The sequence below is a fragment of the Oncorhynchus masou genome, chromosome 12 (genome assembly GCF_036934945.1).
Source record: "Oncorhynchus masou masou isolate Uvic2021 chromosome 12, UVic_Omas_1.1, whole genome shotgun sequence".
NCBI classification, from domain to species: Eukaryota; Metazoa; Chordata; class Actinopteri; order Salmoniformes; family Salmonidae; genus Oncorhynchus; species Oncorhynchus masou.
This window is the reverse complement of record NC_088223.1, coordinates 44,534,046-44,606,134: the sequence shown is the minus strand read 5'-3', so window position 1 is coordinate 44,606,134 and position 72,089 is coordinate 44,534,046. Positions and strand designations below refer to the sequence as shown.

At 42.2% G+C, this 72,089-nt stretch overlaps 1 protein-coding gene and 1 long non-coding RNA gene across 4 annotated transcripts; both read right to left on the bottom strand.

The window, feature by feature from the left end:
* Window positions 1-38,254: 38,254 nt before the first annotated feature.
* On the bottom strand, window positions 38,255-41,110 carry LOC135549113 (uncharacterized). The gene is made up of 3 exons (XR_010456942.1): window positions 40,761-41,110; window positions 40,132-40,177; window positions 38,255-39,761 (listed from the first exon to the last, which is right to left on the bottom strand). It is a non-coding gene; the product is annotated as an uncharacterized LOC135549113 (long non-coding RNA).
* A 17,688-nt stretch (window positions 41,111-58,798) lies between these two features.
* LOC135550163 (cyclin-dependent kinases regulatory subunit 1) lies at window positions 58,799-71,555 on the bottom strand. Of its 3 annotated transcripts, none has more exons than XM_064980712.1 (4): window positions 71,369-71,555; window positions 68,924-69,001; window positions 68,639-68,766; window positions 58,799-59,584 (listed from the first exon to the last, which is right to left on the bottom strand). In XM_064980712.1, exons 2-4 carry the CDS (start codon window positions 68,980-68,982, stop codon window positions 59,541-59,543), a joined length of 231 nt encoding a protein of 76 aa, XP_064836784.1. In that variant the 5' UTR covers window positions 68,983-69,001; window positions 71,369-71,555; the 3' UTR covers window positions 58,799-59,540. The 3 variants fall into 3 exon arrangements, with proteins under 3 accessions (XP_064836784.1, XP_064836785.1, XP_064836783.1); XM_064980713.1 differs by having other exon boundaries at window positions 68,924-68,991; XM_064980711.1 differs by lacking the exon at window positions 71,369-71,555 and adding an exon at window positions 70,664-71,359.
* Between the last annotated feature and the right edge of the window lie 534 nt (window positions 71,556-72,089).

Below are 72,089 nucleotides of genomic sequence, written 5' to 3'. Positions count from 1 at the left end.
ATAGGACAACAATCAGTCGTATATTGCACAAATCTGGCCTTTATGGAAGAGTGGCAAGAAGAAAGCCATTTCTTAAAGATATCCATAAAAAGTGTTGTTTAAAGTTTGCCACAAGCCACCTGGGAGACACACCAAACATGTGGAAGAAGGTGCTCTGGTCAGATGAAACCAAAATTGAACTTTTTGGCAACAATGCAAAACGTTATGTTTGGCGTAAAAGCAACACAGCCCATAACCCTGAACACACCATCCCCACTGTCAAACATGGTGGTGGCAGCATCATGGTTTGGGCCTGCTTTTCTTCAGCAGGGACAGGGAAGATGGTTAAAACTGATGGGAAGATGGATGGAGCCAAATACAGGACCATTCTGGAAGAAAACCTGATGGAGTCTGCAAAAGACCTGAGACTGGGATGGAGATTTGTCTTCCAACAAGACAATGATCCAAAACATAAAGCAAAATCTGCAATTGAATGGTTCAAAAATAAACATATCCAGGTGTTAGAATGGCCAATTTTTCAGTTTTTGATTTGTTAAAAAAGTTTGAAATATCCAATAAATGTCGTTCCACTTCATGATTGTGTCCCACTTGTTGTTGATTCTTCACAAAAAAATACAGTTTTATATCTTTATGTTTGAAGCCTGAAATGTGGCAAAAGGTCGCAAAGTTCAAGGGGGCCGAATACTTTCGCAAGGCACTGTATATGCATATGATTAGTATGTGTGCATAGAAAACACTCTGATGTTTCTAAAACTGGTTAAATGATGTCTGTGACTATAACAGAACATGTTTCGTGGTCAAAATCGCAAGGAAACCTGATCACAAAATCGACGAAGAAAAAATCAATCCGCCAGTCTCTGTATTGTCTATTGCAAGGTATAATAGATAACAATGGGCTTACAGTTCCTACAGCTTCCACACGATGTCGCCAGTGTTGTGAATTCTTTGCAGCTAAATCCTTGGTCAAATGAGTAATAGGCACAGCCTTTCGTCGGGTACACAGCAGGAAGAAATGGAAGGGGGAAAGTGGACTACGTTTTCCAAACTTGTTGCTATTGAATACAGATCGCTCCGTGATCAATTTGATAATTTATTAACGTTTACTAATACCTAAAGTTGGATTACAGAAGTAGTTTGAAGTGTTTTGTCAAAGTTTATAGGCAACTTTTTTAATTTAAAAAAATAACGTTGCGTTTATAAACAGTGTTTTTCCTGGATCACACAGTCTTCATAAATGGACATTTTGGGTATACAAGGACCGATTTAATCGAAAAAAAAAGACCCAATTGTGATGTTTATGGGACATATAGGAGTGCCAACAAAGAAGCTTGTCAAAGGTAATGAATGTTTTATATTTTATTTCTGCGTTTTGTGTCGCGCCGGCTACGCAAATTATTTTGTTTACGTCTCCTTCAGGTATTTCGGGGTGTTGCATGCTATCAGATAATAGCTTCTCATGCTTTCGCGGAAAAGCATTTAAAAAATCTGACTTGTTGGCTAGATTCACAACGAGTGTAGCTTGAATTGAGTACCCTGCATGTGTGTTTTAATGAACGTTTGAGTTTTAACGAGTGCTATTAGCATTTGGCGTAGCGCATTTGCATTTATTGTTGGCAAGGTGGGACGCTAGCACGTCGGGTTGCCCAGAGAGGTTAACTAGGTCTTTCATTGCAGCATTGGACCACACGACTGGACAATAATCAAAATGAGACAAAACTAGAGCCTGCAGAACGTGCTTTTTGGAGTGTGATGTCAAAAAAGAAGAGTATCTCTTCATTATGGCTAGACCTCTCCCCATCCTTGCAACCATTGAATCTATATGTTTTGACCATGACAGTTTACGATCTAAGGTAATGCCAAGTAATTTAATCTCCACAACTCCTCAGCCACACCCACACCATTCATTACCAGATTCAGCTACGGTCTACCACTTAAGCACTGATTTGTACCAAATACAACGCTCTTAGTTTTAGAGATGTTCATGACCAGTTTATTACTGGCCACCCATTCCAAAACAGACCGCAACTCTTTGTTAAGGGTTTCAGTGACTTCTTTAGCTGTGGTTGCTGATGTGTATATGGTTGAATGATCAGCATACATGGACACACATGCTTTGTTCAATGCCAGTGGCAGGTCAGTGGTAAAAATAGAAAAGAAGAGAGGGCCTGGAGAGCTGCCCTGCGGTACACCACACTTACATGTTTGACGTTAGAGATGCTTCCATTATTGAAAACCCATTGAGTTCTATTAGATAGATTGCCATATCTCCTGACCCCTCCTGTCTCAGCCTCCAGTATTTATGCTGCAGTAGTTTATGTGTCGTGGGGCTAGGGTCAGTCTGTTATATCTGGAGTACTTATCATGTCTTCTCTGGTGCCCTGTGTGAATTTAAGTATTCTCTCTCTAATTATTTCTTTCTCTCTTTCTTTCTCTCTCTCGGAGGACCTGAACCCTAGGACCATGCCTCAGGCTTACCTGGCATGATGACTCCTTGCTGTCCCCAGTCCACCTGGCCGTGCTGCTGCTCCAGTTTCGACTGTTCTGCCTGCGGCTATGGAATCCTGACCTGTTCACCGGACGTGCTACCTGTCCCAGACCTGCTGTTTTCTACTCTCTAGAGACAGCAGGAGTGGTAGAGATACTCTTAATGATCGGCTATGAAAAGCCAACTGACATTTACTCCTAAGGTGCTGACTTGCTGCACCCTTTACAACTTCTGTGATTATTATTATTTGACCATGCAGGTCATTTATGAACATTTGAACATCTTGGCCATGTTCTGTTATAATCTCCACCCGGCACAGCCAGAAGAGGACTGGCCACCCCACATAGCCTGGTTCCTCTCTAGGTTTCTTCCTAGGGTTTGGCCTTTCTAGGGAGTTTTTCCTAGCCACCGCGCTTCTACACCTGCATTGCTTGCTGTTTGGGGTTTTAGGCTGGGTTTCTGTACAGCACTTTGAAATATCAGCTGATGTACGAAGGGCTATATAAATAAATTTGATTTGATTTTGATTTGATTTGAATACGCAGATTTAAAGAGTCCGTAATTTGCTTTCTAATAATCGTGATCTTTTCCTCAAAGAAGTTCATGAATTTATTACTGCTGAAGTGAAAGCCATCCTCACTTGGGGAATGTTGCTTTTTAGTTAACTTTGCGACAGTATCAAAAATAAATTTGGGATTGTTCTTATTTTCCTCAATTAAGTTGGAAAAATAGGATGATCAAGCAGCACTTATGGCTCTTCAATACTGCGCGGAACTGTCTTTCCAAGCTAGTCGGAAGACTTCCAGTTTGGTGTGGCGCCATTTCCGTTCCAATTTTCTGGAAGCTTGCTTCAGAGCTCGGGTAATTTCTGTATACCAGGGAGCTAGTTTCTTATGATAAATGTTTTTAGTTTTTAGGGGTGCAACTGCATCTAGGGTATTGCGCAAGGTTAAATTGAGTTCCTCAGTTAGGTGGTTAACTGATTTTTGTCCTCTGACGTCCTTGGGTAGACATAGGGAGTCTGGAAGGGCATCAAGGAATCTTTGTGTTGTCTGTGAATTTATAGCACAACTTTTGATGCTCCTTGATTGGCGTCTGAGCAGATTATTTGTTGGAATTGCAAACATAATAAAATGGTGGTCCGATAGTCCAGGATTATGAGGAAAAACATTAAGATCCACAACATTTATTCCATGCGACAAAACTAGGTCCAGAGTATGACTGTGACAGCGAGTAGGTCCAGAGACATGATGGACAAAACCCACTGAGTCGATGATGGCTCCGAAAGCCTTTTGGAGCAGGTCTGTGGACTTTTCCATGTGACTATTAAAGTTACCAAAAATTAGAATATTATCTATTATGACTGCAAGGTCCGATAGGAATTCAGGGAACTCAATGAGGAACGCTGTATACGGCCCAGGAGGCCTGTAAAACAGTAGCTATAAACATTTACATTTACATTTAAGTCATTTAGCAGACGCTCTTATCCAGAGCGACTTACAAATTGGTGAATTCACCTTCTGACATCCAGTGGAACAGCCACTTTACAATAGTGCATCTAAATCAATAAGGGGGGTGGTGAGAAGGATTACTTATCCTATCCTAGGTATTCCTTGAAGAGGTGGGGTTTCAGGTGTCTCCGGAAGGTGGTGATTGACTCCGCTGTCCTGGCGTCGTGAGGGAGTTTGTTCCACCATTGGGGGGCCAGAGCAGCGAACAGTTTTGACTGGGCTGAGCGGGAACTGTACTTCCTCAATGGTAGGGAGGCGAGCAGGCCAGAGGTGGATGAACGCAGTGCCCTTGCTTGGGTGTAGGGCCTGATCAGAGCCTGGAGGTACTGCGGTGCCGTTCCCCTCACAGCTCCGTAGGCAAGCACCATGGTCTTGTAGCGGATGCGAGCTTCAACTGGAAGCCAGTGGAGAGAGCGGAGGAGCGGGGTGACGTGAGAGAACTTGGGAAGGTTGAACACCAGACGGGCTGCGGCGTTCTGGATGAGTTGTAGGGGTTTAATGGCACAGGCAGGGAGCCCAGCCAACAGCGAGTTGCAGTAATCCAGACGGGAGATGACAAGTGCCTGGATTAGGACCTGCGCCGCTTCCTGTGTGAGGCAGGGTCGTACTCTGCGGATGTTGTAGAGCATGAACCTACAGGAACGGGCCACCGCCATGATGTTGGTTGAGAACGACAGGGTGTTGTCCAGGATCACGCCAAGGTTCTTAGCGCTCTGGGAGGAGGACACAATGGAGTTGTCAACCGTGATGGCGAGATCATGGAACGGGCAGTCCTTCCCCGGGAGGAAGAGCAGCTCCGTCTTGCCGAGGTTCAGCTTGAGGTGGTGATCCGTCATCCACACTGATATGTCTGCCAGACATGCAGAGATGCGATTCGCCACCTGGTCATCAGAAGGGGGAAAGGAGAAGATTAATTGTGTGTCGTCTGCATAGCAATGATAGGAGAGACCATGTGAGGTTATGACAGAGCCAAGTGACTTGGTGTATAGCGAGAATAGGAGAGGGCCTAGAACAGAGCCCTGGGGGACACCAGTGGTGAGAGCGCGTGGCGAGGAGACAGATTCTCGCCACGCCACCTGGTAGGAGCGACCTGTCAGGTAGGACGCAATCCAAGCGTGGGCCGCGCCGGAGATGCCCAACTCGGAGAGGGTGGAGAGGAGGATCTGATGGTTCACAGTATCGAAGGCAGCCGATAGGTCTAGAAGGATGAGAGCAGAGGAGAGAGAGTTAGCTTTAGCAGTGCGGAGCGCCTCCGTGATGCAGAGAAGAGCAGTCTCAGTTGAATGACTAGTCTTGAAACCTGACTGATTTGGATCAAGAAGGTCATTCTGAGAGAGATAGCGGGAGAGCTGGCCAAGGACGGCACGTTCAAGAGTTTTGGAGAGAAAAGAAAGAAGGGATACTGGTCTGTAGTTGTTGACATCGGAGGGATCGAGTGTAGGTTTTTTCAGAAGGGGTGCAACTCTCGCTCTCTTGAAGACGGAAGGGACGTAGCCAGCGGTCAGGGATGAGTTGATGAGCGAGGTGAGGTAAGGGAGAAGGTCCCCGGAAATGGTCTGGAGAAGAGAGGAGGGGATAGGGTCGAGCGGGCAGGTTGTTGGGCGGCCGGCCGTCACAAGAAGCGAGATTTCATCTGGAGAGAGAGGGGAGAAAGAGGTCAGAGCACAGGGTAGGGCAGTGTGAGCAGAACCAGCGGTGTCGTTTGACTTAGCAAACGAGGATCGGATGTCGTCGACCTTCTTTCCAAAATGGTTGACGAAGTCATCTGCAGAGAGGGAGGAGGGGGGGAGGGGGAGGAGGATTCAGGAGGGAGGAGAAGGTGGCAAAGAGCTTCCTAGGGTTAGAGGCAGATGCTTGGAATTTAGAGTGGTAGAAAGTGGCTTTAGCAGCAGAGACAGAGGAGGAAAATGTAGAGAGGAGGGAGTGAAAGGATGCCAGGTCCGCAGGGAGGCGAGTTTTCCTCCATTTCCGCTCGGCTGCCCGGAGCTCTGTTCTGTGAGCTCGCAATGAGTCATCGAGCCACGGAGCGGGAGGGGAGGACCGAGCCGGCCTGGAGGATAGGGGACATAGAGAGTCAAAGGATGCAGAAAGGGAAGAGAGGAGGGTTGAGGAGGCAGAATCAGGAGAAAGGTTGGAGAAGGTATGAGCAGAGGGAAGAGATGATAGGATGGAAGAGGAAAGAGTAGCGGGGGAGAGAGAGCGAAGGTTGGGACGGCGCGATACCATCCGAGTAGGGGCAGTGTGGGAAGTGTTGGATGAGAGCGAGAGGGAAAAGGATACAAGGTAGTGGTCGGAGACTTGGAGGGGAGTTGCAGTGAGGTTAGTGGAAGAACAGCATCTAGTAAAGATGAGGTCGAGCGTATTGCCTGCCTTGTGAGTAGGGGGGAAGGTGAGAGGGTGAGGTCAAAAGAGGAGAGGAGTGGAAAGAAGGAGGCAGAGAGGAATGAGTCAAAGGTAGACGTGGGGAGGTTAAAGTCGCCCAGGACTGTGAGAGGTGAGCCGTCCTCAGGAAAGGAGCTTATCAAGGCATCAAGCTCATTGATGAACTCTCCGAGGGAACCTGGAGGGCGATAAATGATAAGGATGTTAAGCTTGAAAGGGCTGGTAACTGTGACAGCATGGAATTCAAAGGAGGCGATAGATAGATGGGTAAGGGGAGAGAGAGAGAATGACCACTTGGGAGAGATGAGGATCCCGGTGCCACCACCCCGCTGACCAGAAGCTCTCGGGGTGTGCGAGAACACGTGGGCGGACGAAGAGAGAGCAGTAGGAGTAGCAGTGTTATCTGTGGTGATCCATGTTTCCGTCAGTGCCAGGAAGTCGAGGGACTGGAGGGAGGCATAGGCTGAGATGAACTCTGCCTTGTTGGCCGCAGATCGGCAGTTCCAGAGGCTACCGGAGACCAGGAACTCCACGTGGGTCGTGCGCGCTGGGACCACCAGATTAGGGTGGCCGCGGCCACGCGGTGTGGAGCGTTTGTATGGTCTGTGCAGAGAGGAGAGAACAGGGATAGATAGACACATAGTTAACAGGGTACAGAAGAGGCTATGCTAATGCAAAGGAGATTGGAATGACAAGTGGACTACACGTCTCGAATGTTCAGAAAGTTAAGCTTACGTAGCAAGAATCTTATTGACTGAAATGATTGAAATGATACAGTACTGCTGGAGTAGGCTAGCTGGTAGTGGCTGCGATGTTGACACTACACTAATCAAGTCGTTCCGTCGAGTGTAATAGTTTCTACAGTGCTGCTATTCGGGGGCTAGCTGGCTAGCTAGCAGGTTGATTGCGTTACGTTACTTTAAAAGAACGACAATAGCTGGCTAGCTAACCTAGAAAATCGCTCTAGGCTACACAATTGTCTTAGATACAAAGACGGCTATGTAGCTAGCTAGCTACGATCAACAAAACAAACCGTTGTACTGTAATAGTTACTACAGTGCTGCTATTCGGGGGCTAGCTGGCTAGCTACGTTAAAAGAACGACAATAGCTGGCCAGCTAACCTAGAAAATCGCTCTAGGCTACACAATTGTCTTAGATACAAAGACGGCTATGTAGCTAGCTAGCTACGATCAAACAAAACAAACCGTTGTACTGTAATAGTTACTACAGTGCTGCTATTCGGGGGCTAGCTGGCTAGCTACGTTAGAAGAACGACAATAGCTGGCCAGCTAACCTAGAAAATCGCTCTAGACTACACAATTGTCTTAGATACAAAGACGGCTATGTAAAAAGTGATTGAGTAGGCTGCATAGATTTCATGACTAGAAGCTTAAAAGACGAAAACATCATTTTTTTTGTGTAAATTGAAATTTGCTATTGTAAATGTTAGCAACACCTCCGCCTTTGCAGGATGCACGGGGGATATGGTCACCAGTGTAACCAGGAGGTGAGGCCTCATTTAACACAGTAAATTCATCAGGCTTAAGTCATGTTTCAGTCAGGCTAATCACATCAAGATTATGATCAGTGATTAGTTAATTGACTATAACTGCCTTTGAAGTAAGGGATCTAACATTAAGTAGCCCTATTTTGAGATGTGAGGTATCACAATCTCTTTCAATAATGGCAGGAATGGAGGAGGTCTTTATTCTAGTGAGATTGCTAAGGCGAACACCGTCATGTTTAGTTTTGCCCAACCTAGGTCGAGGCACAGACACGGTCTCAATGGGGATAGCTGAGCTGACTACACTGACTGTGCTAGTGGCAGACTCTACTAAGCTGGCAGGCTGGCTAACAGCCTGCTGCCTGGCCTGCACCCTATTTCATTGTGGAGCTGGAGGAGTTAGAGCCCTGTCTATGTTGGTAGATAAGATGAGAGCACCCCTCCAGCTAGGATGGAGTCCATCACTCCTCAGCAGGCCAGGCTTGGTCCTGTTTGTGGGTGAGTCCCAGAAAGAGGGCCAATTATCTACAAATTCTATCTTTTGGGAGGGGCAGAAAACAGTTTTCAACCAGCGATTGAGTTGTGCGACTCTGCTGTAGAGCTCATCACTCCCCCTAACTGGGAGGGGGCCAGAGACAATTACTCGATGCCGACACATCTTTCCAGCTGATTTACATGCTGAAGTTATATTGCGCTTGGTGACCTCTGACTGTTTCATCCTAACATCGTTGGTGCCGACGTGGATAACAATATCTCTATACTCTCTACACTCGCCAGTTTTAGCTTTAGCCAGCACCATCTTCAGATTAGCCTTAACGTCAATAGCCCTGCCCCCTGGTAAACAGTGTATGATCGCTGTATGATTCATTTTAAGTCTAATACTGCGGGTAATGGCTTCATTTTACAGTTTCTTCTTCTTTTTGTTGATTTTAGTCACATAATTTCTTAATTTGCAGTAAGTAAGCCAGTCAGATGTGCAGCCAGATTTATTAGCCACTCCTCTTGCCCCATCTCTTTCAACCATACGGTTTTTCAATTCCTCATCAATCCATGGAGCCTTAACAGTTCTAACAGTCAGTTTCTTAACAGGTGCATGTTTATCAATAATTGGAAGAAGCAATTTCATAAATTCATCAAGTGCAGCTTCTGGATGCTCCTCATTAATAATCATTAATAATCACATCAGACCAACAAATTTTTATCCTCCACATAAGAGTCACAGCAAAATCTTTTGCATGATCTCTTATACATTATTTTAGGCCCAGCTGTTGGAACTTTGACTTTCCTGGATATAGCCACTGTATTGTGATCACTGCATCCAATGGGTACAGATATAGCTTTAGAACAAAGTTCTACAGCATTAGTAAAAATGTGATCGATACATGAGGATGATCTTGTTCCTGTAGTGTTTGTAAACACCCTGGTAGGTTGATTAATAATCTGAACCAGATGAACTACCTAGCTAATAATTTGGCTAACCTCATCTAATGAACTGTCACGTCCTGACCTTAGTTCCTTTTTTATGTCTCTATTTTGGTTTGGTCAGGGCGTGAGTTGGGGTGGGCATTCTATGTTTTTCATTCTTTGTTTTGTTCTGTGTGTTGTATTTCTATGTGTTTGGCATGGTATGGTTCCCAATCAGAGGCAGCGGTCAATCGTTGTCTCTGATTGAGAACCATACTTAGGTAGCCTGTTCCCACCTGTGTTTGTGGGTAGTTGTTTTCTGTTTTTGTATTCTGTACCAGACAGAACTGTTTCGGTTTTGTTCATTCTCTTTTGTTGTTTTTTCATTCAGTGTTCAATTCATAAATAAAGATGAACATGTACCACGCTGCACCTTGGTCCTCACCATCTTCAACCCATGACAGCTGTTACATGAACAGATTTCCAGTCCCAAAGAGAGAACTATGACAACACAAAAACTAAATTACAACAAAATATCAAATGTTATATCACTTGAGAATAATGAAGCAAGTCCTAGTCAGTCCTATGCTTCTAATCTTAGATACAGAGACCTGTGAAAGCCGCTAAACCCTGTCTGTGGAAGAAGATCCCAAAGAAATATCGCTAATGGGTATATCGCTAATGGGTTATACAATTTATTCGGGAAGTATTCAGACCCCTTGATTTTTCCACATTTTGTTACGTTACAGCCTTATTCTAAAATTGATTGATTGATTTATGTTCCTCATCAGTCTACACACAATACCCCACAATGGCAAAGCCAAACCAGGTTTCTAGATTTTTTTTACAAAATGTATAAAATAAAAAAACTGAAATGTCATTTATATAACTATTCAGACCCTTTACTCAGTACTTTGTTGAAACACTATTGGCAGCAATTACAGGCTTTAGTCTTCTTAGGTATGACGCTACAAGCTTGGCACCACTGTATTTGGGGAGTTTCTCCCATTCTTCTCTGCAGATCCTCTGAAGCTCTGTCAGGTTGGCTGAGAGTGTCGCCGCACAGCAGCGAATGCATTTATGTTTTTTTATTTGTAATAAATTAGCAAAAATCTTTTTAAAAACAGTTTTTCCTTTCTTATTATGGGGTATTGTGTGTAGATTGATGACACTTTTTTTCATGTAATCCTTTTTAGAATAAGGGTGTAACATAACAAAATGTGGAAAAGGTCAAGGGGTCTGAATACTTTACAAATGCACTGTATATGCTACTGCTTTGCTGTTAAAATTGGTTGTAGGACTACAAAAATAATGTTAAAAGTAACAATGCATAGACCTAGAACATGCACAACAAACCTTGCTCATAGAGATCTAGCTAATGGGTGTGCAGGTTTTTGTTCCAGCTCTGACATTCGGCTTATTATTTGAATTAGACGCTATACATTTAACTATTCAATCATTCCATTTTTTGGAGTAAGGTTGAATGTCTAAACCCACTAACCATTTACATAGGCATTCTTTGTATTATATTAAATAAAGTCTTGAGTATGGTATTCTTGTATTTTTTAGTCATTGAACATTCCCTCTTTGTCTGTTTTATTTGTTTGTCACTCACTCTCATTTTGTCTAATGATATTGCACAGTTTTTAAGCTGCAGTTGATCATTGGTGTTGGTGTAACAATCCATGTATGGCTGACCTAGGATGCAACCCCTGGCACAACAACACTTCATACCACAAAGAAGCATGCATTATCATTCCAAAACCATGATCTTGGTTGAGCTAGGTACTTTAAGTCGCAGGGCGGGTGACATCACCACACGATGGCTACAAGGGCTTTTTCACTTTGTCTTTCCTTGATTATCTCCTCACCTGTATTGTATTGCAACTGTATTGTAGGAGAAGGTACAAGGTCCTTCCCCTCTGACCTTTTCCAATGGGTTTTTAGAAGGAGACGAGGAGAGTAATAGGGAAAGGATGAATTGAGAAAGAGATAAGCACTCACCTGTCAACTAGCTCACACACCCCTGACCTTCTCATTAACCTCAGCACACTCACCTCTCTGCTACACTCACTGACCTCCTCCACATTGACCTCAACACACTCACCCCTCTGCTACACTCACTGACCTCCTCCACATTAACCTCAACACACTCACCCCTCTGTTACACTCACTGACCATCTTCCTTCTCCTCATCAGTCTCAGCAGCCAGCAGATCAGACTTTGTGGACTGAGTCAATCTAGCAACCACATAATTCATTTTGTGGTTATTTAATTCTGCTACATTGACTCAGATCATAGTCGATGGCTGAGTTATACTGTCAGTGGCATAGGAGGAGGTGAAAGGGGTGTGACTGTAGCAGAGGTGAGCTGCAGATGAGTTCTAGTAGCCACTGTGATGTGATGTCTTCCCCCCCCCTGAGACTTAAAGTGGTGTCTCCTCCTGTCTATTATGAATGTATCTATATTGTAATACTGTAAGCATCTTGGCTGCTGGAGGAGATCCTGCAATTTTGCACATTTTGCTTCATTTTGCTACACTCACTGTCCTCCTTCTCCAGTGGTGGTATACTAGCTACAAGTTTAATTTGATTAGGGTTTGCGTCCTGGCCCAGCCAGCCATACAGGTATGGAACTCATTGCTACTTTGCAGCCCAGGGTATTTTTCTCTTGCCTCCACCATCCGTGCTCTACCCTTTTGGTTACTGTGGATGTGAGATTATTTATGGCAGCCATGCCCATTGCAGACATGATGGGATTAGTATTGGCCTCGTGGTTATGTCCAATACACTTGTACATGTGGCTTGTCATTTCTGTGCTGAAACAGGATTTGCAAATCCTCACACATTGTTTACATTTTGCTGAGATGTTTTCTCCATTTGAAATGATACTATTAGAAACAGGAAAAACACTCAGACATCTGAGAACTTGTGTGTGTTAATCATTTGCTAATAACTTAAGATCTTAAGAAAACGCTGGTTTGAAACGGGCAAGATCAGTGTGTTGGTTTTTCATTTGACAATTAATGAGGCTAACCATGTTGAAGGATACAAGATTTGACTTCTACAGCTACTGGACATGCCATCATGAAATAGATTAGTGCAAGGCCTACCCTTGTAATGAAGGTAGGCCTTAAGGATGACATGCTCAGGAGAGAGACATCAGCAAATATCACTATCAAGAGGGTGTGCAGAAAGGAATATTTTAAAGTCAATTTGTTTTCATTTTAAAATACATATGTTTGCCTCGTGTAATGTCTCATCCCAATGTAATTAATATGCAGTTCAACATTATCACCACAAGGTGTCAGCGCTAGCATTTGTTTTACTACATGTAAACAAACCACGAGCTTGGTCTCGTAACGTGAGGTCAATAATACATGCCTTGCACAAGGTAGCAATTCATTAAAACAACACTATGTTTCTTCATTGAAAGTAAGTGGGCAAAAAATCTGGATAAAATATAGTTGCATTTTGGAGGAAGCAGACGAAGAGTTAGCAGAGACAGATCAGCAAGGGGGGAGAGAGAGGTTGATAGTAGGGTAACTACTGCTGCTAGCTAACTTTGATGTTTTTTTTGTTTTTATTTTTAACTAGGCAAGTCAGTTAAGAACAAATTCTTATTTTCAATGACGGCCTAGGAACAGTGGGTTAAATGCCTGTTCAGGGGCAGAATAACAGATTTGTACATTGTCAGCTCGGGGATTTGAACTTGCCGCCCCGGCAAACATTGGACTCGTATGCTAGCTACATTTAGTTTAGTTATATTGTTGGCTGTCGTAAGAGAAAGTAATCTAGCTGGCTAACAAGGTAAGTTGATCTTTCTCCACCTTCACATTACACTAGCCCAGATGTTTTGAGCTCCACTTGTTTAGCAAAAAAAAATAACATGCCTGATTTGCATGCTATTTTGGCATCAATACGTGTCACATATCAGTTTGCAAACAATGTAAAAAAAAAAAAAAGATAAAAATCATTGAATTGATAAAGCCACATATTGCTTTCTTGAGTAAGGCAGCTCCAAAATGCAGGTGTTTCAGCCTAGCTCAGTGCTTTCTATGGAGGTGGGACAGCCAGTGGAAAAAACGGAGCTTAGAGGTTGGTAATGTTCTCTAGTTGCGCCTTGATATGCTCAGTGTTCTGTCACTCATGGGCACACTACGTTAACGCAAAATCAACGGGGAGAGCTCCATTAGAAGTGCCCATCCAAGAAGGCTCAAGGTCATTGGCAACAGATACAATTATGTCAAATCACATTATATGTACTGTAGCTTAGATTGGACTGATCATGTCAATATCATACTTTCAAAATCTTAGCTAGCAAGCTAGCAGTCATCATCATAAATCAAGTCGACAATCTACTGGCGAATCCGTTTCAAACCTTGTCATATGAAGAGAAATTATAGATAAAACATATCGGTGCTCATTGGAAATTGTACATAAGCATTACACAACAAGTTGGAAATCGCAAATTCAACAATGAGTGGTTTAGAAGGAATCAGTGGCTAACTACAAGCATTGCAAAGAAATCAAAGTAAATCACATTTAACTTGTCACATGCGCAGAAAAAAGCAGGATATTCAGCCTCATTTGATATTTGGTGCTGACCTCGACTCAGGTAGGCCGGTAGGTGGGGTTACAAATGGCCATACTCAATTATTGGTTTTACGCAACGATGTCATATCAACATCCATAGAAGGCCAATGTTTGACATCAGCCGGAGTATCCGACTTTAAATTATACAAGCAAATATACTTTCAGAGGACATTCCTGAACCTATGGACTCGGAAGTAGTTGCATGCTCAAATAGTGAGACCACATCCTCAGAGCCCTGCACCACCAGACATCCAGGGTCCATCGACACAATCAATGCACCTGCAAACCCTGAGCCCTGAACCCCCAAGCGCCAAGGGTCCAGTCTCAGTTGGTAAACAGGTCAATGTCAATTGATTGTCATGTTCACTTGTTTAGCCCTAACTTTAAAATGTAGCTGTCTTCATCAGGGGCGGGCAATCTCATCCACAGAGGGCTTTTGTCAAGGCAGGGCTATGTTCCTAAACATTATTCAAGGAGACAATGTGGATCTAGGAATTTAGATATAAACCTGTCACACTGATTCAATTAATCATATTCTGACCCAAGACCCTCATTATTTGCATCATTGGTGTATCTGGTTGGTAGATCTGGTTGGTCCCACACTCGCTGTTGCTAGATAATATTTAATACATTTAATGAGACAATACATTGTTGGAGAACAAAACTGCAGTCACATCGGCTGCCCTCAGGTTTGCTTTGGGTTCTGTACCTTATCATTCCTGAAATGTACATGTCATTACTTCTGCCTAAATATTTTCCCAGGGAAAAGAAAACATACTGCAAACACAACCAGCGAATACATTAATTTCACAAGAGAGACTGAGGCCTCATACCTGGAGACATTTGAGGCCCAGCGTCAGCAGTTGGATCAGCACTTCAATGAGCTGCGTCAAGATGAGGCAGTAGCCAGTGCACCAGACAGGACCGCTGACATGGCCTAGACCGTCTCGTTTAACAACTGCTTGATAGCTGTATTTGGATAGTTTGTCCAAACCATAAAAGGACGTCAGACCAACAGACATACATCAAATTGAATTTTATTTGTCACATGCTCCGAATACAACAGGTGTCACCTTAATAACAACAACGAGGCTATATACAGGGGGTAGACTTGGCGCTCCGATACCGCTTGCTGGGCGGTAGCAGAGAGAACAGTCTATGACTTTATGGTGGGAGTCTGACAATTTTTTGGGCCTTCCTCTGACACAACCTTGTAAATTGGTCCTGGATGGCAGGAAGCTTGGCCCCAGTGATGTACTGGGCCGTACGCACTTCCCTCTGTAGCGGCTTATGTTCGGATGCCGAGCAGTTACCATACTGATGATGATGATGCAACCGGTCAGGATGCTCTCGATGAGGATCTGGGGACACAGGCCAAATCTTTTCAACCTCCTGAGGGGGAAAAGGTGTTGTCGTGCCCTCTTCACAACTGTCTTGGTGTGTTCGGGTACTCCTTTTCCTGTAGTCCACAATCAGCTCCTTTGTCTTGCTCACATTGAGGGAGAAGTTGTTGTCCTGGCACCACACTGCCAGGTGTCTGACGACCTCCCTATAGGCTGTCTCATCGTTGTCGGTGATCAGGCATACCACTGTTGTGTCGTCAGCAAACGTATTGTTGGTGTTGGAGTCGTGCTTGGCCACGCAATCGTGGGTGAACAGGGAGTACAGGAGGGGACTAAGCACGCACAACTGAGGGGCCCCAGTGTTTAGGATCAGCATGGCAGATCTGTTGTTGCCTGCACTTACCACCTGGGGGTGGCCCACCAAGAAGTCCAGGATCCAGTTGCAGAGGGAGGTGTCAAGTCCTTAGCTTAGCGATTAACTTTTTGGGCACTAGGGGGTTGAACGCTGAGCTGTAGTCAATGAACAGCCTTCTCACATAGATGTTCCTTTTGTCTAGGTGGGAAAGTGCAGTGTGAAGTGCAAATGAGATGGCATCATCTGTGGATCTGTTGGGGCAGGATGTGAATTTGAGTGGGTCTAGGGTTTCCGGGATGATGGTGTTGATGTGAATCATGATCAGCCTTTCAAAGCACTTCACGGCTAACCTCATTTAGGCAGATAAGTTCACTTTCTTGGGCACAGGGACTATGGTGGTCTGCTTGAAATAAATATGTAGGTATTAAAGACTCAGTCAGGGAGAGGTTGAACATGTCAGTGAAGACACTTGCCAGTTGGTCCACGCAATGCTCTGAGTACACGTCCTGGTAATCCATCTGGCCCCGCAGCCTTGTGAATGTTGACCTGTTTAAAGGTCTTGCTCACATCGGCTACGGAAAGCGTGATCACACAGTCGTCTGGAACAGCTGGTGTTCTCATGCATGCTTCAGTGTTGCTTGCCTCGAAGCAAGCATAAAAGGCATTTCACTTGTCTGGTGAGCTCTTGTCACTGGGAAGCTCGCGGCTGGGCTTCCCTTTGTAGTCCGTAATAGTTTGCAAACTCTGCCACATCTGACGAGCATCAGAGCCGGTGTAGTAGGATTCAATCTTAGTCTTGTATTAATGCTTTACTGTTTGATGGTTCATCTGAGGGCATAGCGGGATTTCTTATAAGCTCCCGGATTAGTGTCCCGCTTCTTGAAAGCGACAGCTCTAGCCGTTAGCTTGGTGCGGATGTTGTCTCTATTCCATGGCTTTTGGTTGGGATATGTACACACGGTCACTGTTGAACTGACGTCTTCGATGCACTTGTGACTGAAGTGGTATACTCATCAATGCCAATGGATGAATCCAGGAACATATTACAGTCTATGCTAGCAGACTGTACCGTAGCATCGCTGTCATCTGACCACTTCTGTGTTGAGCAAGTCACTGGTACCTCCTACTTAAGGTTTTGCTTGTAAAGCAAGAATCTGGAGGATAGAATTATGGTCAGATTTGCTAAATGGAGGACAGGGGAGAGCTTTATATGCATCTCTGTGTGTGGAGTAAAGGTGGTCTAGAGTTTTTTCCCTCTGGTTGCACATGTAACATGCTGGTAGAAAAGAGGTAAAAACGGATTTAAGTTTACTACTAGGAGCGCCGCTTTTGGATGAGCATTTGTTGTTTGCTTATACAGCTTTATGTAGGCCTTAACAGTTTGTGGGCACCGTTTGTCACCATTATAGTGCAATTCAGTTATTGTTTAGTGTTTGGGAGTTTTGCCCCACCAACATTTAAATGTTGTCTAATGATTTTGTTTAGTGGATCTGGTAGCAACAAGTCAGTGTGTGTGTATATAACTAGTTTATATTTTTTTTGTGTTTGCTCAATAAATACCTAGCTTTATGTGCTAACTAGCCAACCAACTAGCTAATTAACAATTATGGAGCGCTGTAGCACCGAATGTTTACTGGGGAACCTCTTGGTTGCGGGTGCATAATCAAAAGTGTTATTGTCTTGACAGTTGAAACAGTTGAAAGGCCCACTGCACTGCTATGTGAAGATTTATATATATAATTTTAAACACTTTTCTTCAGGGGGTTCTGCAGTACCCCTACTTCCCATGGCTATGCCCTTTGACTAGCTTTCTCCAAATCCACTGATATCTTAAAATGATTAAACTAAATACTTCAGACTACCTGTAGTCACATAAACCATGTAGGCTTTTCCCTCATACCTCACCTGATACGAAATATCAAAAGTTTTTGTTGGTGAGTCTAAAACATAAAAACCTGCCTTAGCATTCTTCTCGCCAATGTCCAGTCTCTTGACAACAAGGTTGATGAAATCCGAGCAAGGGTAGCATTCCAGAGGGACATCAGAGACTGTAACGTTCTTTGCTTCACGGAAACATGGCTCACTGGAGAGACGCTATCGGAGTCGGTGCAGCCAGCGGGTTTCTCCACGCATCGCGCCGACAGAAACAAACATCTTTCTGGTAAGAAGAGGGGCGGGGGCGTATGCCTTATGGCTAACGAGACGTGGTGTGATCACAGAAACATACAGGAACTCAAATCCTTCTGTTCACCTGATTTAGAATTCCTCACAATCAAATGTCGACCGCATTATCTACCAAGAGAATTCTCTTCAATTATAATCACAGCCATCCGTATATATTCCCCCCCAAGCAGACACATCGATGGCTCTGAACGAACTTTATTTGACTCTTTGCAAACTGGAATCCATACATCCTGAGGCTGCATTCATTGTAGCTGGGGATTTTAACAAGGCTAATCTGAAAACAAGACTCCCTAAATTGTATCAGCATATCGATTGCGCAACCAGGGCTGGCAAAACCTTGGATCATTGTTATTCTAACTTCCGCGACGCATATAAGGCCCTGCCCCGCCCTCCTTTCGGAAAAGCTGACCACGACTCCATTTTGCTGATCCCTGCCTACAGACAGAAACTAAAACAAGAAGCTCCCACACTGAGGTCTGTCCAACGCTGGTCCGACCAAGCTGATTCCACACTCCAAAACTGCTTCCATCACGTGGACTGGGATATGTTTCGTATTGCGTCAGACAACAACATTGACGAATACGCTGATTCGGTGTGCGAGTTCATTAGAACGTGCGTTGAAGATGTCGTTCCCATAGCAACGATTAAAACATTCCCAAACCAGAAACCGTGGATTGATGGCAGCATTCGCGTGAAACTGAAAGCGCGATCCACTGCTTTTAATCAGGGCAAGGTGACTGGTAACATGACCGAATACAAACAGTGCAGCTATTCCCTCCGCAAGGCTATCAAACAAGCTAAGCGTCAGTATAGAGACAAAGTAGAATCTCAATTCAACGGCTCAGACACAAGAGGTATGTGGCAGGGTCTACAGTCAATCACGGACTACAAAAAGAAAACCAGCCCAGTCACGGACCAGGATGTCTTGCTCCCAGGCAGACTAAATAACTTTTTTGCCCGCTTTGAGGACAATACAGTGCCACTGACACGGCCGCAACGAAAACATGCGGACTCTCCTTCACTGCAGCCGAGGTGAGTAAAACATTTAAACGTGTTAACCCTCACAAACCTTTTGAACATCTTGGCCATGTTCTGTTATAATCTCTACCCGGCACAGCCAGAAGAGGACTGGCCACCCCACATAGCCTGGTTCCTCTCTAGGTTTCTTCCTAGGTTTTGGCCTTTCTAGGGAGTTTTTCCTAACCACCGTGCTTCTACACCTGCATTGCTTGCTGTTTGGGATTTTAGGCTGGGTTTCTGTACAGCACTTTGAGATATCAGCTGATGTACGAAGGGCTATATAAATACATTTGATTTGATTTGAAGGCTGCAGGCCCAGACGGCATCCCCAGCCGCGCCCTCAGAGCATGCACAGACCAGCTGGCTGGTGTGTTTACGGACATATTCAATCAATCCCTATACCAGTCTGCTGTTCCCACATGCTTCAAGAGGGCCACCATTGTTCCTGTTCCCAAGAAAGCTAAGGTAACTGAGCTAAACGACTACCGCCCGTAGCACTCACTTCCGTCATCATGAAGTGCCACCCTAGACCCACTCCAATTTGCTTACCGCCCAAATAGGTCCACAGACGATGCAATCTCAACCACACTGCACACTGCCCTAACCCATCTGGACAAGCGGAATACCTATGTGAGAATGCTGCTCATCGACTACAGCTCGGCATTTAACACCATAGTACCCTCCAAGCTCGTCATCAAGCTCGAGACCCTGGGTCTCGACCCCGCCCTGTGCAACTGGGTACTGGACTTCCTGACGGGCCGCCCCCAGGTGGTGAGGGTAGGCAACAACATCTCCACCCCGCTGATCCTCAACACTGGGGCCCCACAAGGGTGCGTTCTGAGACCTCTCCTGTACTCCCTGTTCACCCACGACTGTGTGGCCACGCACGCCTCCAACTCAATCATCAAGTTTGCGGACAACACAACAGTGGTAGGCTTGATTACCAACAACGACGAGACGGCCTACAGGGAGGAGGTGAGGGCCCTCGGAGTGTGGTGTCAGGAAAATAACCTCACACTCAACGTCAACAAAACTAAGGAGATGATTGTGGACTTCAGGAAACAGCAGAGGGAACACCCCCCTATCCACATCAATGGAACAGTAGTGGAGAGGGTAGTAAGTTTTAAGTTCCTCGGCATACACATCACAGACAAACTGAATTGGTCCACTCACACAGACAGCATCGTGAAGAAGGTGCAGCAGCGCCTCTTCAACCTCAGGAGGCTGAAGAAATTCGGCTTGTCACCAAAAGCACTCACAAACTTCTACAGATGCACAATCGAGAGCATCCTGGCGGGCTGTATCACCGCCTGGTACGGCAACTGCTCCGCCCACAACCGTAAGGCTCTCCAGAGGGTAGTGAGGTCTGCACAACGCATCACTGGGGGCAAACTACCTGCCCTCCAGGACACCTACACCACCCGATGTTACAGGAAGGCCATAAAGATCATCAAGGACAACAACCACCCGAGCTACTGCCTGTTCACCCCGCAATCATCCAGAAGGTGATGTCAGTACAGGTGCATCAAAGCTGGGACCGAGAGACTGAAAAACAGCTTCTATCTCAAGGCCATCAGACTGTTCAACAGCCACCAATAACATTGAGTGGCTGCTGCCAACACACTGACTCAACTCCAGCCACTTTAATAATGGGAATTGATGGGAAATGATGTAAAATATATCACTAGCCACTTTAAACAATGCTACCTAATATAATGTTTACATACCCTACATTATTCATCTCATAATTATACATATATACTGTACTCTATATCATCTACCGCATCCTTATGTAATACATGTATCACTAGCCACTTTAACTATGCCACTTTGTTTACATACTCATCTCCTATATATATACTGTACTTGATACCATCTACTGTATCTTGCCTATGCTGCTCTGTACCATCCCTCATTCATATATCTTTATGTACATATTCTTTATCCCCATACACTTGTGTATAAGACAGTAGTTTTGGAATTGTTAGTTAGATTACTTGTTGGTTATTACTGCATTGTCGGAACTAGAAGTACAAGCATTTCGCTACACTCGCATTAACATCTGCTAACCATGTGTATGTGACAAATAAAATTTAATTTGATTTGATTTTGTTTCTGGTCGTCATCAGGATTGATCGGAGAGAACAAAGGCGTAATCTGCTAGAATACATAATTTAGAGTTACACCTGTCTCAAGGCGCTCCTCTTTCCCGAAAACACTACCACTGCTTTAATCATTTGCGAAGCCGTTAAATATTTGGCAAACCTGTTCTCCCACAGCAAGGAGAACATCCTCCACTGTCAGCAGAGAGATAGGGATGGCTGGAGAAAAAAATTTGAAATAAGCAGAGAGAGAGAGAGAGAGAGCGAGAGAGCCCTGGCTGTCAGCTCTTCCTTTTCAGCACCAGTGTGGTTGTGGATATCTGTAGTAGCTACATAATTACAGCCTTATCTGAGCCTTTCTCAGGCCCTCAGCCACTATGAAAAGGCAACAATTAAGCAATTATCTTTTAAGATAGGAGCCTAATTCAGTCATTTGAGCTCGAAGAAAACCAAGGGGACTTCACCCGCCACCGTACCTGACAGCTAATTAAGAGAGGGCTAAGGCAAGGGATAAAGCAGAAGAAGGGTTGTAGTCATGTAATGGAAAAGGCTTCTAGTTTTAAAATCTTACTTCAATATTACACTTTCGACAGCGAAGATTGCACTTGACAGCATTCCTACACTCGTGTACCTACGCTTACTTGCATTTATGCATGTAAACACTAAAATCATTCACCTTTCTTACATTTAGCAGTCATCTTTGTTACATCTGCACCATGCTCTCTACTGCTCATTCTGTGTCTCCCTAACCTGCCGCCACTCTCCCAGTGCTCTCTCCCTCTTTGTGTGTGTGTGTGTGTGTGTGTGTGTGTGTGTGTGTGTGTGTGTGTGTGTGTGTGTGTGTGTGTGCGTGTGCGTGTGTGTGCGTGTGCGTGTGCGTGTGCGTGTGTGTGTGTGTGTGTGTGTGTGTGTGTGTGTGTGATTGTGTGGGCGGAGACAGGTGTGCTGGAGGCAGAGTAGAACGCCACCAGCTGCAATCTGTTCCATAATCAATAGCTCTACAAATACTCAGCCCTGCCACTTCCACGCTGCCAGATCGTAACCTCTGCTCAGCGATTTTAGCCTTTTGTTCCTGCAGAAATCTTGGTTTCGTGTTGTGTCTGTCTTCCCTTTACTGATGCTGTTTTCCTCTACGCTACAGTTCTGTCCGCTCTGACTCTGGTCCCTGCCTCCAGTCCCACATCTCATCAGTCCTGCTACCCTGTCCTTGACCCCCCACTCTACCCGACCTGCTTGCCCAGCCCATACTCCCCTCGCCTCAGCATATGGCTCCCTGCAACCTGCCCGAACTTTCCCTGGCCTGCACCCCATCTTCCCCCTGTTTTTCAATAAATACCTTGGTTACCTTATACCAGTCTCCTCGTCTGAGTCTGCTCTTAAGTTCACCTGCTCCGCATAACAATCTTATCCAGAGCGACTTCTTGCTCCTTCCCTGTTTTTCCTAGTTCTTGTTTCTTTCACAAACCACTGGTTATTAGTCTTTTTTGCCTAATGTTTTAACCCGTAGCCCCTCGCTTCTCTTCACATTTCGCTCTCCAACAGAAGCTTGGCGGGAAGCCATTCTCTCTCCCTCTCTTTCACTCTCCCTTGCTGCGAGAAGCCATTATGGACATTTTGACTCTCTAATTGATCCTCCCTCCCCCCTCTCCCCACCTGCTGTGAATTCACTGTAATGGACTCTCCACACCTTCATGTGCTTTGTGGTTTTATATGATGGAAAATATATATTTATCAATGTATCCACCTTTTATACCCCCCCCCCCCCATCCGAAATACCACAACCCCTTTCCTGTTTCACTCATTTGTCGCAGAAACTGCGATGGTTTGTTTATTTTTTTAAGACAATCTTTCATCTTTGGCTCTCTTTCTTACGTGTCCCTTTGTGAACTCCCTTTAAAATACATGAGACAAGACCAGTTCTCTCTATGGTGCAGTCCATTTTGTTATCCAGGTCGATTATATGGTTGTCTGTAAGTCCGTTGGAACCTGTAAGTGAAGTATATGGCTCAGTCAGGGGTATTGCAAGAGCACGCATGTTGAAACAATTGCTCTGCTCTTAGGTTATGTGAATTAGACAGCGTTTTAGTAGGCCTATTCACTGTTTTAGCATTGTACAAATATTTTTCTATTCTCCCCATCAAGTGCTGAGATGCTGTCAATACATGAATAAAGACTATGACAGCAAGACACATTACTCATGTTGTTGTAACTGTTGTAACTGTTTGTTTTCTTTTGTTTGATTGTCCAACACCATTTGATTCACTACGCTGTGATAACAATAAGTTAATTGAATTTTTTCCCCAATTTTTTTATTTCACCTTTATTTATCCAGGTAGGCCAGTTGAGAACCATTTCTAATTTACATTTATTAGTATTTAAGAGCAGTTGGAGGCCACGGAAGGAGAGTTATATGGCGCTGAAGCTCGTTTGGAGGTTTGTTAACACAGTGTCACAGTGTCCAAAGAAGGGCCAGATGTTTACAGAATGGTGTCATCTGCGTAGAGGTGGATCAGAGAATCACCAGCAGCAAGATCGACATCATTGATATATACTGAGAAAAGAGTCGGCCCGAGAATTAAACCCTGTGGCAGTCCCATAGACTGCCAGATGTCCGGACAACAGGCTCTCTGATTTGACACACTGAACTCTATTTGAGAAGTAGTTAGTGAACCAGGCGAGGCACTCATTAGAGAAACTAAGGCTGCCGATAAGAATACGGTGAATGACAAAGTCGAAAGCCTTGGCCAGGTCGATGAAGACAGCTGCACAGTATTGTCTTTTATCGATGGTGGTTATGATATCGTTTAGGACCTTAAGCATGGCTGAGGTACACCCCTGACCAGCTCGTAAACCAGATTGCATAGCGGAGAAGGCAGGATTCAAAGTGGTCGGTGATCTGTTTGTTTACTTCGCTTTCAAAGACTTTAGAAAGGCAGGGCAGTATGGATATAGGTCTGTAACAGTTTGGGGCTAGAGTGTCTCCCCCTTCGAAGAGGGGGATGACCGCGGCCGCTTTCAATCTTTAGGAATCTCAGACGATATGAAAGAGAGGTTGAACAGACTAGTAATAGGGGTTGCAACAATGGCGGTGGTTAATTTCAGGAAGAGAGGGTCCAGATTGTCTAGCCCAGCTGATTTGTCGGGATCCAGATTTTGCAGCACTTTCAGAACATCAGCTGTCTGGATTTGGGTGAAGGGGAATCGAGGGTGGGGGGGCTTGGGTCAGTTGCTGCGGGGGGTGCAGAGCTGTTGGCCGGGGTTGGGGTAGCCAGGTGAAAGCATGCCCAGCCGTAGAGAAATTATTTTTGAAATTCGATATTTGTGGATTCATCAGTGTCCTACTCTCAGTGCAGTGGGCAGCTGGGAAGAGGTACTCTTATTCTCCATGGACTTTACAGTGTCCCAACACTTTTTGGAATTATTGCTGCAGGATGCAAATTTCTGTTTGAAAAAGCTAGCCTGAAAAGTTGCATATTCCCTGAAAAGTTGCATATCGTCGAGACTATTCGATGCTAGTGCAGAACGCCAACAGGGTGTGTTTGTGCTGGTCAAGGGAAGTCTAGTCTGGAGTGAACCAAGGTCTATATCTGTTCTTAGTTCTACATTTTTTGAAAGGGGCATGCTTATGGTGAGGAAAGCACTTTTAAAGAATAACCAGGCATCCTCTAATGACGGAATGAGGTCAATATCCTTCCAGGATACTCGGGCCAGGTTGATTAGAAAGGCCTGCTTGCAGAAGTGTTTTAGGGAGAGTTTGACAGTGATGAGGGGTGGTTGTTTGACCGTGGACCCATAACGGACGCAGGCAATGAGGCAGTGATCGCTGAGATCCTGGTTGAAAACAGCAGAGGTGTATTTAGAGGGCAAGTTGGTTAGGATAATATCTATGAGAGTGCCCATGTTTACGGATTTGGGGTTGTACCTGGTAGGTTCCTTGATAATTTGTGTGAGATTGAGGGCATCTAGTTTACATTGTAGGTCGGCCTGGGTGTTAAGCATATCCCAATTTAGGTAACCTAGCAGTATAAACTTTGACTATAGATGGGGGGCAATCAATTCACATAAGGTGTCCAGGTCACAGCTGGCAGCTGAGGAGGGTCTATAACAAGCAGCAACAATGAAGGACTTATTTCTGGAGAGATGGATATTTAAAAGTAAAAGCTCAAACTGCTTGGGCATAGACCTGGATAGTATGACAAAACTCTGCATGCTATCTCTACAGTAGATTGCAATTCCGCCCTCTTTAGCACTTCTGTCTTGACGGAAAATGTTGTAATTGGGGATGGAAATGTCCGAATTTTTGTGGCCTTCCGAAGGCAGGATTCTGACATGGCTAGGACATCAGGGTTGGCGGAGTGTGCTAAAGCAGTGAATAAAGCAAACTTAGGGAGAAGACTTCTGATGTTAACATGCATGAACCCAAGGCTTTTACGGTTGCAGAAGTCAACAAATGAGAGGGCCTGGGGACACAGGGCCTGGGTTAACCTCTACATCACCAGAGGAACAGAGGAGGAGTAGGATAAGTGTACGGCAAAAGGATATAAGAACTGGTCATCTAGTGCTTTGGGAACAGAGAATAAAAAGAGCAGATTTCTGGGCGTGGTAGGATAGATTCAGGGCATAGTTTACAGACAAGGGTATGGTAGGGTGCGAGTACTGTGGGGGTAAACCTAGACGATGAGAGAGGTTGCATCTCTGGAGGTGCCAGTTAAGCTAGGTGCGGTCTCCGCATGTCTGGGGTGTGAGATAAGGGGGCTTTCTGAGGCATGTTGAGTAGGACTAGGGGCTCCGTAGTAAAATAAAACAACGAGAGCTGCCCTAAACAACCGTATACAAGGCATATTGACATTAGAGAGAGGTATAAAGCAATCACAGGTGTTGATTGTGAGAGCTAAGACAACAACGGGTGAGACAACAATGGGTAAACAGCTAAGACAACAACAAAGGGTAAATGGCGATGAATGGGCAGAGAGGGTCAGTTAGCTACACACAGGGCCTGAGTTCAAGGCTGGGGCCGACAGATAAAGAAAATTAAGTACCGTGTTAATGAACAGTCCTACAGGCATCAGCTGTGTAGCCGAGTGATCAAAGGGTCCAATGAGCAGCAATAGATGAGACAGGGAGCCGTTCGGTAGTCGATTACTGCGCTAGGCGAGCGGGAGACACGGCGTTCAGGAAGCTAGCGGGCCGGGGTTAGCAGATGGGTAATCACCAACATCCACGACGCAGAGGCCGGTTGAAAGCACATTGGACGAATTACGTTAGCAGACCAGCAGACCAGTAGTGATGGATCGGCTGGGCTCCGTGTCAATTAAGGGTCCATGCCAATTGGCAAGAGAGGAATAAGATTACATGAACAGGCTTTCTGTACTGTGCAATGAAGATGGTATGTACTGTACAGCAAAGTTGAAGATTTAAACCACAGGTTTATATTCTGGATGTACATTATGGGTAGAGCTAAATTCACACAGCTGGCCTAACGACATGATTTGCCAGTCGAAAACAGCCCGAAACTGGGTCATCACTAGTTAACACAGCCATAAATCATAAACCCCGCCCATTTCTACAATTTATCTTCTTAAAATCTTATTTGAAACCTAACCATAGCCTTAACCCTTAACCACACTGCTAAATTTATGCCTGAACCTAACCTTAAAATGTTATGTTTTCATTATATTTTAAGACTTTGTGGCTATGTTATCAGACGAGCTCTAACACTGTTGAGGAAAAAATGTCAGCCCAGCTTACTATTAGCATGAATTTTGTATGGTACGTAAACATACCAACAATTTTTTTTAAAGTATTGGTTAGCTAGCTACATCATACCATGTATTTAACATATTATTTACCTGAGGTTTACCTGAGGACAAACAGTAGTGCTGGCTAGCTAGATAGTTAGCTAGCTAGCCTGCTTAGCTAGCTACCACACACATATTGTAGCTAGCTAAGCTAACTTTACCCCTTTGCTACAGTGTACCTCATAAATGTGACGCTTGCCTCTACAAAACACCAACCTTGAGCACATACAAAATAAAATGGCCGTCCACAACTTGTCGATAAGGTAGAGAGGAACACAAAGCAGCATTTAAGAAGATAAATCCATGGTAATTCATATAATTTTAGTTATTTAGGTCAATTAACCATTCCCATTGATTAGCCTACTGTCATTTTGTAAGTGTTGCTGTCAAGAAGAATCAATCAAGAGGATACTTAAGAAGGCTGGGGTTGTGCACCCTATTCCTTATGTAGTGCACTACTTTTGACCAGGGCACAAAGTAGTGCACTATGTAGGGATTAGGGTGCCATTTGAGCCTGGACCTGGTTGATCAATAGAACAGTCTCCAGGTCCAGTTTGGGCTCAAACCAAGGCCATGGAAATCAAGGCCTTTTGAGTTCCTCCCTGACTGGATTGATACTAAGTCCACAGACTCCATTCACACACCTTTCATCAACAAGTGCTGTTTTAATATGCTCATTTATAAACTCGGATTGAGTTGGTCCCAGAAGAGCCTTTGTTCAACATAAAGCACCGTCAAAAACTTTGACTAAAGCCATAAAATATCAAGTTTAAAGTAGACAAGTGCCCGGTTGATCCTAAAATTAGATTTATCTTGCCCAACCCGTACAGAGCTGGTTTGAAATGGATAAATCCTAGCTAGCAGCGTAGTTTAAGATGATTTAATTTCTTAAAGTTTCCAATAAACTGGGACATCATACAAAATGTGGTGGGTGATTCTGTCTGACTTAGCTAACTCACGAGAATGATTGGAAAAGTCCAGAGAACCTGTATTTTATTACTGTGTATTTAGAGACAGGAAGTTTGCTCTTACATATTGACAGAAAATACAGAATGCAATTGTGTCTCTCTATCAATCCAAATAGGCCAACTGACAAGATATTTCTCACACCACCAGCACTAAGGCCTGAATTCAGTAAACAGACTACACTGAAATCAATACAGCTAACCTGTAGGTCTCCTGGACTAGACTGGTCTCAAATCAATGTCACTGGAGGTCTCTAATGGCACTTTTCCACTGCAGGGCCGTGTCGTGCCAGGAAACAGCAGAGGGAACACCCCCTATCCACATCGTTGGGACAGTAGTGGAGAGGGTAGTAAGTTTTAAGTTCCTCGGCGTACGCATCACAGACAAACTGAATTGGTCCACCCACACAGACAGCATCGTGAAGAAGGCGCAGCAGCGCCTCTTCAACCTCAGGAGGCTGAAGAAATTCGGCTTGTCACCAAAAGCACTCACAAACTTCTACAGATGCACAATCGAGAACATCCTGTCGGGCTGTATCACCGCCTGGTACGGCAACTGCTCCGCCCACAACCGTAAGGCTCTCCAGAGGGTAGTGAGGTCTACACAACGCATCACCGGGGGCAAACTACCTGTCCTCCAGGACACCTACACCACCCAATTTCACAGGAAGGCCATAAAGACCATCAAGGACAACAACCACCCGAGCCACTGCCTGTTCACCCCGCTATCATCCAGAAGGCGAGGTCAGTACAGGTGCATCAAAGCAGGGACCGAGAGACTGAAAAACAGCTTCTATCTCAAGGCCATCAGACTGTTAAACAGCCACCACTAACATTGAGTGTCTGCTGCCAACATACTGACTCAACTCCAGAGATTAACGTACTTTGGTGTGCGAAAAGTGCAAATGAATCACAGAACAACAGCAAAGGACCCTGTGAAGATGCTGGAGGAAACAGGTACAAAAGTATCTATATCCACAGTAAAACGAGTCCTATATCGACATAACCTGAAAGGCCGCTCAGCAAGGAAGATGCCACCACTCCAAAACTACCGTAACAAAGCCAGACTACGGTTTGCAACTGCACATGGTTTTGGAGAAATGTCCTCTGGTCTGATGAAACAAAAATCGAAATGTTTGGCCGTAATGACCATCATTATGTTTGGAGGAAAAAGGGGGAGGCTTGAACGGCCGAAGAACACCATTCCAACCGTGAAGCACGGGGGTGGCAGCATCATGTTGTGGGGGCACTTTGCTGCAGGAGGGACTGGTGCACTTCACAAAATAGATGGCTTCATGAGGAAGGAAAATTATGTGGATATATTGAAGCAACATCTCAAGTCTTCCAAATGGACAAAGACCCCAAGCATACTTCCAAAGTTGTGGCAAAATGGCTTAAGGATAACAAAGTCAAGGTATTGGAGTGGCCATCACAAAGCCCTGACCTCAATCCTATAGAATATTTGTGGCCAGAACAGAAAAAGTGTGTGCGAGCAAGTAGGCCTACAAACCTGACTCAGTTACACCACATCTGTCAGGAATGGGCCAAAATTCACCCAACATATTGTGGGAAGCTTGTGGAAGGCTACCCAAAATGTTTGCACCAAGTTAAACAATTTAAAGGCAATGCTATCAAATACCAATTGAGTGTATGTAAACTTCTGACCCACTGAGAATGTGATGAAAGAAATAAAAGCTGAAATAAATCATTCTCACTACTATTATTCTGACATTTCACATTCTTAAAATAAAGTGGTGATCCTAACTGACCTTAAACAGGGAATTCTTACTCAGATTGAATGTCAGGAATTGTGAAGAACTGAGTTTAAATGTATTAGGCTAAGGTGTATATAAACTTCCGACTTCAACTGTATGTCTAATGGTAAAATTAACTTAAGGGAGTAGTTAATTAGTACTTTAATAATCCCCAGACTAAAATCAAGTGATAAGGGGTATAGTAACCAAAACAAGGGAGAGAAGCACTGAGCTAAGGGACCAGGTTTGGTCTGTCATGCTAGTAGTTCTGTTGATTCAGACAGACACTTTGTTGTCCAAAGGTTGTTGGTGGAGTTGGGTGTCTGTGAGAGAATGGAGAAAACTTAAAACTCACTAAATCTAGCAAAAGTCTCTAAGTTGGCAACACTGGTCACTAGGATCACAACAATGTTGCTGTCGAATTTCATCATCAGTTGCAGTGTTAAAATCGTCACTAGTTGGCCGACAGAATGGCGCAGGTCGAATTTCATCATTGGTTGCAGTGTTAAAATCGTCACTAGTTGGCCGACAGAGTGGAGCAGTGGTCTACGGCACTGCATCGTAGTATTGCGGCGTCACTACAGCTTGGGGTTCGATCCATAGGTAGTCCCAAGGGAGATGCACAATTGTCTGGTTTCGGGGAGGGTTTGGCCGGTGAGGCTTTACATGGCTCATTGCGCTCTAGCAACTTTGTAGGTGGCTGGGCACCTGTAGACTGACTTTGGTCATCAGTTGAACAATGTTTCCTCTGACACATTGGTGCAACTGGCTACCAGGTTAAGTGAGTCGGTGTTAAGAAATTCGGCTTGGCGGGTCATGTTTCAGAGGACGCATGACTTTGCTTCTCCCGAGCCCGTTGGGGAGTTGCAGTGATGAGACGATCATAATCAAGAAAAGGGTGGTTAAAATTATAACAAAACAATCATATATAAAACAACTTCACTCTGTTTTTCTCACAAAAAAATGATGCTTTCAAGAAATATTTGAACTCTGAAATAATTCAAATCATGATGTTGGTGAACTTCAGGTCGGAAATTCGGAGCTCTAGAAAGATGCCAGAGATTTCGACTTGGAATACGGAGTTGGATGACCGTTCAAAATGTATTTTCCCAGTCGGAGCTAAAAAAAATTGAGTTCCCAGTTGTTTTGAACTCACTGAAGACTGAGATTTCCCAGTTCCCAGTTGTTTTGAATGTGGCAGAAGTCATGCTAGATTGACAGCATGGCCAATGTTTTCAACATTTTCTAGCCCATGGTGTGGTCGCAAGTGAATGTTTAGCTTAGAAAAGAGACCCTTAAACCCAGAATTTGACCACACACACTCCACTGAATAGCAGGCTAGTGATTGCTTTGCAAAGCTTGCAGTTAGCCACTGATTCCTTCCAAACCACTCATTGTTGAATTTGCTATGTAATGTTCATGTCCAATGGCCGATGAGCATCGATACGTTTTATCTATAATTTCTCTTCGTATGACAAGGATTGAAAAGGAATTGTCGACTTAATTCATGACGATAACTGCTTGTCTAGCTTGCTAGCAAAGATTTTGAAAGTATGATGTTGACATGATCAGTCCAATCAACGCTACGATAGATATGACGTGATTTGATGTGATTTTATCTGTGGTCAATGACCTTGAGCGTTCTTGGATGGGCACTTCTATTGTAAATCTATGGCAGCTTGAATTGTCACGCCCTCCCCGTAGATTTTGCAGTTACGTACTGTCTCCATGAGTGACAAAACACTGACACAATCATGGTGCAATTAGAGAACATTACCAACGCTCCGTATTTTCAGCTGGCGACCCCACCACCACAGCAATTCTGAAACACCTGCATTTTGGAGCTGCCTTACTCAAGAAAGCAAAAAAGAGACCATGTTTGTATGTGGCTTTTTTTTAACGTTGTTTGCAAACTGATATTTGACAGGTATTAATGCCAAAATAACATGCAAAACAGGCTTCTTTTTTTTAGCTAAACATGTGGGGCTCAAATGCCCTGAATGACAGGTCGCCACTGCAAAATATGTAAGTGCCTTTTTGAAAGGAGTATGGTAGTAAGTACCAGGAGCACCGGTTTCAGTGTGTCAAGAACTGTAACGCTGCTGGGCTTTTCACGCTCAACAGTTTTCTGTGTGTATCAAGAATGGACCAGCACCCAAAGGACATCCAGGCAACTTTACTCAACAGTGGGAAGCATTGGAGTCAGCATTGGCCAGCATCCATGTGGAATGCTTTCGACCCCCCCCCCATGAATTGAGGCTGTTCTGAACTCAATATTAGGAATGTTTTGATGACACTCCAATTCATAACAATAAAAGGCTGGTAGTTACATATAATAACAAGATGCAATCATTTACATTAGTGAGAAGAGCAAAAATCTATGCCTATTTATTTTATCTTTGGATTCTAAAATAATTAGAAATGTTCTATTATTTATTTAATTTCCATGATCATTGAATACATTGCTAAACCTTTCTGACTGTGATGGTTTCGTACTCGCGGGCCTATAAAACAAGTTAGAATAGGCTACCATTCGTCCTATCTCTCATTTAATTGGACCCACTTCACAGTAGTGAATAGATAAGCTATTTCAAGTATTTTGCACAATGAGATTCGATCCGAAGCGCAGTTTAACGGTAGAACAGAAGGTTCACCTTTTCCATTGACGTATGTAGGCTGTCTGAATACTGTAATGTCAAATTTGTTGAGTAGACAATATTTAATTTCAAAACATAATTCAAAATAAATATACCATAACCATCGCAGAATAAATTCCTTACCTTTTCTGGCCATGAAGAGTTCATATTCAGGAAGTAGCCATACAACAAACCATCTCTCATTTCATTGGGCTTATTAGATAGTCTATTATAATACATTTTTGCTCTATCAATCCGAAAGGGAGCGTGGTTTATAATACAGCCTACAGTAGAATTTGACAGCTGAACAGACAGTTGATCTTCAAATCAATCACATTTGTACAAGGTGTAGACTTTACTGTGAAATGTGTACTTACGAGTCCATTGCCAACAATGCAGAGTTAAAAAGTAATAAATATATTTGCTAAATTAAAAGGGAAATAGAACACAATAAAATAACAATAATGAGGCTATATACAAGGAGTACCAGTCCCGAGTCAATGTTCAGTGGTATGAGGTAGTTGAGGTAATTGAGGTAATATGTACATGTAGGTATGGGTAAAAGTGACTATGCAATCAGGATATATAATAAACAGAGTAGCTGCAGAATCTGTGAAGAGTGTGAAAGTTTGGCTGCATGATGTGTGTATGTGTTTTGTCAATATGCATGTGTGTGTATAACCATGCCTTGAGCCCCAGATTCAGTGTCTGATTATTTTTGTTTGCCTCATATAGTGGACACATTTAAAGATTGTCCCAGCTATTGGATATATCCCAGAATTCCACTGTTCTCAGCAAGACCGTGAGGTTCGACGTCCTCAAGGTCACATTGGCCACTGGTGAAAAAAATAAATAATATATATATATATATATATATATATAAAAAAAATATATATATATATATATATATATATATATATATATATATATATATATATATAAAATAAAGGGGGTCAATTTAAACAGTCCGGGTAGCCATTTGATGAACTGTTCAGCAGTCTGGCTTAGAGGTAGAAGCTGTACAGGAGCCTTTTCGTCCCAGACTTAGCACTCCGGTACCTCTTGCCGTGCGATAGCAGAGAGAATAGTCTATAACGTGGGTGGCTGGGGTCTCCCAGCTAGGCATTGAGGAATCGGCTCAGAAGCGGCCCTCTTCCGGGGGGCTGGAACTGATTGAATCAGTCCGGAATTTGGTTTTGGACTCGGTCTGGAATCAAAATGATTGACTGCCCAGAATCAGCCCAAGTACATCTAGGCCGTTTCCGTCTACCGGAATTCAGGCGACTTTGCCGGCATCTTACCAGAATCCCCCCAGAAGCGGCCCGATACAAATTTAAATAAATGTATACAAAATTACCCAATTTATACATACAAATTATACCCAACCACAAAAAAAAAACATTTTGTATCTGAGGAAACACCATACACCTGGTGACCGTGTCAGCATGCATACGTCTGGCTCGCCACAGGAGTCGCTACAGCGCGATGGGACAAGGACATCCCGGCCAGCCAAACCCTCCCTCCCCTAACTCGGACGACACTGGGCTAATTGGGCGTTGCCTCATGGGTCTCTCAAACCAGCATCTGTAGCAATGCAGTTTGCACTGCACTACGCCGCTCGGGAGGCTCCATCCACAAAGGTTTTAATGCTTATCAATTGCCTTGCACAAAGTATGAAAATACTAAAATACTATGCAGGACTCTTAAAGAATTTCATTTAAATGTCACTTGTATATTTTGATCACAGAAACAATGTGAAAATATGGAAAAATAGATAATGAAATGTTAATTATATAAAGCAGCTCATGTAATCATCTGCCAGAGAGTAGCCCCAATCAGCCCGAGCCCCAAATAATACATTGGGGACAGATAACTCATACCGGAATCGTCCCGAGCTCAATCCCCGCATCCTAGCCATAAGTAATACTGCCGAAGGCGGCCCAGCTGACTGCACCGACTCTCAGCCGGAATCTTCCCAGATCCGCTGTGCCTAGCTGGGCTTTGACATGTTTTTCTATTTTGCATTGAACTGTGTAGGCTACCACTGCAAGTAGGCTTACTGTCGTTGACATTTTTTTCCGATTAGAAAATGTTTCAGAATTTGAGGGCAGTGCAGCATTTCTTGATTTGGGAAAAAGTCAATCCAAACCATTCTTAAATGCAAACGATCTGTTTACAGGTCCAAAACCATTTGCAATTGTTTTTTGTGTTTCAGAAACGGTCAGATACAGCAATTGTCACAGAAAACATTCTGCCACCTCCAAAGACCTTTGATCAAGTTCATAATTTCTATTCCTTTCAACAGTGTCTTGGCCTAATTCCAATACTTTCAAAGAAAGCAAAGAAGGGCATTATTGTCCCCATAAAGGTGAATGATGGGCATTTTTCAGAGTTTTAATGCTTTTCAGAGTTATAATGCTCGCTCACGTGCACACAGTTTTACAACAGGTCTGACTTATAATGGGAAATGTATGTATGGCTTGCACCAAGTTTAATGAATCTTTATATTTTTGTGCATACGCAGTCTTTTCAGAAATGGGGCAAACAGATATTTAGTGCAAAATGTACACAACAGTTAAGAGGCCCCTGGTCTCATGAAGAAATTACGAGTCCTCATTGTCCGAGACCGAGTCAAGACCGAGACACTCAATAGTGGTCTCGAGACCAGACTCGAAAGATACATCACTGCCTTGTGGTGGAGGTCTACAGAGCATGTTGACTGCCTTGATACATGTTTTAGCTGTTAGCCTTGGTATAGAGAGCAATAGTAATGGCATCTTTTTATGGGCCCTAACTCCACCATGGTTCGTTCGGCAAAAACTATGGGGAAATGAATGGAGTTTTTATAGGGTTTTTCGATAATCGCAGAAAATAAAGTTTAGGGCATCTTATACGTATTGTTCTATGACATGATCTTCATCAGCTAATATCACTTTTTATGAATTTGTAAGCATTTATTTAATAATAAAAAAACATAAAGGTCATGTTAACTGACTGATATTATCTCATAGAACAAAATGTATAAGATCTCCCAAGCCTGTGTTAACCTCAGACCTTGTTTTTGACGTTTATCCCAAAACCCTATTATTTCTCAATTTTTCCCATTCCCATAGGAATGGCTGAATGAATCAGAGGTAACTCATTTCCAGTTTTTAGGACTACAAGTTGGTGAGCTCTACTGGTGTCACGACTTCCGCCGACGTCGGTCCCTCTCCTTGTTCGGGCGGTGTTCGGCGGTTGACGTCACCGGCCTTCTAGCCATCGCCAATCCACTTTTCATTTTCCATTTGTTTTGTTTTTGTTTTACACACTTGGTTTCAATTCACCAATTACATGTTCATTATTTAACCCTCTGTTTTCCCCATGGTTTTTGTGCGTGATTTTTTTATGTATGTTCGGTCCGTTATTGTGGGCTCGGTATTACGACATGTTATTGGAATATTTGAGTAAAGTTACTTGTGTTACTCATCTCTGCTGTCCTGCGCCTGACTCCTCTGCACTAGCTACACCCAGACCATTACAACTGGACTATGTCAATAGCTGAAACAGACCAGTAGGACTAAATGGAGAATAAACATTATGTGGTCAGGAAAGGCAAGAAGTTCTAAAAGTAATATGTCATTGTTCATTTGCTGTCACGTTCTGACCCTAGTTCTTGTGTTATTTATTTGTTTCAGTTGGTCAGGACGTGAGTTGGGTGGGTATTCTATGTTTTCTGTTTCGAGGTTGGGTTTCTTGTTTGGCCTGATATGGTTCTCAATCAGAGGCAGGTGTTAGTCATTGTCTCTGATCGGGAACCATATTTAGGTAGCCTGTTTTCTGTTGGGGTTTGTGGGTAGTTGTTTTCAGTCTTTGTGCGTCTGTACCAGATAGAACTGTTTTGGTTGTCACTTTTGTTGTTTTGTAATTTGAAGTGTTCAGTTTTTTGATGATTATTAAATTAAGATGAACACTAACCACGCTGCACTTTGGTCCTCTATCTCCAGATGACAACCGTTACTTTTGCCAAGGAGGAGGATGAAATCAGCAGGTTTTATTTCTGCTATATTCATTTATAATATACTGACTTGTTTGCATAGTTATTTTTTAAATTCTGATTCCATAATATATATAGGGTTCACCCAAGTAAATGCTGACAGGAATTAATAATGGATATTTATTCATTATTCATTTGATCATTTATCGAGGGGAGTTGGTTGTTCTTCTGAATATCGAGCCTTGCAATGAAATGTGTATTTACTCAAATAGATTATTCTCATTAATGATTTAGTCACATTGACTACATTTCTGGGAGAGAAATAAATAGAAATGAATGTCCCTTGACATTCAAATAGAGGCAACCCATTTGCTTGGTAATCTTCAGCCTCTTTGCAACACCAGCCTTCTTTCTCTACAGTGTAACCTCTCCCCTGTTTCCCCCCTCTGCTTTCTCCATCTCCAAAACTAGTCTTTTAGACAACACCCCATTTTAGACTACACCACGCTGTGTGAGTGAAACCCAGACACAAATATCCACACCTCTACAGCACTCCCCATCCTTCTGTCTGACCTTCTTTCTCTCGCTCTCTCACACACACACACTCTCTTACTCTGCCTTTTTGCATTTCCTCCACTTATACATACACCCCCCTCTCTTTGTGCCGCAACTCTTATTGCTTATGTAAATCTTTCCAGTATTCCTCTTCTTAGTCTTAGATGGAACATACAGTATCTCTACAATTTATATTGGTGTAGCCTTCCGTATACCTCCACATGTTATATTTATTTTTTCTCCATGTTATGTCATTTACATATACTCTGTGGAATCTGATAACACCTCTGATCATAAGCAGCTGGATGTATGGCTCGATATATTGAAAGTCCCAATGGTGAAAAAGTCCCAAATAGTATCATGGAAAACAGACTGTTTCATGAATAATCTACATCTAACCCAACATATATTTACAATTAACTGCCAAATGAAAATTGTGATAATGTTATTTTACTGCACCTGTTGTCAGGAACGTCGTCAAGGAAATGACCAGACCAAGGTGCAGCGTGGTAAGCGTACATTCTCTTATTTTAAATGTCGCCAAAAAAACAACAACAAAACGAACGTGAACTTCTGTAAGGCTATACCTCCCACTAACAAAGACAACAACCCACAAATGAGAAAAGGAAAAAAGGCTGCCTAAGTATGATTCCCAAACAGAGAATCATACCCGGCCAAAAACAAAGAACCAGAAAGCATAGACTTTCCCACCCGAGTCACACCCTGACCAAACAAACATAAAGAATAAAAGTATCTCTACGGTCAGGGCGTGACGCCTGTAGAGTTACAGATTTGGATATTAGTGATAATATTATTTTACTGTCCCTGTTGGGCTGCATTTACACAGGCAGCCCAATTCTAATCTTTTGCCCAATTATTGGCAAAATATCTAATCTGATTGGTCAAAGGACCAATTAATGGCAAAAGATCAGAATCGGTCTGTCTGTGTACATGCGGCCTAGAGATACATATCTGTAATTATAACACAGAGGCCTATACCAGTACCATTCACAGATACAGTATCCCTGTGTGGCTGCAGATCATTTTTCTACAATGGGATCAAACCTTCCGACCGCCCACACTCAGCATCTCAGCAGGGGCTCAAAATAGCTGACCATCACCACCCAGGGGGTTGCAGCCTTCCAAAACTGATTCCTCCATTTCTAGAAATCTCTCTCAATGTGATAACTAAAATGTTTTATTTTTCCATGATTCATATTTTCCAAAAGTGGTGTATCTTAACCTATGGTGTAACTGCTGTCCTGTCCACAGTACACTGTTAACTTTGTCAGTGCCGAAGAGCTCCAGATGTTGTGACTTAGGTATCTTAACAGATGCTATCCTTAATACTTAATTAAATGCACTTTAAGCACAAACTCTGTGCTATAGATAGCTTGGTTGTTTAGCAACAAAACAGACGGGGTTGGCTTAGACTATTGACAACTATATTTAATCTCCAAATGTTTATTGAAAACATTAATATATTTGCACAATGAGCACTTGTCTCTCAAATATATCATTACAGTTGTTATTTAGCTGGATAGTGGATTTTGTCCATATTAGAAATTAGCATATATATGACATCAGTTAAAACACCTAAAAACAAGACATGGTTGTAATGTAGTCTGTGTGTAGCTGGTGTAGAGGAATCAGGCTCAGGACAAGAGATGAGTAAATACACGTATTTTACTCAAAATAGACAAAGACAATACCAAATAAGCGAGCCCACATAAGCGGACCATATTACATAAAAACAATCACTCACAAACAAACATGGGGGAACAGAGGGTTAAATAATGAACAAGTAATTGGGAATTGAAACCAGGTGCGTAAGACAAAGACAAAACAAATGGAAAATAAAAAGTGGATCGGCAATGGCTAGAAGGCCGGTGACGTCGACCACCGAACGCCGCCCGAACAAGGAGAGGGACCGACTACGGCGTAAGTCGTGACAATGGTATCAATAAGAAGATACAACGAGCCACCTACGATTCCTCACATGGCAGCTTGTCTTGTTGCTAGCTATCTGACTGTTCAGAACAACAACAATGCATGCCTTCCGGCCAGCATCATAATCGTGACATCTATTGTGGCAGGTGTATTGAGAAATGACCAGTGAGCTACAGTCCTCAATAAAACACTGTGCCCTGAATTAACCCCCATCTTTGTTCTAGTTTAGGGATACCCTGCTTTTTCAATCATGAAGATCAAACAGTATCCCTGTTACTATATGGAGCTCACTGTCTGTTTCTTAGTATTCAGAGAATGGCACAGTTGAAGAAAGACAGAAACATGACAGAGAATCACAAATGTTCAGTGACTCATTTATTACTGTTGAATGTAGCATAACGCATTGCTTGCACATCTATAGGATGAGATTTACCCATTGATACCACTTGCTATTTAAAAGATCAGAGGCATCAAACACAACACTTTCATCCTCTCATTTAAAGCCTGTTTACTGTACAATTGTCCAATGCTACCCTCTAGAGGCTAGCTGTGTAAGAACATGCATATGATCAAACTTACTAAAGAGGAGATATTGGATTTATGGATCAAGTAAGTTGTCTATATTATGGCACAAAGGATGTGGTGTACTGCCCTTCAACAATATAATTACAATGAAATGAAGGGGTATCCGAGTAAATAATGTTTGATAACTAGAACTTATTACCATTCTATTACCACTTCATTCTGTGTTATGTAAAGCGCTACCTATGTTTTTTAATACATCCACTTACTAAAGAGAATGGCATGCACCATTCACCACCCTGTTAGCAGCACTGTTAAATTCATTACAATCTTGCAGACTCTTGAAATGATCAGGAAGTCAGTTCCATAGATGGACTCAACAGTTACCATTCGTGATCCCTCATGAACATCTACCTTTACATTGCAAATATGTTACCAGGTCGCAGTGTATTCAGAGTCAGTCCATGCAGACATTTGTTTCACATTAAGAAAAAACCCCACAAGTGATCAAAACCAAACAGAGCAGTATGCTTTGGAATATGGCAGAGGATGGATAAGGCCAATATGTAAAAAAAAAAAAATATCCCAACTTTGAATAACTATTATTTTCAAATACAGTTCTGGCCAAATATATTGGCACCCTCAGAGTTCTTCTTTTTAACCATTCCGTGCTTCTTGATGTGTGTTTGGGGTCGTTGTCCTGCTGGAAGAACCACAACCTGCGAAGGAGACACAGTTTTGTACACTGGGCTTAACAGTACCAAAAGCAGCAAAGCAACCCCATTGAACTCTTCAATTGGTCATCGGTAAACATAGCACATGATTTGTGTTACCAAAGTGTCCTAATTTTGTTTCATCAGTCCAGCGGCTTGTTTGGGTGGGTTTTTGCGAAGTTCAATCAGGGTTTCTTGTGTCTATTTCAGCGATGGGGTCTTGCTATGTTTACCGAAGACAAAGAAAAGAACACTCTCCCTCTGATACAGGGGGCCAAACAGGTATTTATTTATATGTGCAGTTGCTAGTGATAACTTTAATTAGCGAAATACATCAATGAAAAGTACACAATAAAAGCAAGAAACAAAGGTTTACCACTTAAAACAATTGTCTGTTTTCTGTTCTTTTACAGCCGGTCACCCTGAAAAGGCATAAAAACCATAATAACAATTTAGATAAATGAAATGTCTTTAAATTAATATTGCAAATAAACAGTTTAAATTTTAGCCTGGACAATTTGTCATTACAAAGGCAGGACATCAGCTCTGTCACAATATACTGTACCTGACATCCTTCCTCCAAAGGGCCTTTCTTGTCACACCCTGATCTGTTTAACCTGTCCTTGTGCTTGTCTCCACCCCCCCTCCAGGTGTCACCCATCTTCCCCATTATCCCCTGTGTATTTATACCTTGTGTTTTCGGTCTGTCTGTGCCAGTTTGTCTTGTTTGCCAAGTCAACCAGCGTTTTTCTCCAAGCTCCTGTTTTTCCCGTCCTCCTGGTTCTGACCCTTGCCTGTCCTGACTCTGAGCCCGTCTGCCTGACCATTCTGCCTGCACCAACTAAGACATTCTGGTAGTAGAATGATTTGAAGTAATTACATGACTGAGAAACTAAGCAATTAAACTAGTTTCCACCTTATTACCATGTTGTTACCACTTTATTTTGTAACATAAAGTAATACCAAAAAGGTAATAATCAAATCAGAGGATTATTTACTGCTTACCTATGGCTGATTTTTCAAGAACTTGAATCGCCTCCTCCGAATACTCCAGATGGATCTCGGTCACGTTTTAAAGGAAGATTATAGCCATATAATAACACTAAAGACCACAAACACTGTTGGCGAGAAGATAATCTTTAGTTTCAGACCACTTCCGTATGTGCTAAAGTCATCTTTGAACTGTGCTGGTCACTCAACTGTGCAATAGTCCACAACCGCAAGTCAGCAGGTGCATCTGAGAGATAAAGTAACAGATGACAAAGGCATTGTATTCAGGTCCCCAGCTACCTACGAGGCCGACTGCTGTGGAAAGATTTTTCTAGCAGGGCTTCATCTCTAGGTGGCAGCTACATTGGAGCAGAACCTATGGGGCTTTTGTGAGCTCTGAAACCAAACACCTTGCACACTAAATGTTTGTTAAGATTGCTGTATGGCCTTGCCTTATCCACTTCAGTATACCTTCCAAGGATAGTCCATGGATACTGGCTGAAGTAATCAATGAAAGACTGGAGGGGGATATATTGTCAAGGAGAGGAAGATCCTATACTGTCAAATAGAGCAGGATTTTTGGAGTTATATTTGTACCTCCTGGTTGGAGTTACAAGTTGGACTTTAGCATTATCATGTGATGATTGATTTTCAATGTTTTATGAGAGTATATTTCCTTCTTCACAGGAATAGCTCCACACCCAGCTGCTTTAGACTTAGAGGTCTGAAACTAAAGCTTCTCTTCTTGCCAACATAGTGTTTAGTTTGTGGTCTTTACAGTGTCATTATATGGCTATGATGATCTTCAAAAAAAAGGGTGGGGGGGATATAACACAGATTCAACCACAAAGATGAGGGAGGTTTTTCAATGCCTCGCAAAGATGGGTAGAATGTTGAAGTTACTAATCACATTTTGGATGGTGTATCAATACACCCAGTCACTACAAAAATACAAGAGTCCTTCCTAACTCAGTTGCCGGCGAGGAAGGAAATCGCTCAGGGATTTCACCCTAAGGCCAATGGTGACTTTAAAACAGTTACGGAGTTGAATGTCTGTGATATGAGAACTGAGGATGGATCAATAACATTGTAGTTGCTCCACAATACTAACCTAATTGACAGTGAAAAGAAGGAAATCCAAAATATAAAACATAGTGGTGGCTGCATCATGTTATGGGTTTGCTTGTAATTGTTAATGACTAGGGAGTTTTTCAGGATAAAAAAAGAAGACGGAATGGCGCTAAGCACAGGAAAAATCCTAGACGAAAACCTGGTTCAGTCTGCTTTCCTAGTAGAGTAGACACTGGGATATGAATTTCCCTTTCAGCAGGCCAATAACCTAAAACACAAGGCCAAATCTACACTAGAGTTACTTAACAAGACAGTGAATGTTCCTGAGTCGCGGAGTTACAGGTGACTTTATTCTACTTGAAAGATCTATGGCAAGACTTAAATGGCTGTCTACCAATGATCAACAACCAACAGCCAACTTAACAGAGCTTGAAGATTACAAAAATAATAATGTGCAAAAATTGTACAACCCAGGTATGCAAAACTCTTAAGAGAATTACTGCCAAAATTGCATCTACAAAGTATTGACTCAGGGGTGTGAATATTTATGTAAATTAGATATTTCTGTATTTAATTTTCAATACATTTGCAAAATGTTCTAAAAACATGTCTTCGGGAAAACCAGAACTAATGCATCATCTTTTGCTCTTCAATCTGAGCCAGAATGACAGCACTCGGACCCTATGAGAATGGAGGGGCACCAAGGATGTCCAATCATATTTCAGGTGCATCCAAACAGGGCCAGACTAATGCATTTGGGACACCGGGGAACCTATCTCCAGGGAAACCCAACCCAAAAAAATCATTTCAGTTCAACACATTTTGCCTTGGGGTAGAGAGAAAAATGTTCTGTTTTATAGCGCATCTCAGTTTTAAAGCCAATTTCTGCAATTCTACAGATTGATATTAACCCTTTAGACCCAAATATAATTATAGAATGCTGCTGTAGGTTACTGAGAATTTAAGACAAAGCCAATTCTCACATTTCAAACAGACAGCACAAAAACAAAGAACAAATGACAATAACATGTTAGCTTAGTTTTAAAGACCACTACCTCTTCTTTAATATGACACCACATTCATGTCAATAGGAGAAACATACATTTGTCTCCCAAAAAACATTTAACACTCAAACTAGATAATTTAAATTGTATACTGAAACAGTTATCCAAAATGTGACCAGAGGACAATATTCAGAAAGTTTTTCAAAACTCACACAAAGTAGGCTTTTTGATTGACAACAATTCTTACTTCTAACAATGCTAACTATTCTAACTCTTCAGAGATATTCAAAATGTAGATAATCTCTCTCAATGAGATTTAGTACAAACCAGGCCTGAAACAAAATGTGGAAATAGTAGCCTACTTTGACAACAATTCAGTGAATGCAGACAAATAGAGAGAAGATACAAAACACATTTTTAGTATCCCTATAAGATTTGTAGGACAAATTCTTATTTCACACTGTCACTTTAGTGGTTGCATTTAGCCTACAACATGTTGTGGAACTTCTGGAAGCACTGCCCCCTCCTGCAAAGTGTCACAGAACACGTAGAGCACCCAAAGGAGGTTTCTACACATCTCCCACTCATTGCCCTGTGTCCACTCCAGATGCACACCACACACCCTCTCTTGCGCCCTTCAAACTTCACCAGGGAGTGGACCTTTGTTCAAATGATGGAGTAACAACACTGTAGCCAAGTGAATGTACAAGCTGCATTTTGAATGTCTTCAGGGACCAGCGCATGCGATTTCTGGGAAAGGGCCTCGCACTGGTCTACCAACGCCGCCCTCAGAGTACCATAAATAGGTAGCAATATGCCATGCAACCGCTTTGAGCAGTTACTATGTAGGTACATGCACTTTTCGGAACCAAATGCGACAGACAAATTGCACAAAGTAAGCTGTGTGGTACAATTGTGAATGGTGAGAATTGGAGAAGCACTCCATGAAAACATAGGCTCCCCTCTCTGGTGTGCTCTCCTTCTCTCCATGTTCCTCTTCCTCTCTATGTTCCTCTCACTCCACTCGCTTCTCCCTCCTATTCCTCGCTCCCTCCACACCTCTTTCCCTCCTATCATCTAAGTCCTTTTCCCCCCTGCCTTCTGCTTCGGAACCATGACTCTCCACATCACTTCCCTCGCTTCCACTGACCTAGAGGAACATAAGGAGAGAGTGAGAGGAACAATTAGGATACAATTGTGGTCATAATCTCTCTCTCTCCCTTCCTCTATTTTTCTCAGCCATACACGCTAATAATCATCATCTCTTAGGTACTGGAGGAAGGGAAGGACCATTCTCCTCAAATGTAAATAGTGAAACATTAAAAAAAGGTTATCCTCTATAGATAAAACTATACTAAATATATTCACGTCACCAAATAATAGATTAAAACACACCATTTTGCAATGAAGGTCTACAGTAGCCTCAGCAGCACTCTGTAGGGTAGCACCATGGTGTAGCTGGTTGACAGCTAGCTTCTGTCCTCCTCTGGGTACACTGACCTCAATACAAAACCTAGGAGGCTCATGGCACTCACCCCCTTACATAGACTTACAGTGGTTCCTCCTTTAAAAGTTGCAACATATTGCACCACACCCTGTGTGCCCCTGCAGCCTTCTGTGGCACGTCATTTAATTCTCAGCCACTTCTTCTGTTACTGCACGTTATTGCTAGTTCGACCACCAGAGGGCATCTTTGAGAAGCATTTGATAGTATTCTGTATTGGCATTACCAGAGAATTTAAAACCTTTGTTGTAATAGTAGTATATTGGATTGATTTTATGAAATTTAGCTGATTTAATATTTGATTAATATTATGGTGTTTCCATTCAGAGAAAATTTGTCAGTTTGTAAATTCAGACAGTTTTGCTCCAGTTTCATAATATGACCATATTTCCCAGCTGCTTACCATCGTTTTGAAGTAATCGTGAAAAAACAGGCCTTATTTTAGTGCATTTTTCACCCTGCAACCTCCTATTAGTTCTATTGAGCACCGTGGCACCAACTCGACTTCCGAACGTTCTATTCCCAGCTTATTGTTCAACGTTCTTTGCTATTGTTGGCAATGAGACCTGCTCACGTTGTTTTATAGTTATCATGTAAACAACAAAATGTAAACAACAAAAATAATATTGTAACTCTGCTGTCCTCCCATTGTTTCCTATGGGGGAAATATTGGCATGTCTGTTATTTCGCCAAATGTCTCGCAATGTGTATATTTTGATTTTTTTCATGTCGGGTGTAACCGGTGTAAAATGGCTAGCTAGTTAGCAGGGTGTGCACTAATAGTGTCTGAGACCTTGAAGTAGTTGTCCCCCTTGCACTGCAAAGGCTGCGGCTTTTGTGGAGCATTGGGTAACGATGCTTCGGGGGTGGCTGTTGTCTATGTGTGCAGAGGGTCCCTGGTTCGAGCCCAGGAAGGGGCGAGGAGAGGGATGGAAGCAAAACTGTTACACGGGAACCATTTTAATCAGGAGAATCTCCTCTTTGTAATTATGTAAGTCTGGGCAGCGAGCTCGTTTCTCATTGATTGCTAGACCAGAAGTAGTCAGAAGTTTTTATTTTTTCCCATAAATTTTAATTACGCACAGTTGACACCATCGAGGTGCAGATGTTTACTTTCTACACAAGTTGTTTTTTTTCCCAGTTTCGTCCGACGAACAGATTGTAGTGGTAAAATAAAAAGGAGTACATTTTCTAATGGAATTCTAAGCATCACTCCAGTCAAAACAGGCTCTGCAAGCATTCGATTCCATTAATTTGCTATGGGCTCGCGCCAGTGTTCCAGTTTAGCCAACATTCTTAAGCCGTTTTTCAGCCTTGGGTGAATGTTGACTCAAGCTCTTGTCCAGCCTGTAGCTAGCCAGTGCGAATTTACGAAAGCACCCGAAAGTCCATTGAGAAAGAACAACAACTATACCATTTAGCTAAGCTAAGAAGGACGAGACTAATCAAGTCAATAAATGTTGGGTAGTTAGATAGTTATCCATCAAACTTGCCAGGCTAAGAACGTTAGGTAGCTAACATACCGGCACATACTGCTGTAATGATATGCTGTGTGGTTCGTAAGGACAGTGTAGCTAACAAATTGTCAGCCAACATAACGTGTAAGGTAACTTATTTGAAAAGTCATTACTTTATTACATTGAGTAACTAACCCTTGGTTGTTTAGTCATATCTCAGTTATTGTTTTCATATCTATAAAAAATAATCTGTTTTATTTACTTTCAGAGAGCAAGCTGACCAAGAGGTCGAAAATGTAGATATTGTCAGATGTTTACTGTCCGAGGAACAGGCCGTAAAAGCTTTATTTCTGGCAAAAGTGTCCATAACCAGAGGTAATTAAACTGTTCTGTGTTATTTTTCTCCATCTCTGCCTGTATTGTACATGGAGCCATGCATTAATTAAAAAATCCTTAAGATAATTTTCAGATTTACATCACATAAACACAGCCATTTTCACTGGACTATCTGTTGCTGCCAAGTCATGATTTCCCTGGGGGTTAGCCTTGAAATAACTAAGTGGTGAGATACATAGCCCTCTATATTTAAATATTTCAGGTACACTCCGTTAGGTGCCTGCGTCAAATACAGTATCTTCTATTGACATTATCTTCTATTGTTTGTCCTCATGTGTCTGTTTTTCAGCTTAAAGTACTCTGTAGCCACTTAGTGTGGACACCAGGTGAGAACACACACACACACAAGAACAGTCTCTCTTCTTCACTTCATCCCTCTCCCTTCTCCCGAAATCCTTGAGGTTACATCAGCTCTTTCGGTGAACCCCTTGCGCACCTGAACTGGCTGACACAGAGGGCACAGCATGATCATAGGTGAGATGTCACTTGGTCGGGTCAACAGGAAGTATTATTAAAGAGATGCTTTACATTGAAATACAGACAGAGATGTAGTATTCCCGGAGTTAATGATCGAAGGTCAGTTTTGCATTTCACCTCCAGATTTAAGAATAAAAAAGCCCAGGCTTAATCATGCTCTCTCGTCTGCAGGTATGTTTTGATGTGAGAGAGGAAGCCAGTCCCGTCATCGCCACCTCTCCCGCTCTTAAGATAACCTTCGGCCAACTGGGGGCCCAAGGCTGGTTAGGAGACACAGCAATTGTGATGAACTGAGAGAATATTAGGGGAGCACTGTAATTCATGAATCATATGCTGTCTGCCGCTGTTCTTACCTCTTTCCCTTTGTCTTCTATACCTCTCTCCCCACCTCGTCTTTCTTCCTCATTTTATAATGTACACCATATGTGCATTGAAGTACAGATTGAACTTGTATTTATAATATTACAATTATCATAATTATATTGCATTTATAACACCTGAATAATGAACTTTTTTCAATAAAGCATTTCACATTCTCCACTGGTTGAAATTAAGTATTTCATTGAAATACTATCCTGTGTCCTCAGATTAATGCAGATGAAGGGAGTTAGATATGCATAGTTTTTCTTTCTGTATATATGAATTACAAATCAATCACGTTTCTAGTCTATTGCATAGTTACAATGTGTAATCATTGAGGTCCCATGAGCAGAACACACTGTTGAAGCATGTAATTGTAATGCATACAGTTGGAAGTCGGAAGTTTACATACACCTTAGCCAAATACATTTAAACTCAGTTTTTCACAATTCCTGACATTCAATCCTAGTAACAATTCCCTGTCTAAGGTCAGTTAGGATCACCACTTCATTTTGAGAATGTGAAATGTCAGAATAATTGTAGAGAGGATGATTTATTTCAGCTTTAATTTCTTTCATCACCTTCCCAGTGGGTCAGAAGTTTACATACACAATTAGTACAGTGCCTTGCGAAAGTATTCGCCCCCCTTGAACTTTGCGACCTTTTGCCACATTTCAGGCTTCAAACATAAAGATATAAAACTGTATTTTTTTGTGAAGAATCAACAACAAGTGGGACACAATCATGAAGTGGAACGACATTTATTGGATATTTCAAACTTTTTTAACAAATCAAAACTGAAAAATTGGGCGTGCAAAATTATTCAGCCCCCTTAAGTTAATACTTTGTAGCGCCACCTTTTGCTGCGATTACAGCTGTAAGTCGCTTGGGGTATGTCTCTATCAGTTTTGCACATCGAGAGACTGAAATTTTTTCCCATTCCTCCTTGCAAAACAGCTCAGTGAGGTTGGATGGAGAGCATTTGTGAACAGCAGTTTTCAGTTCTTTCCACAGATTCTCGATTGGATTCAGGTCTGGACTTTGACTTGGCCATTCTAACACCTGGATATGTTTATTTTTGAACCATTCCATTGTAGATTTTGCTTTATGTTTTGGATCATTGTCTTGTTGGAAGACAAATCTCCGTCCCAGTCTCAGGTCTTTTGCAGACTCCATCAGGTTTTCTTCCAGAATCATCCTGTATTTGGCTCCATCCATCTTCCCATCAATTTTAACCATCTTCCCTGTCCCTGCTGAAGAAAAGCAGGCCCAAACCATGATGCTGCCACCACCATGTTTGACAGTGGGGATGGTGTGGTCAGGGTGATGAGCTGTGTTGCTTTTACACCAAACATAATGTTTTGCATTGTTGCCAAAAAGTTCAATTTTGGTTTCATCTGACCAGAGCACCTTCTTCCACATGTTTGGTGTGTCTCCCAGGTGGCTTGTGGCAAACTTTAAACAACACTTTTTATGGATATCTTTAAGAAATGGCTTTCTTCTTGCCACTCTTCCATAAAGGCCAGATTTGTGCAATATACGACTGATTGTTGTTCTATGGACAGAGTCTCCCACCTCAGCTGTTGATCTCTGCAGTTCATCCAGAGTGATCATGGGCCTCTTGGCTGCATCTCTGATCAGTCTTCTCCTTGTATGAGCTGAAAGTTTAGAGGGACGGCCAGGTCTTGGTAGATTTGCAGTGGTCTGATACTCCTTCCATTTCAATATTATCGCTTGCACAGTGCTCCTTGGGATGTTTAAAGCTTGGGAAACCTTTTTGTATCCAAATCCGGCTTTAAACTTCTTCACAACAGTATCTCGGAGCTGTTTGGTGTGTTCCTTGTTCTTCATGATGCTCAGTGCGCTTTTAACGGACCTCTGAGACTATCACAGTGCAGGTGCATTTATACGGAGACTTGATTACACACAGGTGGATTGTATTTATCATCATTAGTCATTTAGGTCAACATTGGATCATTCAGAGATCCTCACTGAACTTCTGGAGAGAGTTTGCTGCACTGAAAGTAAAGGGGCTGAATAATTTTGCACGCCCAATTTTTCAGTTTTTGATTTGTTAAAAAAGTTTGAAATATCCAATAAATGTCGTTCCACTTCATGACTGAGTCCCACTTGTTGTTGATTCTTCACAAAAAAATACAGTTTTATATCTTTACGTTTGAAGCCTGAAATGTGGCAAAAGGTCGCAAAGTTCAAGGGGGCCGAATACTTTCGCAAGGCACTGTATTTGGTAGCATTGCCTTTAAAATGTTACGCTTGGGTCAAACATTTTGGGTAGCCTTCCACAAGCTTCCCACAATAAGTTGGGTAAATTTTGGCCCATTCCTCCTGACAGAGCTGGTGTAACTGAGTCAGGCCTTCTTGCAGGCCTTCTTGCTCGCACACGCTTTTTCAGTGCTGCCCACAGAATGTCTATAGGATTGAAGTCAGGGCTTTGTGATGGCCACTCCAATACCTAGACTTTGTTGTCTTTAAGCCATTTTGCCACAACTTTGGAAGTATGCTTGGGGTCATTGTCCATTTGGAAGACCCATTTGCAACCAAGCTTAACTTCCTGACGGATGTCTTGAGGTGTTGCTTCAATATATCCACATAATTTTCCTTCCTCATGATGCCATCTATTTTGTGAAGTGCACCAGTCCCTCCTGCAGCAAAACACCCCCACAACATGATGCTGCCACCCCATGCTTGACGGTTGGGATGGTGTTCTTCGGCTTGCAAGCCTCCCCCTTTTTCCTCCAAACATAACAATGGTCATTATGGCCAAAGTTCTATTTTTGTTTAATCAGACCAGAGGACATTTCTCCAAAAAGTACGATCTTGTCCCCATGTGCAGTTGCAAACCGTAGTCGGGCTTTTTTATGGTGGTTTTGGAGCAGTGGCTTCTTTCTTGCTGTCGATATAGGACTTGTTTTACTGTGGATATAGATACTTTTGTACCTGTTTCCTCCAGCATCTTCACAAGGTCCTTTGCTGTTGTTCTGGGATTTATTTGCACTTTTCGCACCACAGTACGTTCATCTCTAGGAGACAGAACACGTCTCCTTCCTGAGCGATATGACGGCTGGGTGGTCCCATCGTGTTTATAGTTGCGTACTATTGTATGTACAGATGAACATGGTACCTTCAGACGTTTAGAAATTGCTCCCAAGGATGAACCAGACTTGTGGAGGTCTACAATTATGATGTCAAGCAAAGAGGCACTGAGTTTGAAGGTAGGCCTTGAAATACATCCACAGGTACACCTCCAATTGACTGAAATGATGTCAATTAGCCTGTCAAACTTCTAAAGCCATGACATTTTCTGGAATTCTCCAAGCTATTTGAAGGCACAGTCAACTTAGTGTATGTACCAAGGCGCAGCATAAATAGAGTTCCACATGTTTATTTAAATTATTTCTTTACCTCCCTATTGTTCACATAATACTTTTTTTGCACTATTGGTTAGAGCCTGTAAGTAAGTATTTCACTGTAAACTTTGATTTGATAATAGTGGTGCTTGGCTTGCAGGTGCAAATTCAGCACACACAACATTCTATAATATAATTGTGTTATTTGACGTGTGAAATTAGAAGCTTATTTGATACGTCAAATAGTGTTATTTGACGGTATATTTTTTGACATGCAAAGACCCAAACGTTCCAAAGCAAGCTAGACTGTCGTCTATGGAACGCCTTTTGGGTCTTTGCGTGTCAAAAAAGATACATGTCAAATAACACTATTTGATGTGTCAAATAAGCTTCTAATTTCACATGTTAAATAACACAATTATATTACATAAGGATCAAAAATGTTTGCAAACTTTCTGGGGTAACTTGCTAGCATGGTACCTTAGCTTAATCTGACTACTATACCATGGCTTGACCGGACCGGGTTATGTGTTGTGAAGCTAGCCACAATAAGGATTAGCCACAATAGTGGAATTTGCAGATCACCTTTAAAATAAAAGTCCCTGGTGAAATCATTACATATTTGGACATGATAATGTTAAACTTGGTTGGAGTGTTGGAATGTGGAGCAATGAAATGGGGTATCAGTCTACTAGGTGACACCCAGAGTACACAACTGTGAAGAGTTTACGGAAATATATGCGTCATAGCTCATATTGAGGGACTTTGACTGTGGGAAATCACCTCTTTGCATCACTGTCAATGACATACCTTAGTTTTGAAGGCTAACCACAAATAACTGTCTGACAGATTAGGGTTATTTTAGATGACAACTAGCTACTGAAACAGGTGAGGACGTTTTTGCCACACCCTGATCTGTTTCACCTGTCCTTGTTATTGTCTCCAGCCCTCTCCAGGTGTCGCTTTTTCCCCCCAGTGTATTTATCCGTTTCCTCTGTGCCAGTTCGTCTTGTATGTCCAAACACACCAGCGTTTTTTCCCGGTTTCCTGCTTTGCCTTTTCTCCTTTTTGTAGTGCTCCGGGTTTTGACCCTTGCCTGTTCTGGACTCTGTACCCGCCTGCCTGACCATTCTGCCTGCCCTGACCTCAATCCTGCCTGCCACTCTGTACCTCCTGGACTCTGATCAGGTTATGACATTTGCCTGTCAGCGACCATTATCTTGCCTATTCCCTTTGGATTTATTAAACATCTTAAACTCCAACCACATGCCTCCTGTGTCTGCATTTGGGTCTCGCCTAGTTTTTGGGGGAGAACATTGTTTGCATACATCAGCTAGCTAGCTTTTTTATGACCAGCACCATCCAGAGCTTGGGGAAGGGCAGGTACGCAAGACAACTTTACCAGAATCAAAGCGTACGTATCGATGAATCGTTGTGACATATGAAATACAAATGATAGTGTTGTCAATGTGTAATAAATACGTAAAATGAATGAACGCGTTACATTATTATGTGACGTGCAGTCATAGTCAGGTCCTGATTGGTCAACAAGCGCATTTGACACATCTTTTTTGACACGTAAAGGCCCAAATGGCGTTCCATATCATACAGCACACCCACAAGCGAGCCACTTTGGGTATGGAACGCTACCTCGCATATAGTTCCGTAAACTCTTCAGTTGTGTTCTCTGGGTGTCACCGAGTAGACTGACATCCCATTTCATTGCTCAAGTCTAAATATGGCATATCACAACTGCCATCGATAAAGACAATACTGTGCAGCCGTATTCATCCACCTGGCCAAGGCTTTTGACTCTGTCAATCACCACATTCTTATCGGCAGACTCAACAGCCTTGGTTTCTCTAATGACTGCCTTGCCTGGTTCACCAACTACTTCTCAGATAGAGTTCAGTGTACACAGATGACACCATTCTGTACACTTCTGGCCTTTCTTTGGCTCTGTGTTAACAAACCTCCAGACGAGCTTCAATGCCATTACAACTCTCCTTCTGTGGCCTCCAACTGCTCTTAAATGCAAGTAAAACTAAATGCATGCTCTTCAACCGATCGCTGCCCGCACCTGCAAGCCCGTCTAACATCACTACTCTGGACGGTTCTGACTTAGAATATGTGGACAACTACAAATACCTAGGTGTCTGGTTAGACTGTAAACTCTCCTTCCAGACTCACATCAAACATCTCTAATCCAAAATTAAATTTAGAATTGGCTTCCTATTTCGTAACAAAGTATCCTTCACTCATGCTGCCAAACATACCCTTGTAAAACTCACTATCCTACCGATCCTTGACTTCGGCAATGTCATTTACAAAATAGCCTCCAACACTCTACTCATCAAATTGGATGCAGTCTATCACAGTGCCATCCGTTTTTTCACCAAAGCCCCATATACTACCCACCATTGCGACCTGTATGCTCTCGTTGGCTGGCCCTCGCTTCATATTCGTTGCCAAACCCACTGGCTCCAGGTCATCTATAAGTCTTCGCTAGGTAAAGCCCCGCCTTATCTCAGCTCACTGGTCACCATAGCAGCACCCACCCGTAGCACAAGCTCTAGCAGCTATTTTTCACTGGTCACCCCCAAAGCCAATTCCACCTTTTCATCCAGTTCTCTGCTGCCAATGACTAGAACAAACTGCAAAAATCTCTGAAGCTGGAGACTCATATCTCCCTCACTAGCTTTAAGCACCATCTGTCAGAGCAGCTCACAGATCACTGCACCTGTACATAGCCCACCTATAATTAGCCCATCCAACTACCTCATCCCCATACTGTTATCTATTTTAATTATTTTGCTCCTTTGCACCCCAGTATCTCTACTTGTACACTCATCTTCTGCACATATCACTCCAGTGTTTAATTGCTATTTTGTAATTATTTCGCCACTATGGCCTATTTATTGCCTTACCTCCGTTATCCTACTTCATTTGCACACACTGTATATACTTTTTCTATTGTATTATTGACTATGTTTGTTTATTCCATGTGTAACTGTGTTGTTGTTTGTGTTGCACTGCTTTGCTTTATCTTGGCCAGGTCGCAGTTGTAAATGAGAACTTATTCTCAACTAGCCTACCTGGTTAAATAAAGGTGAAATAAAAAATAAAAAAAACATCTAATTGGCATTCTCTTATAGATTTTCCACGTGGATGGGGATATTGGACATTTAATCAAAGTTCACTGGAGGACAACTTATTTTTAACTAAGAAAGACATAATTTATAACTGAATTTTTCCATCATGACATAGGATCAGCAAATCCCCTTATTGTTTGGGCAACCTTTAAATGTACCTTCAGGGGTCATTCAATTCAATATTCATCAATAACAAAAAAAAGCCGTTTCTGGATAAAGAGAAAAGACTAACAAGGGAAATCCATGAACTAATAGTAGGGGTAGATAGCAATAAAAATGATACTAGAGAGATACAAAATAAGTTAGAGGAAAAACAAAAATAACTTGAGGAACTTATTTAAGAACGATCTAAGGTAATATATTACAAAAACAAAGCAAACTGAATGGAATATGGAGAAAAATGCACAAAATCCTTCCTAAATCTCCAATACAAAAATAATTTGCAGAAACTCGTTACTGAAGACGGAGTCATCCATGATTCTCCGAATGATATTTTAAAAGAGGAAGCTAATTATTTTAGGCAGGTGTTCCCTTTTCCATCTCATTCTTTCCCACTGAATGAAGATTACAGTGGGGCAAATAAGTATTTAGTCAGCCACCAATTGTGCAAGTTCTCCCACTTAAAAAGATGAGAGAGGCCTGTAATTTTCATCATAGGTACACTTCAACTATGGCAGACAAAATGCGAGAGAGCTAATCCAGAAAATCACATTGTAGGATTTTTAATTAATTTATTTGCAAATTATGGTGGAAATTAAGTATTTGGTCACCTACAAACAAGCAAGATTTCTGGCTCCACAGACCTGTAACTTCTTCTAAGAGGCTCCTCTGTCCTCCACTCGTTACCTGGATTAACGGCACCTGTTTGAACTTGTTATCAGTATAAAAGACACCTGTCCACAACCTCAAACAGTCACACTCCAAACTCCACTATGGACAAGACCAAAGAGATGTCAAAGGACACCAGAAACAAAATTGTAGACCTGCACCAGGCTGGGAAGACTGAATCTGCAATAGGTAAGCAGCTTGGTTTGAAGAAATCAACTGTGGGAGCAATTATTAGGAAATGGAAGACATACAAGACCACCGATAATCTCCCCCGATCTGGGGCTCCACTCAAGATCTCACCCCGTGGGGTTAAACTGATCACAAGAATGGTGAGCAAAAATCCCAGAACCACACGGGTGGACCTAGTGAATGACCTGCAAAGAGCTGGGACCAAAGTAACAAAGCCTGCTTAAGCCAGTACATGTCCAGGCCAGTCTGAAGTTTGCTAGAGAGCATTTGAATGATCCAGAAGAAGATTGGGAGAATGCCATATGGTCAGACCAAACCAAAATTATAACTTTTTGGTAAAAACTCAACTCGTCGTGTTTGGAGGAAAAAGAATGCTGAGTTGCATCCAAAGAACACCATACCTACTGTGAAGCATGGGGGTGGAAACATCATGCTTTGGGGCTGTTTTTCTGCAAAGGGACCAGAACGACTGATCCGTGTAAAGGAAAGAATGATTGGGCCATGTATCGTGAGATTTTGAGTGAAAACCTCCTTCCATCAGCAAGGGCATTGAAGATGAAACGTGGCTGGGTCTTTCAGCATGACAATGATCCCAAACACACCGCACGTTCAACGAAGGAGTGGCTTCGTAAAAAGAATTTCAACGTCCTGGAGTGGCCTAGCCAGTCTACAGATCTCAACCCCATAAAAAATCTTTGGAGGGAGTTGAAAGTCCATGTTGCCCAGCAACATCCCCAAAACATCACTGCTCTAGAGGAGATCTGCATGGAGGAATGGGCCAAAATACCAGCAACAGTGTGTGAAAACCTTGTGAAGACTTACAGAAAACATTTGACCTCTGTCATTGCCAACAAAGGGTATATAACAAAGTATTGAGATAAACTTTTGTTATTGACCAAATACTTATTTTCCAGCATAATTTGCTAATAAATTCATAAAAAAATCATACAATGTGATTTTCTGGATTTTGTCTGTCATAGTTGAAGTGTACCTATGATGAAAATAACATTAACATTTAAGTCATTTAGCAGACGCTCTTATCCAGAGCGACTTACAAAATTACAGGCCTCTCTCTTTGTGGGAGAACTTGCACAATTGGTGGCTGACTAAATACTTTTTTGCCCCACTGTATATTAAGGAATTCTTTCCAAATAATATTAACAAATGTACAGAAAGATCAGTGTGAAGGCCAAACTACAGAGGAAGAACATTTTGAGGCTATTAAATCCTTTCAGTCTGGAAAAACCCCAGGGCTTGATGGCAAGTATTTTTTGATATACTAAAAGCTACATTGTTAGATTGTTTTAACTACTGGTATAGAAATGGTAGCATGTCAGGTACTTGGCAGGAAGGTCTGATTTCTCTACTATTAAAACAAGACCCAGTCTAAAAAACTGGAGGCCCCTTACACATCAACGTTGTGATGCAAAAATACTAGCAAAATGCATTACTCTCAGAATTAAAAGGGTTTTACTAGGTATTGTTCATCCTGATCAGACAGGTTTTTTACATGGACGATACATTGGAGATAATATATAAGCCAGGAGTGGTATTTATAGCAGATTTTGAAAAGGCATTTGATAAAGTAAGCCTGGATTTTATTTATAAATGCCTGGATTGTTTCAATTACGGTAATTCTCTTATAAAATGGGTAAAAAAATAATGTATAGCAACCCCAGGTGTAAAATAGTAAATAACGGCTACTGCTCAGAGTTTTGAATTGTCAAGAGGAGTTAAGCAAGGGTGTCTGCTGTCACCATGCTTCACTGTACAGATAGTGCCACGTTTCCTCCAGACGTGACAATTGGCATTCACGCCAAAGACTTCAATCTTGGTTTCATCAGACCAGAGAATCTTGATTCTTATGGTCTGAGAGTCATTAGGTGCCTTTTGGGAAACTCCAAGCGGGGTGTCATGTGCCTTTTACTGAGGAGTGGCTCCTGTCTGGCCACTCTACCATAAAGGCTTGATTGGTTGAGTGCTTCAGAGATAGTTGTCTTTCTGGAAGGTTCTCCCATCCCCACAGAGGAACTCTGGAGCTCGGTCAGAGTGACCATCGTGTTCTTGGTCAACTCCCTGACCAAGGCCCTTCTTCCCTGATTGCTCAGTTTGTCCGGGCAGCCACCTCAAGGAAGAGACTTGGTGGTTCCAAACCTATTCCATTTAAGAATGATGGAGGCCACTGTGTTCTTAAGGACCAGCAATGTTGCAGACATTTTTTTGGTACCCTTCCCCAGATCTGTGCCTTGACACAATCCTGTCTCGGAGCTCTACGGACAATTCCTTCGACCTCATGGCTTGGTTTTTGCTCTGACATGCACTATCAATGATGGGACCTCATATAGACAGTTGTGAGCCTTTCCAAATCATGTCCAATCAATTGAATTTACCACAGATGGACTCCAATCAAGTTGTAAAAACATCAAAAGGATGATCATTGGAAACAGAATGCACCGGAGCTCAATTTCGTGTCTCATAGAAAAGGGTCTGAATAGTTATGTAAATACAGTATTTAAAATGTACATTTTCTTAAATAAATTAGCAAACATTTCTAAGAAACTGATTTGGCTTTGACATTATGGGGTGTGCGTAGATTGATTAAATAAAAATCTCAGCAATTTTAGAACAAGGCTGTAACGTAACAAAATGTTGAATAAGGGGTCTGAAACACTTTCCAAAAGGGCACTGTACATACATACACTGTACACAGTAACAGCCAAACATTTGGACACACCTACTCAAGGGTTTTTATTTTTTTACATTGTAGACTAATAGTGAAGAAATCAATACTATGAAATAACACATGGATGTAGTAATCAAAAAGTGTTATGAGATTCTTCAAAGTAGCCATCCTTTGCCTTGACAGCTTTGCACACTCTTGGCATTCTCTCAACCAACTTCATGAGGTAGTCACCTGGAATGCATTTCAATTAACTGGTGTTCCTTGTTAAAAAGTTCATTTGTGGAATGTATTTCCTTAAATGTGTTTGAGCCAATCAGTTGTGTTGTGACAAGGTAGGGGTGGTATACAGAAGATAGCCCTATTTGATAAAAGACCATATCCATATTATAGCAAGACAGCGAAAATAAGCAAACAGAAAATGACAATCCATCATTACTTTAAGACATGAAGGTAAATCAAGTCGGAAAATTAAGAACTTATGAAAGTTTCTTCAAGTGCAGTCGCAAGAACCATCAAGCACTATGATGAAACTGACTCTCAAGAGGACCGCCACAGGAAAGGAAGACCCAGAGTTACCTCTGTGCAGAGGATAAATTCCAGAAAATGCAGCCCAAATAAATGCTTCACGGAGTTGAAGAAATGAAATCGACATCTCAAAATCTAGTGTTCAGAGGAGACTGCGTGAATCAGGTCTTAATGGCTGCAAAGAAACTACTAAAAAGGACACCAGTAGGAAGAAGAGACTTGCTTGGGCTAAGAAACAAGCAATGCACATTAGACCAGTGGAAAACTGTCCTTTGGTCTGATGTGTCCAAATAGGAGATTTTTGGTTCCAACCGCAGTGTCTTTGTGAGACGCAGAATAGGTGAACAGATGTTTCTCATGTGTGGTTCCCAACAAGAAGCATGGAGGTGGTGTGATGGTGCTTTTCCGGTGACACGGTCAGTGATTTCTTTAGAATTCAAGGCACAGCACCATTCTGCAGTGATACGCCATCCCATCTGGTTTGCGCTTAGTGGTACTATGATTTGTTTTTCAACAGCACAATGACCCAACACACCTCTAAGCTGTGTAAGGGCTATTTGAACAAAAGGGTGTGATGGAGTGCTGCATCAGATGACCTGGCCTCTACAATCACTCAACCTCAACCCAATTGACATGGTTTGGGATGAGTTGGACTGCAGAGTGGGGGTAAAGCAGCCAACAAGTTCTCAGCATATGTGGTAACTCCAAGACTGTTGGAAAAGCATTCCAGGTGAAGCTGGTTGAGAGAATGCCAAGAGTGTGCAAAGCTGTCCAGGCAATGGCTACTTGGAAGAATATAAAATATTTTGATTTATTTAACACTTTTTTGAGCACTACATGATTCCATAATTATGTCTTCACTATTATTCTACAATGTATAAAAGTTAAAATAAATAAAAACCCTTGAATGAGTAGGTGTCCAAACTTTAGACATGTAATCTATCCAACTACAAAGCCACTTAACACCACTATAAGCAAAATGGCAAAATTTAAAAAGGTTAAAAAGTGCAGAACTAAATTACAATCTGTGAGAAGAATGTCAAATGAAAACATTTATTTATAGTGTACAAGAATTCATAAAAACTGAGCAGCTGATTTGTACAATCATAGACATGGCGACGAAGATATTGGGTCCCATTTTGACAGCTCTAAAAATGCAGACAGTCCTAAAAATGCAGACAGTCTACAGTATAACTGCAGCAGGTCACGATTTATATTAAAAACATTATTTTTGTTTTTACTTTTACTCCACAATATCCAGAGGGCTATCATTTGTACAGTGTAAGAGTGCATACACTTGAAGTATTCAAAATAAGTTTTGAATCAAGTGCCATAACAGGTATATGATCAGTAATTTCAGTAAGATCCCTGCACATTTGTGCTGCCAAAATGCCGCCTCCTATATTTGAACATTTACCATCTTACTATCTGCCTTAAAATTAGATATGTTAGTCAACTCACAGTTGGTATAGTGGGTTAAAGTTGAGAATAATGAAAATGTGTTGCCATTTTCCTTTTCTTCCCAGACGCACACATTGGCAACATTATCAAGCTAGTACATATAGAGAAAAATATGAAAGGGTTCCAAGCAGGTCCAGAGGAAATGTGAAAGGCTTCACAGTGAGTGAGTCAGTGGGTGGGAGCTCGACTCTGGCTCCACTGTATACGATGCAGTATTTACAAAATAGTCTTTATCCATCCAACTGAGTTGTGTTCAACCATCTCCAGCCACCCTCTTATCTTCTTCCCTATGGGTTCTCTCTCGCCCTCTGTCCGAGAGATCAGGCTGCAGGCAGTGGACGACGGAACAGCAAGATGTGGGGCTCTGGAGGGAGAGAGAAAAAGTGAGTGATTGAAGTTTAGGAAGTAAATGAAAACAAAAATGGCAGGTTGTATCCAATATATCTGTCCTTCCTACCAATGTATGCACTAGTTTACTTCCCTTCACTGATTTGAAAGAAAAATCCTTCTAACCCATACCTACAGTGCCTTGCAAAAGTAAGGCAGGGGGCACCACCAAGCAAACAGCACCATGAAGACCAAGGAGCTATCCAAACAGGTCAGGGACAAAGTTGTGGAGTAGTACAGATAAGGGCTGGGATATAACAAAATAAAAATATTCAAAACTTTGAACATCCCACAGAGCACGATTAACTCCATTATTAAAAAATGGAATGAATGGCACCACAACAAAAACCTGCCAAGAGGGCCACCCACCAGGCAAGGAGTGCATTAATCCGAGAGGTAACAGAGACCAAAGATCACTGAAGCTTTGCAGCGCCTTCAGGGTTGAGATTGGAGTATCTGTCCATAGGACCATTTTAAGCCATACACTCCACAGAGCTGGGATTTAATGAAGAGTGGCCAGAAAAAAAAGCTATTGCTTAAAGAAAAAAAATAAGCAAACGTGTTTGGTGTTCGCCAAAAGGCATGTGGGAGACTCCCCAAACATATGGAAAAGGGTACTACAATTCAGATGACTAAAATTGAGCTTTTTGGCCATCAAGGAAAACGCTATGTCAGGCACAAACCCAACACCACCCATCACCCACAGAACACCATCCTCACAGTGACGCATGGTGGCAGCATCATGCTGCGGGGATGTTTTTCCATAGGCAGGGACTGGGAAACTGGTCAGAATGGTGCTAAATACAGAGAAATTCTTGAGGGAAACCTGTTTGTCTTCCAGAGATTTGAGACTGGCACAGAGGTTCACCTTCCCCCCCCCCAAAAAAATAAAAAAAATATTTTAAAAAAGTAACACACGATGGGTTTAAGGGAAACATTTAAATGTCAATGGCCTAGTCAAAGCCCAGACCTCAATCCAATTGAGAATCTGCGGTATGACTTAAAATTGCTGTACACCAGCGGAACGCATCCAACTTGGAGGAGCTGGAGTAGTTTTGCCATGAAGAATTGGCAAAAATCCCAGTGGCTAGATGTGCCAAGAATATAGAGCCATACCCCAAGAGACTTGCTGCAAAAGGTGGCTCTACAAAACATTGACTTTGGGGGGTGAATAGTTATGCACGCACCAGTTCTGTTTTTTTTGGTCTTATTTCTTGTATTAAAATAAAAAATATTTTGCATCTTCAAAGTGGTAGGCATGTGTAAATCAAATGTTACAAACCCCCCCCAAAAAATACCATTTTAATTCCAGGATTGAAATAGGAAAAATGCCAAGGGGGGGAATACTTTCGCAAGCCACTGTGCACTCCAATGCTTTCAGATTTGTGGGAAGTAGTGAACAAAAGGAGATATTATTGGGACTCACCCTAAGTCATATTGTGGACACCTGATAATTCTTTCATGTGTTCTAGTCGTCTCACGAGGCCATCCTTGATCCTTCCAAATATCTTGTTGACTCAATTATTGGAAATCTGGAGAACTTCGGTATTGGATTTTGTATTTGAATGAGAGCAATGGCTGTTATTGCTTACATTTGTTTGGCCTCGGAGTGGAAATTAAGTTTCCCCCAGGAGAGGCATTAACTTATTATCCTTGTTTTGCCTGTGCCGCTTTTCCTAAAGTTGTACAAAAAGGTTAAGTAGCCTGTGTTTACAAACACCACCAACGCAAAATGTTATTGGATACGTGGCAACGATGCTCTACTCAAAATTAAACCAACTAATTGCAGCATTTCCCAAAAAAATGGAAGAGGCAAGTGGAAGAAAGTAAGGAACTTGTCTGTCGGGCCCGCATTAAACACCAAAATTGGCTAAAGAAAATAGAAGCCCAATGGGATGAGAGGATAAGGATAGAAATCTGTTTACCACCCTACTTTATTTATCATTATTACCAGAATGCTAACCAAATTTGCACAAGTAATAGCGAATTTCCATGGAGGATGCTAGCAAAATTTGCTTAGGAGCGCAAACGAAAATAAAACAAATTGCAATGAAAGGCAATCCAGCGCATAGTCAAACATATATAGGTAGGAGCTACAGAATGTAAATGTCCAAACTCACCAAAAATGACAATCAAATATGAACGAGACATTGTGCAAATTAAAGTTGACACGCTTGTCTCAAGGAAAAACAGGAAACCCTCTGGAGCCGCATGTGTACTTTTTGTAATCTGGAGTCGCTAGGGCAATGGGTCTGCCTGCTCTGAAAAGTGGCGCAGCAAACAGGTCTTGAGAGGAGAAAAAAACAAACATTTTTGCTTCAATATATCCACATCATTTTCCTGCCTTGTGATTCCATCTATTTTGTGAAGTGCACCAGTCACTCCTGCAGCAAAGCAACCCCACAACATGATGCTGCCACCCCCGTAGTTCGTGGTTGGGATGCTGTTCTTCAGCTTGCAAGCATCCCCCCATTTTCCTCCAAACATAACAATGGTCATTATGGCCAAACAATTCTATTTTTGTTTCATCAGACCAGAGGATATTTCTCCAAAAAAACTGTAGTCTGGCTCTTTTATGGCGGTTTTGGAGCAGTGGCTTCTTCCTTGCTGAGCGACCTTTCACGTTATGTCGATATATATGATTCGTTTTACTGTGGATATAGATACTTTTGTACCCGTTTCCTCCAGCATCTTCACATGATCCGTTGCTGTTGTTCTGGGATTGATTTGCACTTTTTGCACACAAAAGTACGTTAATCTCTAGGAGACAGAATGCGTGTCCTTCCTGAGCGGTATGACGGCTGCGTGGTTATATACTTGTGTACTATTGTTAGTACAGGTGAATGTGGTACCTTCAAGCATTTGGAAATTGCTCCCAAGGATGAACCACACTTGTGGAGGGCTACAATTTTTGTGGGGGTCTCGGCTGATTTCTTTTGATTTTCCCATGATGTCAAGCAAAGAGGCACTGAGTTTGAAGGTCGGCCTAGAAATACATCCACGGTACACCTCCAATTGACTCAAATTATGTCAATTAGCCTATCAGAAGCGTTAAAAGCCATGACATTTTCTGGAATTTTCCAAGATGTTTAACTTAGTCAACTTAGTGTATGCAAACTTCTGACCCACTGGAATTGTGATACAGGGAATTATAAGTGAAATAGTCTGTCTGTAAATAATTGTTGGAAGAATTACTTGTGTCATGCAAAAAGTAGATGTCCTAACCGACTTGCCAAAACTATAGTTTTTTAAACAAGAAATGTGTGGAGTGGTTGAAAAATGAGTTTTAATGACTCCAACCTAAGTGTATGTAAACTTCCAACTTAATATGCAAATTGTTGTATATGTGTGTTTGTAGTTTTGTTTAATAATGTGTATTTAAGTTGTTTTGTCTGAAACGTTGTTCCCCTTGCTGCCATTGGACCAGGTCTCTTGGAAAATAGATGTTCTCAATGAGAAAAACCTGTATAAACAAGGTTTAAAAAAAGTAAAAAATAAATAAAATGGTAGTGGCAGTTGTACAGGTAACTCATCCAAAAGGGATTGGACTTCTCAAACACGGCAGGAAGTGAAAACTATAGGATGCCCCATGTCCTTATTAATTCAGCCACTTAAGCAAGCAAAAAAAAAAGATAAAAATGCATAATTAATGTCTTGCTGAGTTTTGTAAACACATCTTAAATGCTTCTTGTAATTTCTGCCCGGCATCAGACTAATTTTGTGCTTCAGTTGCACTTCACGCGGATGAGAAATCACAAATGGCCATTTTATTTTTACCAACAAAATAATAAAAATACCGGAAGTCAGTCAGCATCCAACTGTCTCTCGCCCTCTTTTTGTAACAGAAGTATAGTAACAGCATTATTATGAACAACTGTTGGCATTAGGTGACTGATGTGTAGCTACTTTTCTCCAGTATATTTCTGTTAAAATGCAAGATTAATGTAGCCAACTTTGCTTAAAGTTATTTCTATGTAAAACAGAAATGATGATGGCCATGCAGTGTTTTTGCAAAAAAGACCTTGCCTTATTGTTTGCGGATTTGTGACTGCCAGCCAAATAGAGTTTCACTTCTGTTGTCATCTGATGAAAATTAGGTAATTTTCTGCAGAATATGTTGCAGAATATGTTGCATTAATGTTCTGTGAAGAAACATGGTAGTTGCATGCCCCTGATCACTCAGTTTAAATTAAAAAAAAAAAAAAAAAAAAACGATTTAAAAACATAACCCGTCAATACACCGCTGGATTCACCTGCTCCTGCTTTCTCCTGCTGTACTATTTACAAACAGACGTGACAGGCTCAACTTTTCAGTTAGCTTTGTAATTTAAAAAATTGTGCCGGGTGAAAAGATTTTGTTGATCTGCTTTATCTCCCAATATATTGCACAATTTGACTGCGGGTATTTATTTAAAAAGTAGCTACAAATATAACATTGTATTAAAAAACTTCAAATAGTCTAAACGGTATTGAAAAACCATCCCGTGGCTATATCCAAATATACTGCCCACTCAGGACTTTATTCTGTGTGTGTTCAGTGAACGGTCTCTCCAATGATGCACATAAGGCAAGCTCAAATAAGTTAGTGTGACACACCCAATGCAGCCCACCATATGTTCAATAGATGTCCATTGTCATTCTGGTTAGTGTTTATTGGCTTATTTCACTGTAGAGCCTCTAGTCCTGGTCACTACATATTATCCAACCTATTAGTTCCTCCACCCACACATGCGATGACATCTCCTGGTTTCAATGATATTTCCAGAGACAATATCTCTCTCATCATCACTCAATACCTAGGTTTACCTCTACTGTATTCACATCCTACCATACCTTTGTCTGTACATTTTACCTTGAAGCTATTTCATCGCCCCCAGGACCCCCTTTTACTCTCTGTTCCAGACGTTCTAGACGACCAATTCTCATTGCTTTTAGCCGTACCCTTATGCTACTCCTCCTCTGGTGATGTAGAGGTGAATCCAGGCCCTGCAGTACCCAGCTCCACTCCTATTCCCCAGGCGCTCTCTTTTGATGACTTCTGTAACCGTAATAGCCTTGGTTTCATGCATGTTAACATTAGAAGTCTCCCTAAAAGTTTGTTTCATTCACTGCTTTAGCACACTCTGCCAACACGGGTGATCTAGCTGTGTCTGAATCATGGCTTAGGAAGACCACCACAAAAATTCTGAAATTTTCATCCCAAACTACAACATTTTCAGACAAGATAGAACTGCCAAAGGGGGCAGTGTTGCAATCTACTGCAAAGATAACCTGCAGAGTTCTGTCCTTCTATCCAGGTCTGTAACTAAACAATTGGAACTTCTACTTTTAAAAATCCACCTCTCTAAAAACAAGTCTCTTACCGTTGCCGCATGCTATAGACCACCCTCTGCCCCCAGCTGTGCTGTGGACACCATATGTGAACTGATTTCCCCCCCCATCTGTCTTCAGAGCTCGTGCTGCTAGGCAACCTAAACTGGAACATGCTAACACCCCAGCCATCCTACAATCTAAGCTTGATGCCCTCAATCTCACAAATTTTCAATGAACCTACCAGGTACCACCCCAAAGCCGTAAACACGGGCACCTTCATAGATATCATCCTAACCAACTTGCTCTCCAAATACACCTCTGCTGTCTTCAACCAAGATCTCAGCCTCATTGCCTGCATCCGTAATGGGTCAGCGGTCAAACGACCTCCACTCATCACTGTCAAACGCGCCCTGAAACACTTCAGCGAGCAGGCCTTTCTCGTCGACCTGGCCGGGGTATCCTGGAAGGACATTGTCCTCATCCCGTCAGTAGAGAATGCCTGGTTATTTTTTATTTTTTTAAATGTCTTCCTAACCATCTTAAATAAGCATGCCCCATTCAAGCAATCTAGAAACAGGAACCGATATAGCCCTTGGTTCTCCCCAGACCTGACTGCCCTTAACCAACACAAACATCCTATGGCATTCTGCATTAGCATCAAACAGACCCCGTGATATGCAGCTTTTCAGGGAAGCTAGAAACCAAAATACACAGGAGTTAGAAAAGCAAAGGCTAGCATTTTCAAGCAGAAATTTGCTTCCTGTAACACTAACTCAAAAATGTTCTGGGACACAAAAGTCCTTGGAGAATAAGATAAGAATAAGTGCAGCTGCCCACTGCACTGAAGATAGGAAACACTGTCACCACTGATAAATCCACTATAATTGAGAATTTCAATAAGCATGTTTCTACGGCTGGCCATGCTTTCCACCTGGTTACCCCTACCCCGGTTAACAGCACTGCACCCCCCACAGCAACTCGCCCAAGCCTTCCCCCAAATCCAGTCAGCTGATGTTCTGAAAGAGCTGGAAAATCTGGACACTACAAATCAGCCGGGCTAGGCAATCTGGACCCTTTCTAAAATTATCTGCCGAAATTATTGCACCCCTATTACTAGCCTGTTCAACCTCTCGTGTCGTCTGAGATTCCCAAAGATTGGAAAGCAGCTGAGGTCATCCCCCTCTTCAAAAGGGGGGGGGAACTCTTGACCCAAACTGCTGCAGACCTATATCTATCCTACCCTGCCTTTCTAAGGTCTTCGAAAGCCAAGTGAACAAACAGATTACCGACCATTTCGAATCTCAACATACCCTCTCTGCTATGCAATCTGGTTTCAGAGCTGGTCATGGGTGCACCTCAGCCACAATCAAGGTCCTAAACGATATCTTAACCGCCATTGATAAGAAACACTACTGTGCAGCCGTATTCATTGATCTGGCCAAGGCTTTCGACACTGTCAATCACCACATCCTCATCGACAGACTCGATAGCCTTGGTTTCTCAAATGATTGCCTCACCTGGTTCACCAACTACTTCTCTGATAGAGTTCAGTGTGTCAAATCGGAGGGTCTGTTGTCCGGATCTCTGGCAGTCTCTATGGGGGTGCCACAGGGTTCAATTCTTGGACCGACTCTCTTCTCTGTATACATCAATGATGTCGCTCTTGCTGCTGGTGAGTCTCTGATCCACCTCTACGCAGACGACACCATTCTGTATACTTCTGGCCCCTCTTTGGACACTGTTAACAACCCCCGAGACGAGCTTCAATGCCATACAACTCTCCTTCCGTGGCCTCCAACTGCTCTTAAATACAAGTAAAACGAAATGCATGCTTTTCAATCAATCTGCTCGCCCGTCCAGCATCACTACTCTGGACGGCTCTGACTTAGAATACGTGGACAACTACAAATACCTGGGTGTCTGGTTAGACTGTAAACTCTCCTTCCAGACTCACATCAAGCATCTTCAATCCAAAATTAAATCTAGAATCGGCTTCTTATATCGCAACAAAGCATCCTTCACTCATGCTGCCAAACATACCCTCGTAAAACTGACCATCCTACCAATCCTTGACTTCGGTGATGTCATCTATAAAATAGCCTCCAACACTCTACTCAACAAATTGGATGCAGTCCATCACAGTGCCATCCGTTTTGTCACCAAAGCCCCATACACTACGCACCATTGCGACCTGTATGCTCTCGTTGGTTGGCCCTCACTTCATACTCGTCGCCAAACCCACTGGCTACAGGTTATCTACAAGTCTCCGATAGGTAAAGCCCCGCCTTATATCAGCTCACTGGTCACCATAGCAGCACCCACTCGTAGCACGCGCTCCAGCAGGTATATTTCACTGGTCACCCCCAAAGCCAATTCCTCCTTTGGTCGTCTTTCCTTACAGTTCTCTGCTGCCCATGACTGGAACAAATTGCAAAAATCTCTGAAGCTGGAGACACGCATCTCCCTCACCAGCTGTCAGAGCATTTTACAGATCACTGCACCTGTACTTAGCCCATCTGTAAACAGCCCATCTATCTACCTACCTCATCCCCATACTGGTATTTATTTATGTTGCTCCTTTGCACCCCAGTATCTCTACCTGCACATTCATCTTCTGCCGATCTACCATTCCAGTGTTTAATTGCTATATTGTAATTACTTCGCCATCATGGCCTATTTGCACTCACTGTATATAGACTTTGTTTTCTTTTGTTCTACTGTATTATTGACTGTATGTTTTGTTTATTCCATGTGTAACCCTGTGATGTTGTATGTGTCGAATTGCTACACTTTATCTTGGCCAGGTCGCAGTTGCAAATGAGAACTTGTTCTCAACTAGCCTACGTGGTTAAATAAAGGTGGGAAAAATAAATAAATAAAAAAGCTCTGCGTTCCTATGCGTCCCTATCGAGCAGTGAATGGGATATCAACCAGATTCCTTTTTCTATGGCTTCCCTAATGTGTCTAGTGTCACAATACATAGTTTCAGGCTTTTATTTTTAAAAATTAGTCTGAACGACAACATTGCGTCAGTGGCCAGCTGGAGGCTCTGAGTGATTTGTACATAATAGACAAATGCAACCATTGTTTCTCTCTATCCTACTAAGAAGCCACCTGTCCCGGTTGATATATTTTCGAATAGATATTTGAAAAATACCTTGAGGATTGATTATAAAAAACGTTTGCCATGTTTCTGTCGCTATTATGGATCTAATTTGGAATATTTTTCGGCGTGGTCGTGATCGCAGTTTCCGGTGGATTTCTCTACCAAACGTGAAGTACAAACGGAGGTATTTCGGCTATAAAAAAATAATCTTTATGGGACAAAATTAACATTTGCTGTCTAACTGGGAGTCTCGTGAGTGAAAACATCCAAAGCTCATCAAAGGTAACCAATTTAATTTGATTGCTTTTCTGATTTGTGACCAAGCTGCCTGCTGCTAGTTAGGCACAATGCTATGCTAGGCTATCGATAAACTTACAAATGCTTGTCTTGCTTTGGCTGTAAAGCATAATTTCAAAATCTGAGATGACAGGGTGATTAACAAAAGGCCAAGCTGTGTTTCAATATATTTCACTTGTGATTTCATCAATATTTTCTAGTAATATTTTCTGTCAATTGCGTTCTGCTAATTAGTGTCAGTAGATGACAATTCTCCCGGATCCGGGAGAGAGTTCCAAAAGTTAATGACTAGCCCTGTAAAATCTGTCAGTGTACCTGGTTGATGGATCATGTAGTGTATCCAGCCTTGACTCTGCTGGACGCCCAGGTTCCTCCACTCAGTCTCTGACATCAGATGGGTCTTGGGCACACGCTTGGCAATGTCCTTGGGCAGCATCACGTGCCTACAGACAGTGGAGACATGGAACGGTACTTTACGGAGTCACGCTGTGTCAACATCACAGGGCTGGGAAGGAAGATAGCTGTCAGGCAAGCGGTGTCAGTACTAGCTATATAGCTAGATCAAAACCGGTTATGAAGAAAAAAGTACCGTCAACTTACCTATACTCAAATTTCTCATCATCGTATTTGTCAGAGTAATATATCTGCTTCTGAGACATGATGCCAACCTGAAAAAGACTAAAGCAATCAGTTTAGTTAATAGTCCAAGGAAGATGAGTGAAGGAATGGATTAGTGGCGAACAAAAATGGTGCTCGTGTGATCTAGTAAATCCATGCCTCGTTCCATCCAACGTTTGTTGTTGGAGTGAAGGTTTTGGACCGATGGAGTTACCTGGGAGATCCGTTTGACATCTTGATGAAAAAGCACAGATGCATTGCATCAGTTAGGATAACAAGTGGGCTTATTTATTTTTTGTGTGTTTAAGGAGCATGCTTTGAACAAGATTTCAGATTGGAAGGTGTCATGTGGATCTGTGAAGTAAGGGCACCTATCAAGGGGGTTCTCTGGAGTGGCGCTAAAAGTGAGTGCAAAGGATGTAACTGAAAAGTAGCTGCAGTGGTGGTATGGTGGCTGGAGAGAAAAGGCCCACTCATTCATTATTTTGGTCTTTAAAAGAAGTCTCTCACACGTATATTTGGGTTGTGAGATATCCTGTACGAGACATCGTGCCCAAATCCATGTAGTGTGATAAATGTAAAATATTTGGACATGTCAATTGTATGTTTTGGGGAAGATTATTGTATGGCAGTTGAAGCAAAATGCTGCAATTGTGGTGTCGAACATGCGCCCTAATTCCTAAAGTGCCTTGTTACGTGAAAGCGAGAGGTGGCAAGAGTAAGCGCTGGTCAGCGTTTCTCCTATCCGAAAGCAGTCAGAAGAGAAACGTTGAAGAAAACATGTTAGTTAAAGACCAGGATCCTGCCATGTTAAAAAGGTGGACTTGGTATTGTTTACTGCATTGGTTATAAACTGCACAGTGCAAACAAAATAGTAAATCTGAGAAAATAGACATTGTGACTGCGGCTGAAAGTTTAGGGACTCGGGCATTTTACATTAGAGGCATTACAAGGAACTATGACTGAAGGAGTGGGATGGGTGTATTTATGTATTTCTTTGTTTTGTTGCCATGTTTTTTCATTCACTACCCATGCAATAGGTGGCAGCAATACACCTAGTCGGTTAGTCTGCCAACAAACCCCATTGAAGTGAAGGCAATAGAAATAAGACATAATTACAGGTTTGTCAGATCAATGCCCCTGCATAGTGCATCATAAACTAAGGTAGGATTATTTGTCTAAGGCAACAAGCTTTGGCTACGAGCTAGCAAACCAATCTAGGTCAGCTATTTATCACTACATCATACTCGGCTGGACACATTACATTTTTAACAATGCTTTAAAAATAAAAAGTAGTTCAATGCGTCCGCGGTGGAGCCGTTTCAAAATATTACCATATCCCAGCTGCATGCCGTAGTTTTGAAGTAATCATGAAAAAACAGACCTTATTTTAGGGCATTTTTCACCCTGTCAGCTCCTATTAGTTCTATTGAACAACTGTGGCACAAACTCGAACCCCATGTTGTTGTAATGTCACAATGGCAACTACGCTATAGTTGGCAATTCAGACCTGCTCACGGTGTTTATAGTTAAAATGTTAACAAACAAAAAAACGTTACTCTGAGGTCGTCCCCTTGTTTACTACAGGGAAATATAGGCATGTCTGTCTATTTTGCCAAATAGCTCCAGAATAATATTTTTTTTTATTGGACACCACTTTAATCATGAGATTCTCATATTTCTAATTATCTTGTTGTCATCTAACGTTAGCCTCCGAAATACCTTTTGCCCTTGGAACGCTGAGCTCCCCCCAATGTTGTCCTATGGAGAAGCATGCTGGCATATTTCACCAAATATCTCGCAATGTGTATATTTAGATTTCCTCAATTCGGACACCATTTTAAATCCCATCTTTCGAATGGTGTGAGCCTTGGGCAGTGTATCTCATCAAACGCTAGACCAGAAATAGCCATTATGTTCCTACTTCCTCGTTATGCAGACATGAGCACACTTGGCACCATTGATGTGCGGATGTTTACTTTCTACACGAGTTGTTCTTTTTCCAGTTTCGTCCTAAGAACAGATTGTAGTGGCAAAATAAAAAGCGATACATGTTTTGGTGCCATTTAGGCTAAATGGAATTCTAAACTTCACTCCAGTCAAAACAGGCTCTGCGAACGTTCGATTCCATTCATTTGCTATGGGCTCGCGCTAGTGTTCCAGCTTAGCCAACGTTCTTCAGCCGTTCTTCAGCCTTGGGTGAATCGACACGTTTTATTGTCCAGCCTAATTATACATAACTAGCTACTCAAGTCAACCATTGACTGTTCTAGCTAACAATAGTTAACAAAATGCCACCCAACAACTGTTGAAACTCCTAAAATTAGCTGGCTAACCACTCTAGTTAACAATAAAATGCATTAGCTAACTACTATAGCAGACTTAGCTAGCTACTAGCTTTGACAACACAAGTAAAGCACAAATCACCTTTATCCACGTGGCTTGTTCCAAATGATTGTACTGGTGATTTCCTAACGAGAATCTAGATATATCACAAAATAACTGTTGTTTCTACAATATTGTCCTGTTTCTGATGTGGTCAATGGACCTTTTTCAAGTTTGCTGCGAGTTTCCCTCTCTAAATGTTAGCTACTGATCCGGCCTTTCACCATTCAAAAAGCCACCGCTGCTTCTCATTGGTCAATCCACTCACAGAAATGATCATGTGATTTACCTCGGCCCTGTCATTGGTTAGAATCTAAATATATATATATATATATATATATATATATATATATAAGAATTACAAAAAATATATATATATGCCAATGGGATTCGTATCTCATTTATTTATCGTTGGATTAATCGAACCTCCTCATTTATATATATACCACAAATGCAAATTCCATCTAGACACTGTTGCCCTAGAGCACACAAAAAACTATACATACCTTGGCCTAAACATCAGCGACACAGGTAACTTCCACAAAGCTGTGAACGATCTGAGAGACAAGGCAAGAAGGGCATTCTATGCCATCAAAAGGAACATAAATTTCAACATACCAATTACGATCTGGCTAAAAATACTTGAATCAGTCATAGAGCCCATTGCCCTTTATGGTTGCGAGGTCTGGGGTCCGCTCACCAACCAAGACTTTACAAAATGGGACAAACACCAAATTGAGACTGCATGCAGAATTCTGCAAAA

What these genes read in the sequence shown, in the direction of transcription:
- LOC135550163 (XM_064980711.1), bottom strand. Translation starts at nt 70,716, where the DNA reads ATGCTTCTCCATAGGACAACATTGGGGGGAGCTCAGCGTTCCAAGGGC. An exon ending in CAGCGTTCCAAGGGCAAAAG is followed by an intron (nt 69,002 to 70,663) that starts GTATTTCGGAGG and finishes TGATTGCTTTAG; the next exon opens with TCTTTTTCAGGTTGGCATCA. An exon ending in CTACATGATCCATCAACCAG is followed by an intron (nt 59,585 to 68,638) that starts GTACACTGACAG and finishes CTCTCCCTCCAG; the next exon opens with AGCCCCACATCTTGCTGTTC.